The 72,089-nt window shown below is 44.2% G+C and overlaps 1 protein-coding gene across 1 annotated transcript; it reads right to left on the bottom strand.

Moving 5' to 3' along the window:
* Positions 1-14,221: 14,221 nt before the first annotated feature.
* On the bottom strand, positions 14,222-48,175 carry Tekt3 (tektin 3). Its single transcript, NM_001024739.1, is given in 8 exon segments — positions 14,222-14,557; positions 21,519-21,673; positions 24,595-24,817; positions 27,302-27,445; positions 30,698-30,768; positions 38,098-38,181; positions 40,121-40,728; positions 48,065-48,175. Coding segments are annotated over 7 exon segments (1,473 nt in total). The 5' UTR covers positions 40,700-40,728; positions 48,065-48,175; the 3' UTR covers positions 14,222-14,340.
* Positions 48,176-72,089: the final 23,914 nt, after the last annotated feature.

Raw genomic sequence — 72,089 nt, 5'->3', positions numbered from 1 at the left:
TTAACTTAGAACTTTAGGAAATTGTTGTACATCGATGTGTTCAAAAGAGAAGTAGAACAAGCCTGTGCAGGTCAATTGTACTGTTCACTGATTTGGCCTTCCATGTGTGTTGTAAGCTTGGGTTGGTTTGATGTTACATTTTTCCATATGATCTGTTTTATTCAAGTATCAAGAGTGGAAATACCACATGGGATTGTTGTGTTCTCTTTCTCTGCTTCTGGGACAATGTGGCACTGTTCTAGTGTGGGATGCTCCATCACCTTGGTCACAAGATAGAAAAGATATATAAATGAATTGATTTGTACATGAAATTTGCTGAATAAGGTACAGAAAGCTGATTGTGGTTGCATCCATCCATGGTTCAAGCAGATAGGAGGAAGGAGGATTGTGAGTTCAAGGCTAGCCTTAGATATAAAGATTTGGGGATTGCTATTACAGTATAACAGCATATACTGAGTGATATTAACAATTCTTTAGCCATTTGGCACATGTTGGAAACTAAAGAATATTAATAGCATGTGATGTGCATGTCTATGACTAGTATATAATGAGCACTGTCACGTGAGGTAGAGCTGTTTGGTTTTGGTTCATGGTTGACTAAATTACTGTCTCACTCCATTTGTGTTGCTATAATAAAATACCATAGACCTGGTAATTTATAGTGATCAAAAAGTGTTCTGGCTTATGATTCTTACTAGAAAGTCCAAGAGCGTGGTGCCTCACATCAGGTAAAGGTAGAGCCCAAGAGAAAGGGTAGGGCTTGCCTTTAGAGCAAACCCACTCCTACAATGATGACATCAATCTATCCATGATTAATGATCTAATCTTGCCTCTTGAAGCTGCCAATGCTTAACACTGACATACTGGGGACTTGGCTTCCAAACATGAACCCTGAAGGGAATATAAATTGCCTATTCATAAAGAAACCTTTAAAATAACTCTTGAGATAAGAGCTATACATATTCAAGCAGATGATTTTTTTCTGCTGGAACTGTGCTGTAGGAAACGATGTGTTCATTCATTGTGTGAGTCATGCCCATAATTGGATAATGTGCCTTGCATTAGGATGATGGAAGCTAGCTAAGTAGGCACTGATGAAGATAGTGCCACCAACTTGCTCCCCCACACCTCTTCTCAATACTTGTCCAACATTATGCATACAAATTATGATGCAGTGTCAAAGGATGCACACTCCAACTGAAGGCTGGAATCAAGTGGTGCCCATCATTGCCTATTCACTGGTTTTGCTGTTTGTTTTGTTTTTTAAGCATTACTATATACCACTAATAAGGTCAATTATAGCCTTGTAAATAATGTAATGTTGAATGGTTTGCCCATTTGGCTGAATATTAAGCAGTTTTAGATAAGATTTTTAGATAAAATGTCTGTCTCCCTCTTCCTTCCTCTTTCCCTCCACCCCCCACCCTGTGTGTGTGTGTGTGTGTGTGCATGTGTGCATGTGTGTGTGTGTGTGTGTGTGTGTGTGTGTAGACCAGAAGTATAGTTCCTCATGTGCTGCACACATTGGTTCTTGAGACAGTGTGTTTTGCTGACTTTGGATCATCATTTACTTAGCTGGTCAGAGAACCCAGAGATTTGTCTGTCTCCTATCTCCACTGAGATTACGAGCATCCACCAAGCCCAGCTTCCTTGTGTGGGTTTTTGGGACCAAACTCAGGTCTTTATTCTTATGGAATGAGTACTTTGTGGACTGAGTGATCTCCCCATCCCATATAGCAGTTTTTCAAAACTTGGACATTAAAGGCAAATGCTGAGAATTTTTACTTCCTCTCAATATTTGGCTATTGTCTATGAATAGTAGAGAAAGAGCTCATTTTGGGGGGAGAAGTGAGTAAGCAGCACTTTATAGCAGCACCTGAATTACGTCACAGAACTTGAAAAGATCCTGAAGTGTGTACCAGGGACCATTCACTGCCTCTGAACTCAACATGCTTTTACTCTCCCTGAGTGTTTAGATGGACACAGAACATACAGAAGGTTCCTTAGTGGGTGTTGGTCAATGTGATCTGCAGGACTGACTTCTGCTCTGTGTTCTACGCCCCCAGACTCAGATGTTAAGTTTTTGATATTTTCAGACTATCATGAAGAAAACTTTACATTTTCCTTAGATGCAATCAGGACTTTATGTTTTCCTAATATCCAATTCTGGACTAGGCCATCTCTCCCTTGCTGCAAGGAAACAATTTACTGGCTCTGCACACATATGTGAGACTGTTTGGAGGTTTTCCACTTCACTGATCTACCCACAAATCACATCTTTAATTGACATAGTTAAAACACATTGCCTCTGGAATAACCAAATAATTGTGGCCAGAAACTCTCTGGGTAAGAGTGGAAGATTTCTTATCTTAATTACTTTAACATTGTCGCCAAGTATTTCATCTGTAAACAGCACAGTGACTCCTGGGTTATCTATAGCTTCTAAGTCTATGTTTTTAAGGACAGCACTTCTTGTTGAAGAAATGTATAGACTTCTTGTGCTTTTCAGGCTGTTTCTTTTCTTTTACCGCCCATCATGCAATAGCCCATGTGTGTTTGCTCCCTCCTTGAAGCCCTGTTATCTGGCTGCTCAGAGCTACCCAAGGGAAACAGTAAGGAGTTGAAAGCAGCCCTCGTTATGCCTTTCTTGTCTGTTTCTGACCTTCAGCTACCTATGACCCTTGCAGAATTGCATACCCGATCCAGCACTGCCTGGACCCTCCCATGTCCCCCCTTCCAGTATTACCTTGGACCTATTATATTGTATCTACACAGATCTTTTGCACTTTGCTCTTCATGAGCACGGGCCTTCTGAACACTCTTCTCCTCAGAGGTGTGCCTGCAGGACCTCACACATGGGACCTATCCTTCCACTCTTCAGACCTTCATGGCCTGAGGAAGAAACTGCTTACCTCACAGCCCATGTCATCAAGAATCTTCCGAATACTGTCACAGCTGTGCCTGCTGTAAATCAACATCCTGCCAGTCTGAAACCAATTACCTACCTTTCTTGGGCACCTACAGTTCTTCTCTTTTATATCTTGAGGCCACCATTGTCCCAAAACCCTCGACTCACTACATGGTGTGAGACCCTTCCTTCTTTCCATTGGAACTTCACTAGAAGAGTCTGCCTTCCTACTTCCTATTTATCAAAAACCTCTCCATCTTTTTGCTGTTCACCATATGGGTTCAAACATCTTACCCAAACACCTAAGAGCACTGTCTTACACAGTACCCACTGAGACCCTAACTAATGCTCAGGATAAAAGGGACTGTATTTTAATCAGGGAGCTCATGACTTCTCAGTAGCTGGGTAGACTCAGACTCATTATTTAGAATTCCTCCCACTAAACCCAAAAGCCTAGAGGTGGCATGAGTGGGATTTCCCCATGTGTGTCAAGTAATAATGACTGGGCAGTGATCAAAGGCTGGTCAAGCACAGAGGCAGAGCAGGACCCACACTGTACATTGTACAGCAGCAGCTGTGACACTTGTGTGGTGGTTAGCATTCTGTCAATTTGACACAAATCAGAGTTACCTAGGAAGAGGGGTCTTTAGCTGAGAAAATACATGGCATCAGATTGGCCTGTAAGTTTATGGGGCATTTTCTTGGATGATGATTGGTAGTGGAGGGCCCAGATCATTGTGGGTGGTGTGAACCTTGGACAGATAGTCTTGGGGTATATAAGAAAGCAAACTAAGCAGAGCAGGAGGATCAAGCCAGTAAGCTGTGTTCCCCCATGATCTCTGCTTCAGTTCCTAAATCCAAGTTCATGTCGTGACTTCTCTCAGTGATGGACTGAAAGCCTTAAGAGCATCAGAAAGCAGAGGAGACCACCTAGAATGTGAACAGAAGGACTCTTCCTATGTATGGGAGCTTTCTTGCAGGTCAACAGAAGGGCTCTCTTGTGTTTTTGACTCATCAAATCAAAGTATTTCTCCTTTTCTTAATGACCATCCACTTGTAACCCAATGGAATAATTTGATTTCTTAGGGTCAGCCAGATATTTGCTATAATTAATTCATATTCTATAAAACCACCCACAAATAAAGCATTGCATGAGTCCTATTCATTGTACAGAGAAAATCTGTACCAGGAAGCATTGGGTTTGGGGTCATGGGTACCAGGACCTTCAACAAGTGCTTTGGTTGGCTGGACTTTGGTACCTTAAACTTCTGGTTTGTCAATAGCTACTCGTGGTTAGTGGCTATTATTCTAGCCAGAAAAGATACGGAACATTACTCCCACTGCAGAATACTGATGGAGAGTGCCAAGAGACAGGAACACCACAAGAAGGGCTATGAAGCTGCCAATGACATCACTGGACAGTTTATGGGAAATGCACAGAACAGAAGTCATATTTCACAGACAATAGAGATTGGACTGAGGTAAGTGGAGGAGACAGCCAAGCCCCTCTGGGATGTGCTCCAGTGTGCCTGTGAAATTAGATTAGTGGGAGGCAGACCAATAACTGAAGAATCTCACTGCAGTCAGCTGGGCTCGCAGATGATAAAAGAGAAGAGGGGAAATTTACCATGAAAGGGTAGCCCTTTTGATACAGGAACCTCTAATGTTAAAGATAGGAAGCAATCCCAAAAGGTATCTTGAGGTTTAAGATTGAAGGGGTGGCTTTCAAATCTCTGGGTTGAAAAGGAAAAAAAGAAGGGAGTGGTATTCAGCTCAGAGGACAGTGCAGTTTATCCCAATCAAGGTATTTACTACAGTGGTTCTTAGCCTTCCTAATGCTGCAGCCCTTTAATAGAGCTCATGTTGTGACCCCAATTTTTGTTGCTACTCCATAACTGTAATTTTGCTACAGTTATGAATCATATCTGGGTTTTCAAATGGTCTTATGCACCCATTGTGAAAGAAAGGGTCATGTAGCCCCTGAGGGGTCACAACACACAGGTTAAGAACTACTGCTTTATTAGTTGAACATCATCCCCTCCCCCAATTTCCCAGTGTCATCTTTTAGATATTTCCATTGTGTTATTTGTTATAAGCCTTCCGACTGGATTGGACCTTGGTAGAATACTCCACATTCCTTGAGAGGAATAGAAATGTCTTCTGCTGGTAAGGCTGGAGAGATGGCTCAGCAGTTAAGGGCACCTACAAGAATCTCACTGCAGTCTTGCTCTACAAGAGGAGCTGAGCACCCACATTAGGCAGCTGGGAACAGTCTGTAACTCTGACTTCAGGGGAGTAGATGCCTCTGGCTTCCACTCTTGTCAGGCACCTGCACTCACAGGCATGTATCCATGTATAGACACATACCTACACACAATTAAAAATAATACCAAATCGTTAAAAAAAAAAAACCCAACACACCATACCAGTGGTCTTTAAGGAGTTTAGATTTATGCGAAGATCAAACTGCTATGTTCAGGACCAGCTATAATTGAGAAGAGTATACAAAAAAATTTGGGGTCTCTTTGCTCAAAACCCATTAGACATTTAGATTGTGACGAGAGAGAATTTAAACCAGGCGTGTGTGCTCTTTGTGAGTGAAGGGTTCTGCTTGCCTGTTCAGGGATCATGCTGATCTGACCCCTGGGCATAGTTGTATAAATGACACATCTTTTATGTGTCTACCTAAACCGTGTCTACCTAAAACACCCCCAGGGGCCTCCCCTTACTGCCTTGTCTCATACTGACTTGCTACCTCTCAGATAATCTTTTAATTAACAACTGAAAGGGCGTATCCCAAGGCTCACTGTCTCTTACACATTCTCACAATTAACTTAGCTCTTCCCAAGTCTATCTGACTGATGCCAGTCACCTCTACTGGCTGTGAGCTCCAAGAGAGCAGGGTTCATTCTGCTGTGCTGTCCTCTAATGCCGCATTAGCATTTAGAGCATAGCCAATAAAAAAATGCACTGATTGGGAGAAAATAATGGCTGAAATACAGTTTTCCATACAATGCGTCCTCAGAATTACACAGTGAGGGCAAGAGCAAATTGACCCTGGAGGGGAGCACAGCAGAGTTCCTCACGTAGGTCACCCAAGGAGATGAGACCAGGGATCTCAGTATGATGCTCTCCTTTGTCCACTGGATGTGACAAGTCTGTCCACCTTTATGAATCTTTATTAATGATTGGCACCTTTCTCAAAGTCCTGCTAGTTTTTAATTTCTACTTTGAAGACATAAGGTAGACAAAAAAAAAATCATAAAATGAGCTTTAAAATCCTGTCTCTGTCTTTCTGTGTCTGTGTCTTTCTCCCTTCACTCCTTCCTTTTTTTCTTTCTTTCTTTCGTGTGTGTGTGTGTGTGTGTGTGTGTGTGTGTGTGCGCGCGCGCGCGCGTGCGTGCGTGTAATTTAGGGGAGGTTGGATGTGTGGATATAGGAATGACCTCATGCAAGTGCTTGTGGAGGTCAAAGGACAACTTATAGACGTTGGTTTCTCTCATTCCTCCAGTGAAGGCCTTAGGACGCGGGTCATCAGGCTTGGTGGCAAGCGCCTTTACTCTCAGCCATTTCATTGGTGTTAAAATAGTTTTCACAGTGAGAATGCCTCCCGATTAGTAACCGTTATTAACCCTGAGGAAAGGTATCCTGGGGTGGGTGAGAGTGGAGAGAGAACGGAGCCTCTGCTGCAGCATCGCTTGCCTCTTTGCCTGGCACATCTTTACTCGGCCTAAATTTTTTGTAAATTTAGCATTTGTCATTATTATCAGGATATTCTAGGAAGTTAAAAACTCGCAAAAGCAAAGAAAAAAATCCCAGCATTCCACCTCCTAAGCTTTGAAGCCTTTGAACTTCATGTGACCCTGTCTTCCAGCCTATTTTCTTTAATTTTGTAGTCCTGTAGCCACTAAATATAAAAGTTAATATAAATTTCATCTAAGACCATTGCAAAAGTCATTTGCCTCATTAAAAGTTGTTCTTCAAGGTAACTTTTAACATTTGCATTTCTTCTGTTACATAATTTGACTAGTTTATTTTTTGAAGGAAAACATGGCTCTATGCTATCTTATAACTTTAAACAACCCTAAAATACAGACTATACGTTCCCTAATTCATTAGCTTGACCATAAAATTCAAAACTCAATTAACAACTAGGGTTTAAAAATCCAAATGTACTTATATATTTAATAGATAAGAGTTATCAAAACATATACTTGTATTTCAACACTGTGGTGGTTTGAATAGGTTTGGCCCCTGTATATTCATGTTTGAATGCTTGGACATAGGGAGTGGCCCTATTAGGTGCTGTGACCTTGTTGGAGGACTTACATCACTGTGTAGACAAGCATTGAGGCCTCCTATGCTCGGTGTAGAATCAGAGTCTCCTCCAGGCTGCCTGTGGAAGACAATCCCCTTCTGCTGCCTGTGGATCAAGACATAGAACTCTTGGCTCCTCCAGCACCATGTCTGCCTGCAGGCTGCTGTGCTCCCCACCATGATAATGGACTGAACCTCTGAAACTGTAAGCCAGCCCCAACTAAATGTTTTCCTTTATCAGTGTTGGCTTGGTCATGTTGTCCCTTCACAGCAATGAAACCCTAAGGCAAGCATACTTAAAAGTTAAAAGTGAGCAGCTGGCTGACAGACATCCATTATGAAATGGCTCTCCCGAGCTTGTCGTCTCAGGCCTTTATAGACTGGTACAGTTCACGGCCAGTGGCCTGCTGTGATAACTAGGTATGTTTTCCTTCTTCACTGTCTGTGTGTGAGGAGTATCAGTTTACTTTTCAAATCGCTGTTGGATAGTTATTTATCCTTAAGTATCCTCTTACCTTGGATGTGTCTGTACAACCATAAAAAGATCCATTTGATCCCCAGCATCACTTCAGCATCCTTCAGCATCCCTGCCTTGTGACTTACCCAGAGCCCTTCAAGCACCATGGATAGCCCAGGACTGCAGTCCACTGCTCCCTGCACTCTATTGCTACCTCAAAATGTGTACTATAGAGTGCCAAGCTTCTTTTGTCTCTATTAAGTAGAGTTAAATGACACTATAAACCCATTCCTTCAGATGTGGATGGATGTGGATGGTGCTACAGATTAGGTCGTATTTCTTGACTTCCAAGAATCATATACTTTAAAGGTTATTTTTATAAGTTTAGTTCACCTACTGTTTACTACTGCATCACCTGACTAGTTTCATGGATTAAGACTACATCCTATTACCTTTTTCAGTGGGTACGTTCTTACATTTCAGGCCCAACTTGGCCGTGCGTAGTACAATTTGAAATCGGGATATAACAACCCTTAGCAGCAAGTCTAAACTGCTCCGCTCTCATTGCTTTGTAAAAATAAGTACCCAAAATGATCACAGCAGCAGTCCAGACCTGCCCTCCCATCTCCCCTCAAGCCTCCTGACTCTTATTAGAGCTTAAGTAACCTTGAAAGCAGGGTACAGCTGACCCAGCTGCACAGTGTCACATACATTCCCTCACAGCAGTAACTGGCCACGGCAGAATAACAGGACCTCTTTCAATATGGGCAAACTCTTCCTTTATTCTAAGCCTGCTCTCTGCTCCCCAGCACTATCTCCCCAAAAGCTGGTTTTCATCTGCTGTTATTTCTTCTTGATTGTTTTCAGTACAGTAGGGAAGTTGAGTAGTTATATTTATGTCCCCTGGCTTGGCTGGTAGACATCCTAAGTTTGGGGTTCCAGCTCTCCAGAGGACACAGGCTCAACTGCTTAGTCACCACTACAGCCTAAATCTGGGGAAGCAGAGTTCAAAAGTCATAGTGTAAAAATATAATTCACCATTCAGTACCTACATTCAGCTCGTGGTGTGTGTGTGTGTGTGTGTGTGTGTGTGTGTGAGAGAGAGAGAGAGAGAGAGAGAGAGAGAGAGAGAGAGAGAGAGAGAGAAACTGCTGAAACTGCTGTATTAGTCAGAATAGGTTAGGTTCAGATGCAGTAACAAATAGCCCAAAAGAGTCAGGCACTTTAAAGGGCACTGATTTATTTCCTATTTGTATGACACAGACACAGGTCTGGTAAAGTCAGCTTACTGTGGTAACTCAAGACACATCTCAAAGGTTCTTGCTTCTGTTTCCAATGAAATTGAATTTTGGAGGGTCTAATGATGGTGATATAATACATTCTCCTAAAAGCCACTTATGTTCTTTCTATTCAGGCCCACTGATCTACTTACCCACAAGGGACTGGTAGGTAGGATGCTGGGAATAACTTGATACAGAGTACTAATGCCTGCTACAATTGGTCCCACTTAACAAAGTTTAATGCATCCTCAGTTCTTTTCTCAGCAAGCATGAGTATGTGGTCACCTTATTTCTGTACTGTGAAAAAGTAGGTCTTCTCACATAAAAGATATTTTATGTTTTACAGATACGGCCTGCATCCTGTGCTCGTGAGTCCTTCATCTGTGGAATCAACCAACCATGGACTGAAAATATTTAAGACTGCATGTGCACTAAGCATACAGACTACTTTCTTGTCTTCAGGCCCTGAACAAAGCAGTGGAGCAGCTGCTCACACAGCCTTTCCGTTGTCCTGGGCATTGTACCTATACAGAGAAGGTAGTACATACAAGGAGGTACATGGGTTGTGTGTAAATGTGATGTCACTTCAGACTTGAGCATCCATGAACTGGTATCTGCAGAAAGCCCTGGGACCAATCTCAACAAATACCTAGCCTGACTCATGCTTCAATTCGTTCCTGTGAACAAAACCAGTCATGTGTCTTTTGTTAAATACCTCATTTAAGTAGACCAGATATCTATCAAGCCACCATCCTCAGTGTAGCTCCACGGCACATGCCCAGTGGGTGACTTTGTGTCTTCTGCAGAGGATCAGGAACAACATCGCTTCTGCCAGGAGTTCCTTTACACAGTGGAAACACCCATGGGTGGGGCATGTGAGTCATAGTGAGACAGAAAGCAGTGTCCTGCCTCCTGATTTACTGGCCTGTCTCCATCCATGCCTCCCTTTCTGAACAATAAGACCAGTAACATCTTATTTAACCACTGCTTTCCATCATTAGAAGTTTCTGTGTTCTCTTTGCAAAAAGCAAGTCCCTTGGTCAGTCAGATAAATCTAGTCTCCTGGTAGGTGTCACCTTTCCTGATTCCAGGAACATGAGGTAGCTTGATCGTCTTCAGTTGCCTCTTCCATTTCATGAAAGGTTGCTGTGTTATATTATAAAGTCTCAGCGGCATTAAGTGTTTCCTATGATGTGTCCTGTTTCATTCATTAGGATGCTCTTGGGAGAGGCTTGAAGGTAAGGCTGAGTTCATTAGAAACATCGCAATCACGTGAGGCCTACCATTATGTCAGTCACAGCTGAGTCTTCAGCATCGCATGGCATCAGCAGTACTGAAAGAAGACGAAGACCGCAAATGATCTGACCTGGGCTGAGAACTCACCTGGGGCTGCTGGCCACAGGTGGGAGTATCCATCGTGTGAGATTTTTCTATGTGGCTGCCTGGGTTTCCGCACATCACAGTGGTCCCAGATCTCTCAAGTTTTACTTACTAAGTTTCCAAAGGGACAAAATCAGAAGTTTCCAGGCTTTCTAAAGAGTCAACGGCAGACTCAGTATAGCTTACTTCTAGTGCACAGGAGGTCAGGTGACCTAAGTCAACTCATCATCGAGGTGGGGGACTTTGCAAAGACATGGGTATGACTGTCTTCTCTCAAGAGCTTGGCCAACATCTCCAACCCTCACCTTAAGGAACAAGGAAGCTTTCCTGCCCCGTCTAGGAGTTACCTAACATTGATGCTCTTGGGTCTTGAAAACTAAATCTTGCTCCTCGGCTTCAAGTTTTGAGACTCTTTGCATAACCCATGGAATGTGTTGGGGTCAGGAAATTAGGACATCTGGCTAGTAATGAGTGAATAGATAGTTCTCAAAAACAGATTTTTTTTCATATTAGAAAGTATTTAGGTTTCTCAAGTCACAGCAGGACTAAGAGCATCCTCTCCTACTGAGACCAGACAAGGCAGGCCAGCTAAGCGACAGGGATCCAAAGGCCCACAACCCAGTCAGAGACAGCACCAGCCCCACATTGGGTGCCAAGTTTTGATGTTATTTTATGGGGAGTTTCTGTCCTATTCTTTCCCCTTAGCTCCTGAATAAAAGACACAGAAACCTAGTGTTTTTTTATTTACAAGCTGCTGGCACTGTGCTGAGCAGGTTCTGAGCTATTCTAACCTAGCTAGGAGGTAATGACCAGATAAATGCCCCATAACCTGCCAACTGAGTCTTGTTTGGCTCTGTTTGTACCCTCGGGGCGAGCCTCTCTTGACCATGTGCTCATGGTCCATCCTGCCTCATGGAGAGCTTCTTCTTCCAGTTCCTCTGTCCTTCTTATCTAAGTTTGTTTTACTATAGTCAGTCTCTCTTTAAAAGGAGATAAAAAAAATTGGAATCGTTATTAAAAAATTAGAATGCAGATGCAATGTGTTCTTGCTTCTCCCTCCATTTTAACATAGAAAATATGATCCCTTTTAACCATATTTTCTGATTCTCTCCTTTCTTCAGAGACTTTACCATTTTATTTTTAACATAAATATTTCTTCCTATGATCTTTTATAATCAATTTGTTTTCTTCTTTTCTTGTTTTCACACTTAATGCCTTACCAGTTCAGAAGTTTGGGGCTTTTCAGTCTTATCAGAGCTCCTTGAAAACGTTCCTTGTGACTGTCTGTTTGTTTGCAGGCTCCTGCGGTCATCATATGTCTATGACGACTAACTCTGCCCCTTCAGTTCAGTCGGGAGGGCCTGTAAGGTTGGGACTGGGAGGAGAGGAAGCGGGACTGCATTCAGGCTGTAAATTAAATGATTAAATTAAATTAAATTAATTAATTGAGGTTAAAAAAAGAAAGTATTTAGATTTCTTTAGAGAGTAGGTTCTTTGGCAAGTCGGGCCTCATTTTGCAGAAGTCAAAAAGATACCCTATGTCTGAGTGACCAGAAGTGACCAGAACCTTTACAAAGATATATCACTGCAAAGTTGGCCGTCACGTTACAGGAAGGGGAAATGTTTGAAAAATGAGTTTTCTTACAGATCTGAGTCTATTCATACGTGGCTGGGATGTCTTGAGTGAAGACCCACTAAACCATGATGCCATCTGAATTGTTTCTTTGGGTTATGATGGTGATGTAGTTAAAGGACTTTTTTTTTCCTTTAAAAAAGTGGGGCAGAAAGAAGCATCTTCTAGCAAAATTATCAAATGGCAAGGTCCCAGGGAGATGAGCCACCCACCCATCATACAGCAGAACCCCCTATTGTTGATAAATGAAGACCCCAAGCTGAGGAAGAATTCCAAGCCATTTGGAGAAGCGGGGTGACTGTGGACATTTCCACTCTCCAGGACCCCATGCAGATGGCACTCTCATTTGGACCTCTAGATTCATAAGTGTCTGAGTTCTTACATGACCTCAAGAGCTTTCTCAATTCAACACCATGCGTAATTACTGCCAATGGGCCGGGGCTGGCTGCCAAAGTGAAGTCAATTTGTAGTCTCTGGTGATGAACTTAAGCGTTCTCTCTCCTCCCTGTGAGTGTATGAATAATTGACAGGCTGGGTTTCTGAATTCACCGTCAGTACTAGGCAAAGAGTGGCTAGCCTTGGCAGTCAGAGGCAGAAGTACATACAGCCCTGCTAGGAGCCATTAAGGGCTAAGGCTAGGAGAGGGGAGGGTGAAAGACTCAGGCCACAGGAATAATAGCAGTTCCACTGTTCCAGATTAGCCTGTACCCACAGGGAAGGAGTCCACCCCAGTTCTCAATGCCAACAAATAAACAAACAATCTAACTTAAACTCAGTCCCCACTGTTCACCTATTTATAGCACAAACTTAGGATGCAGAAGTGCCAGGTGAGTGGTGTTTAGAACATTCTCCAGAGACATAAGTAGAAATTACTAAAATTATAGGCGGCTTGGCTATTTAGGGGCAATTACACACATTTCTAAAATTGAATGCTGCCTGGGTAAGTGGATGCCTTTGGCAGCCCAACAATCCTTCCAGACTCACATCATGAAAGACGGATTAAGCAGAGGAAGCTAGATCATGTGTTGTATCTGCTTCAGCCCTGAGATCCTTAAACATGAGTACGTAGCGTGAGTCTGGGCTGCCTGGAGACCTCAGCACTGCCGTAGTTGAAGTAGCAGCCATGCTTCAGACTAAAAACCCTAATGTTTATTTACAGAATCTTGCCCTGCCCACACTTTACCAAAATAAGAAAACGAGGCCTTTTCTGTCTGAACTACATTTTTTCCCCTTCCCGTCGCGTTCTTGTAATACCAGGAATATACAGCAAGTAAAAAGAACTGTGTTTCTCTCACACCTGTGAGTGTGTTATGTCTGCATTCTTCAAATTAAAAAAAAAAACAATTCATGGAAAAAAGATTCTCCACAAACACATAACAAATTAAAAGATGTGTGAGTTTAGGGTTGTAAAACTGGTAAAATTATGACATTCTGTTTAGCTCCTAACCATTGGATGACTTAGCGGTACTGAGATACCTGGTTCCATCAAAAGTATAGGGAACAAGACAAAATCTGTAGTTTGATTCTTGATACTTGGGGCCACAAAAGTAGCCGATGTGCAAGCTTATGTCTGTACATCAACCCTTCTGGCATCTGACAGTGTTTCCTGACGATGTTTCCTCTCTCTAAGGAGAGAGGGCATGGACTAAGACAGGAAGACCAGGAGGAGGGAGAGACATAAACTCCATTCTGGAGTTGAGGGGCAATGGTCAAGCAGGACAAGCACACCCAGATTCAGAGAGAGGCACCGAGAGGAAGAGGAGAAGGTGAGAAACAAGAAGCCCTTCTCTGCTGTGCTTCCCATTTCAGAGTGGTGGCAGTGCTGAGGAATCCCCAAGAACCCATGGGCAAGAAGGAAAAGAGACAGGAGGAGGTTAGCATCCTGCCATCATTTTCAAAGGCTAAGGCTCTCCCCTGTGCTCCTTGAGCTCTAAGGCTTGCCGCCTCACTCCACATACCAAATGTCCAACCATGTCCCAACTGGTGATGAAGACTTTAACACACAGGTCTTTAGCGAACATTCAGCGCTGATGACAGCATTATGACTCATGATCTGGTCACCACAGGATACACTGGTCCTCATTTTCGGCTCATCCATATTACGTACGGAGTGATGAGAATCCTTTGAACCCTCCTATTTACTTTCTTGGATAGATCGACTACATTTCCTTACTTCTATTCCATAACCCAGAAAACAGAAAAATTAAGGTTTAGGCACAAATGAAAGGCCGTCCAAGACAAGGGCATGGTGTTTCTGTCAACACAACCCTTTAATAGTGACTATATTAACACTCATTCAGGTGCTGAGATACAGTTCCCTTCTACCATTTTTTTAGGAATATGAAAACTACTCTTCGCAGGGTCCCTAACAGAAGCCGACCAGCCGGAGGGTGCTGGGGTAGCTATTGCGCATGCTCATGCATTTTTCCTGGTCGATGTACAGAGTGTTGGCTTTCACAGCCAAGTCGTGCTCCAGGGTGGCTTTGGTATGGGCCAAGGACTGCAGGGTGTCCTCCGAATCCCTCAGGCGCTGCTGCAGAGTCTGGATGGTTTCGTCCACCTCGTAGACCTCGTTAACAAGGCTGCAGGAGGGGAGAGCATGGTTAGGCGGGTGGGCACACTTGGGCAGCCTGTCACCAGCTGATTTAAGGGACATGTCAGAAGTACTTTTTATATCAAGAGATGCATACATCTATGCATGCTTCCAGAATTACCAGGATCATCCCCTATTGTCTGTACCTTATTGTCTGTCCATAACCCAAGAGATAACATAAACACACTCGTGAGATACCAGTAAAATTTTACTCACATACACCACACATGCATGTGCAAACACACACACAAACACACACCCCTATACACTGACATACAAATTCACATGTACACACATAAATGTATGATGCTAATTATAATATTTTATAATTATGTATAATTATAATATATTATAATTAAAAGAAGGAAAATTATAAATGCTAATATTTTGTAAAAAAAAAAAAAAGCAAATGTGAGGGGTAAACCTCTTGACTTAGGTGGGGCTTTATCCCTTTTGCTTTAGTCCTGAACAATAGTTTTTTAGAGATGAGGAAAGAGCCTTTATCCCAGTTAGGGGCATTCCTCAGGTTATAATGTCCCATTAATTCCCTAGGTAAAAACCTCACAGAGCTAAAGTCAGAACATTGTGATTTTCCAAACCTTAATGCGACATAAAGGGGATGGTATGTGACACTCGTTGTGTAGGCTGTGACCCCCCAAAACTGTCACGGATGCTCTTTCTGGGTACTGAAGAAAAATAGTCTCGAGGACGGGAAGAAAACAATAGTGCCATCACAAAGTGGAGCAGCTCCGCCTCACTGACAGTCAGGTCTGTCTTGGGCTTCCAGGTTTTGTACTTTATAGACCCTCCCTAAATGCCTGTGTCTCCAAGCTGCCCCTGTGTCCCTGCTCACCACCCTGCCAGAGCACTGCTACTTATCATTTGCATAAATAAACATAACTATTAGGTAGGCTTCCAGAAATAGCTGCAGTGCCTTTTCTTTTTCTTTTCCTTTTCCTTTTTCTTTTTCTTTTTCTTTTTTCTGGTCTGTTTGCTTGGGGAAACCATTATCCCTAAGTAACTGTCTGCCTTCTTACTTTGTTTTTTTGCTGGACATAAATTCTCTTGTTTAGCAAGTCAGCGTCTTTCTTCCCCTTTAGTATTTCTTCTACCATGTTTCTATTAGACCATGTTACTCTTCCCAAGAGCAATTACCCACCGATTTGAAACCATATATATATGAAACCATATATATATATGAAACTGTTCTGAATGGAACAGTGCCTATGGCCAAATAAGGATCAAGACATCCTTAGAGGGAAAAAAGTTCTCACCATGACAGAAACATATCCAGGCCACATTAACACCAGAACACAGTGCAGCTTCATAGGACTTAGCAACTGGAGAAGGAACATCAGGGGTCATCAAGCCCCGTGTCCTTGTATCATAGATGAGGAACCTGAGCCCAGGGGATTGATAAACTCTCCTGTCCATGGGCACACAGCCCACATGTGTTTATAAGCAATGCCAGGCCATCCTGGAAGTTAGGAAGGAAATACAGAGGCTGGGTGGTGTATACTAAGAAACAGGGTCCTGTTTCCTGTCCCCACCCTCTCTATTTCTTGCAAGGAAAGGACAGAAGCAGAGACCCAGGAGGGTGGCCTCAGGACACAGGGCTCCTTTGAGATGACCCATCTCACTGTCTTTCTTATTTGTAATCCCCACAGACAATACACAGGATGCTTTCCCTGCTGAATGTCAATATCAAAGAAACAAGTGAGTTTTTAGTGCCAAGTGTACTTTTCAGTCCTACTCACACTGTAAAGTTTACCCTCCTAGAACGTATTCATGTATAGCCTGGGGACGTTTGATATGTTTACATTATGTAGCTGGCTCCACCAACCATCCAGATGTAGAGCATCCCAGAGACCCACAACTGACCAAAATGCACATCTGTAATGTAGCCTTTACATCTATGGGTCAGAAAAAAATCACAGGAGGAAGAGAAAGGTCTTTGGAACCAGCGGCCCAGGATTCGTTGCTTCTTACTGAATGTACACACCTACTTCTTGTCCTGAGTCCCTTAACAGCACAGTACAGCAGCTGCTTGTCTTAGTACCAATCACACTGGATTATGCTAATCTACAGATGACTTCAAAATATAGAAGGAAGTGCTCATAGCAAATACTGTACCATTTAATATACAGGATTAAGTGCCTGTGAATTTTGACATTTCTGAGGGTTTCCTAATATCCCCAAATACCAGGAAGCTGTAATCAGGAGATACTTTTTTCTCTCTCTCTTAGACGTTTTAAGAAGAGTTTCCTGAAGGGGTCTGGATAAGATTCCACACTGACACAAACATCTCCATGACAAATGAAGATCTCACAGCTTGAAGATCTCACAGCTTCTCAAGGAAAATCCCACCCCAGTTGACTTCTGAGTTTCCCCTCCCAGACGCATACACTGGGCTGGCCACAGGCTCTGAGGCTGGCAGAGGAGGGGTGTGAAAGAGATAAGGGCAGTACCCTGTGTCACTGGTGTGCCTCATCTCAGATAATGCTAAACCTCATCCTTTTGGGTGCTGGACTAACTTCTGACTGACTTTACCCCTCCCCCATGACCTCACGCAACCCCCCATCATAAAAACTAGCCATCTTGTCTTCCAAATGTCTCCGCCTTTCCCATTTCACCCCCCACTTCTCACCCCTTCCCCATCCTTCCTCACTCCTCTGCGGACCAGCCCTCCAGTGAACTCCCACAGTCTCTGACCTCAGGGCATTCCTTTGCTATCTTTTCAGCCAGGGTGACTAATCTGTCTCTTGAGCTCTTTAATGAACACCAACTTCCAACACTAGGGGAAGAGATACTTCTTCCAGTCCAGACTAGTTTGCTTCCCAATACTACTCCAACAAACCAACCCTTCTGTGGCTCAGGAAGTGACATCATTCAGCGAGAACAGCCTTGCTTGCAGTTACATCCCGCAGTCCCCCCATCCCCCAGTTTATAGACAGGACAAAACTATGTGTCAGATGACCATCAGCTTCTGCACTCCAGGTGCAGGAGGCAGCCCTGGGAGGAAGCAGAGGGCTGCAGGAAGTTCTAAATCTAAAGGATGCACTCAGACCCAAGACAACCAAAAAGAAATGGAGGAGCCCACTTAAACAGAACTACATCCAGTCTGAGACAAGGAAGACCCCAGTAAAGGGTGCCCACCAGCTGGCATGTTGGTCCACACCTCTGATTCCAGCCCCGGGAAGCAGAGGCAGAGGGATCCTGAGTTTAGGACTGGCTTTAGATACACAGTAAACCCATCTCAAAAGAACCTAATCACTAGGGGTGGGACTCTGGTTGAACACCTGCTTCCCATGTGTAACAATCTGGGCTGCATCTCTCCCACCCTCTGGTAGCAGAAAAAAAAAAAACTCACAGAAGCTCAGGGGCATGGAAACATGTTAACATCTCATACCCTCTTCTGGTATCCTAAAGACACTCCCTTCTGGTGGCACAAAGTCTGAGAAATCATCCAAATGATACATCTTGCTCTTTACAGCAAATTGGGCTAAAAAGAAAGTTTCTGTTTTGTTTGTTTGTTTGTTTGTTTGTTTGCTTGCTTGCTTGCTTGCTTAAGATCCAGCATATCAAACTTCACCGGCTCTTCAGAGCTGTTGGAGAGGGCCAGGGGTGGGGTCTACACTGGTTGCTGTCTATCACCCCCAGGACCTGCCTCTCCTCTCCCAGTCTTGCCTGGCTTCAGAAGGAATCCTGAACCCAAATGTGTCCTTACTCCCTTCAGGCAAATGCTAGCCTCCTGGGAACACCTCTGAGAGAGAAACTGATGTTACCGAAGTATCAGTGTCAAAACAAGACATGGAGGATCTGGAGAAAGTAGCCTCAGAGATTTCCTTTACTAGAAGCTCTGTGTACACAGCAGGGAGCATCCCTCCCTGGCTGCCATCAGAATCCCACATCACTATCAAGGACACAGGTCACTTCCACTTTCCCTGGTCTTAGCTGATTTGGGAAAACTGTTTTACTGAAGGCATTCCAAGTTTTTTGTTTGTTTGTTTTCTCTTAATTACAGACTTGAAAACAATTTTGCATTCAAATACAAATATGTCTGCTATAGTTTATCTCTTTTGTCTTAGAATCTAGATTTAAGTCAAGCAGAGCCTTCTCTGGATTTCTACCAAAGATGCCAAAAAGGTTTCAAGCTGCTTTTGAAGGAGTCGGCTTAGAATAATTAAAATGAAATTAAGTTTGGAAATGAAAACTGAAATTTTTCTCCATCCTCCAACCCCCACCCTGACCTTATGATCTTTCTCATTCTAGACAGACCAAGGGTTGTTTTCATAGTGATCAATTTTGAAAAAAAAAAAAGAAATCATGTTTTTCTCCAAATAATACCTTTGGCAGGGAAAGCCTAACAAGGAACAAAAGCAGGTTCTGTCCTAGAGTCAGCGCGGAAGCAGAGGAAGCAGGCACATTAGAGGGCAAACGGGGAAACTAGAGGAAACAGCAGTGGTCTTTAGCTGGGAAAAGGGAACTCACGGGGGATAGGGAGGGACTGGGAACACCTCTCCATGCTTGGTGACTCCAGATTCACTCAAACCACTTTTATGGGCTGGGTCATGGCTTGGTGGATGAAATGTTTGCCCTGAAGATGTGAGGAACAAAGTTTAGATAGCCAAGAGTCATGTAAAAGCCAGGTGGGAGTCATGGAACAGTGCCTGTAATTCCAATCTGGGGTTGGGGAGAGGTTGGGGTGTGTTCCTCAGAGCAACTTGGACAGCAGCATATCAGCAAGCCCTGGGTTTGAATGAGAGACCTTGCCTCATTGATTAGGGAGAATGATTAAGGATAATTTCAGACATCATACCCACACGCATACACAACCACAACATGCAAAGCACACACAAGTCTCTCCTCTCTCTCTCTCTCTCTCTCTCTCTCTCTCTTTCTCTCTCTCTCTCTCTCTCTCTCTCACACACACACACACACACACACACACACACACGAATGCAAGCATGCATGCACACTTGGAAAAAGAAGTGTTGATGGTGTGCCTTTACAATAGAACATACAAAATTCCCAAGGCCCCAGGTTCCAATCCTAGCACCAAAACCAAAAACTAAAACCCTTGTTTATCTAATTGCAGTCTAAAGAATTATTTCCATCTCATTTTCGATGACTCTGCAGAAATTGTTTTGGACTGTGAAGCTGACCGGGGCTCAGCCTCTCCTTATAATGTTTGCCTAAAGAGGGCCGGGGAGAAGGTTCGGGAGAAAGAAGGGCTCAGCAGGTGAAGTCAGTGCTTGGTGCACAAACTTGAAGACTTGATTTCTGATCCCTAGAACCAACGTAAAAAGCTGAGTGTAGCTGTGCACTCTTCTAACCATGGTGCTGGGAGGTAGAGACAGGGGGATCATGAGGACTCATTGTCTAGCAGCTGGCCCAAAATGGCCGGCTCCGGCTTCAGTGAGAGACCTTACCTCAAAAAGAAAGCAAAAAATAAAAGAAAGGAAGGAAGAATAGGAGACACACTACCAGCCTCTGGCCTCCACAAATGCAAAAATGGGCCAATCCCCTGCTCCCAAGTGTGAGCTGACATTCTCGTTCTCACCCTCAGTGTCCCAGCAACGCATTTGCAGAAAGCCACAATTCACCATCTAATCTTAACAACTGTCTTTCTGCAGCAAGAGACACACTTCAGCTGGCCACCCAGAGACTTGTCTTGCCTCTGGAGCAGAGGGCAACTTATTCCAAATAACGGAGTGTGTAGAAAGAGCCCATTCTGAAGGGGATGCATCCTGGGTGAACAGCCTGTGTATCAGAAGCCTGGAAGGTGCTACACTAGTTGATACACACGGCTAATCTGGAAAGGTCCTTTGTGCGCGTAGATGCTGTCTGACCTTATGATGGGTCATGTCCCAAGGAACCCACCGTAAGCTGGAAATGTAAAATGTGTTTAGTACACCTAACCCACTGACGATCAGAGCTCAGTCTCGCCTGCTTTAAACACTCACTTTAAACATTTTCGGTAGCCTGCAGCTGGGTAAAATCAGCCTACTTTAAAATAACGTGTTGACTATCTCATGCTATTTAATGAGTCCCTGCACTGAAAGCCAAGAGCTACATGGGAATAGACATAGCTTATGCCACCATAAAGTAAAGAAATACAAACAAACAAGGACTGTGCATTGTGTTGTGTGGGTGTGTGTATGTGTGTGTCTTAGCATCAAACATAGTCAGAGTCCATAATGCACATGGAGAGAGATTACAGTAATGATCTCCGGGACTCAGAGCCCCATCCTCTGTGTGAGAAAGAGCTTCCTGTTGCATGTGAGGGAGCTTGGTTTGATGAAGAGCAGCCATCTGATCGTCGTCCTGGGAACAGCACACTGGAACTAGCCCAACCCTGGCTCTTGGAGCTCCGGGTGGTCTCCATGGCAAGAGCGGATATCAAGGGCAAAAGACGCCACAATCAGCAACCGAGTTCAGAGGGGCTGCTGCATTGGTGCTCAGTCTCTCTTCTGATGAGTTCCCGCCCTCCTGCACACTGGGAAACTACAGAATGTCCGCACCAAGAGAGATGTTCTGGAAACCAGGACTCCAAAAGCTCAGAAACCCAAACGCCACCGTGAACGTTTCGACTGAGCTGATGCGCATGATATGCGATGTACTGGTACCGGTTCAGTTACTGGTACCGGTTCAGTTTCTAACAGATACGGCGCCACAGGCAGGGCACCAAGCTCGCCACTTCAGCCACCGGGGAGTGTACAGCTCAGCGGCTTCAGACACATTCCCACCACCGGGCAACCATCACTACCACTCCTCTTAGACTTTCTCCATCTCCCCAGATTGAACCCACTACCCAGTTAACAGCTCGCGTCGGTAACAGTTTTAAAGAAGCCTTCTTAACGATGCTTGTCAATGGGAAACACCAAAGCCCAGCTGTATCCAGGAAGGGGTCCCCCGGCTCTCCCCTTCCGCGCACCCCGTACTCTTACCGTAGCTGAGCTATATCTCTGCACAGCTCTATGTTCGGCCTCCTCGTTCTCTCATCCAGCCGGGTCTGCGCCACCTTCAGGAAGGCAGACTTCTCCTTGATGGCCTTTCTGATGGATTCTATGGCCATTTCAGTCTGGAAGATCTCCTGCAGGGTCTGAGGCAAAGAGAAGCAACAGCTGACATCTTGTTGCCATTCCCTGAGCAACCCGTGACACTCCCACCTCTGGCCCATGTGCTTCCTGGACCTTAGGGAGGAGAGAGCAGCCTTACCAAGACCCTTGCACCTTCTACACGCTTCTCTCCCTGTGTTCAGAACAGCTGCTGTCTCTGACCTTGCTCTCTGTGCCTCTACAGTTCCAACTCCTCCCCCATTTGGGTCCTTTGGTTGTGGCTCCTTTCCAATGGCCTGGAGACAGCCCAGGCCACGCTAGCACATTTTCCAAACTTGATGTGTTTTCTACACTCCCCTGTCTAATCCCAGTGGGGGTCTCTCCAAACCCTCCCACGTTTTCTCAAGGTCTATGCCCGTTCCCTCTGCCTCCCACCTGCCTGACATACATTACAGAGGTTCCCGGAATCTGTCTTTTGTACTCACTGCTCTCATGAAAGTACTCACTGCTCTCAGGGCCAACATCAAGGGCCTCTTGGATCTTTCCCTCTCCTTGAAATCCTGCCTCGCCTGCTCTCTTAGCCAGCTGCTAGCCACATTCCCAGATTTCTATCTGCCCCTCAACCCACTGCCAAAGCTTTATCCTCAGAAACTCTGCTATGTCCTCTCTGTCCTACAGAGACCTTGCAAAACCACACTCATTTAATGCCTATGTAATCCAAGCACTCCTAAACCTGTCACTCAGGCTCTGACCTCTCTCCCAAACTTTATAACCAACCTGTCAAAAATAGTCATGTCTGTTTCTCACCAGAAGAGACGAAGCTTCCTCCTGCTAAACACTTATCTCTCTGATTACAAGTGGTTCCTTCTGTGCCTTTCCAACAGACCAGCCATGTTCTATGGGGTGTGTGTGTGTGTGTGTGTGTGTGTGTGTGTGTGTCCTTGCATATGTGTATTGTCTCCCTAGGACATGAGATAGTAGGATCACTGTGATCCCTGTGTCTACAACATGCCTGAGTGGAACCTAGAATGTACCTAAATTGAGTTGAATTGTGTGTCCTTCCCCCACAAGTCCTTGAAGTCTCAACCTTTGAGTCCCAGGATGTGACTATATTTGGAGATTGAGTCTCTGCAGAAGTCAACATAAAATGAAGTCAAGAGAATGGGTCCAAGTCTTACAAATGGAAGAATCTTGGACACTGATGGCTATTCTTGGTTTTCAGCTTGACTACATCCATAATTAATTAAAACTCAAATGGCCAGGCACACATATATTACATATATGACATAAGAGATATCTATGAAAGAGATTTATTCTATAAGTTCTATTCCTCCAGAGAACCCTGACTAGTAAAGACATAGATAGCTACACTCAGAGAGAATGTAACACAGATACACGGAGACATAGAGCACAAAGAAATAGGCTTTAGAGGCAAGCAGCCTTGTGTCATCTCAAGCTCAGACTTCTAGCCTCTCAGACAGTGAGCACTTTATGTGGCAATAGCCCTGGCAAACTAACACAGCAGTTACAACAACAACAACAACAACAACAATGAACAAAGGGACTCTGTCACAACACCTTCCTAGGGACTTTCAGGATGGAGTCTTACTTTCCTGACCCTCATCTGCCATCCCAGCAACTTCTGCAGTGTGGCTCCACCCCCTTTCCCAAACTTCTCTCCTAGGACACACCATCATGGACCTAAACCCAGCCTCTTAATTACTGCCTCCTGTTCAGGGGTTACCCTTGGAACATTTGTTTCTCCTTCCAATCCCTGAACATGCTTTCTGCATTCGTCATGGGCAATCCTAGTGCATGACCTTGTACTGTTATTACCAGCTGCTGGGGAAGAAAAGCATCCTATACTCTTCTCTGCCCTGTACAATGTACACTGCGTGGCTCAGCTATTGTTTACTGCATAAGTTGGACATCATGGGAAGAAAAGGTGAATTGTGGCTGCCTGGGGAGAACATGACACCCTCCATTATGACCTTAGAGCAACAGTACAAGGTCTTAAAACAGGAAAAGACAGGCCAGGGCAAGGACTCAGCTGTTAATAGCATTGGCTGCCTTTCCAGAGGACCCTGGCTCAATTCCCGGCATCCCCATGCTGCTCACAACTACCTACAACTCCTTTTCTAGGAGAATCTGACGCCCTCTTCTGGCCTCCATGAGCACTGCATGCACACAGTGCACAGATATACATGCAGGCAAAAAAAATCATATATGTAAAATATGTATAAATAAGTATTTTAAAAAGAAAAAGGGAAATTACTAGGATGAGGAACACTTAGAAGTAAAGGCAACGGCTCTTGTTTATCTTGAAGTGTGGCTTCTGCGCCAGCCTTTCATTAAATTGTCATTTAAAACTCTTATACTCACAGCACGGAACACTTCACAAACTCAGGAACACTCAACACTACCTCTTTGCTTCCTGAATTTGGCCCTGTCGCCCAGAAAAGGGGTCTGAAATGGTTGACCCCCAACTCTCCCTCCCCCGACCATATGTTCTACTAAATTCCCTTCCTAGTTATATACAGCGGCGGTTCATTAAGTTTTACCATAATATTTTTGTTTCCATTGGATACTAAGAGCCTTTCCCTACATAGTGTGTTCTTTGTGTTCCGAATACCAGCGAACTCCAATTTCATTATAACACCTGGCTACAGACTGAAATAAACAGCCGGCTTTCTACTGCTTTTCATTTCCCTCGGTCTGGATGGCCAGGAGACCAGGCGACTTGTGGCACTTTTTCTGGGGGTGGTGAGAGATTTGTGGGCTCAGAGTATCCTGCCTTGTGCATGGCAGTGATGGGGAACTCACAATTAATCGACGTTTTTATTTCATTTTTCCCAATCCTGGAGGTGGAGACGGGGGCCTTGCCTGGGCCTAGCAAACCCATTGCCTCTTGACCCACCCCCATCCCCAGGTCTAGTTCTCGGGCCGGGCCGGGCAAGCGCCTCACCTTCGATAAGTGAATGTGGATCTTGTTCTTGGCATCAACAGTCTCGGCAATGCGATTGGTGAAAGCCACGTTCACTTTGTTGAACTGATTCCACATCTCATTGGCTATCACAATCAGAAGGTTCTCGGTGTCCTCTCTTAGCTTAGCAGAAGCTGCCCTTTCACTCTGCGAGCGGAGAACATTGTCATCCGTAAACTTGGCCCATGACTCGGGCACCGATACCCTGGGAATGGAAAGAGAGCTCAGACGGTCCTCGGAGACTGCTCATCCTGAGGGGGTCCCCAGTGCCACCTATCCTAGACGTGTTCGCACAAAATGGAAACAGCGGAATAAAGCTAATTAAAAAGAAAATCCTCAATTGCCCCTTGTTTTACTGTTGACCGATAGCCTGTTAATAGGCACACGGGAATTCTTCTGCCAGGTCAGGGGTAGATTATGAAGGGCAAGAGCACGCAGGCTCTTTACAAACGTGCTCCGGCTAACCCGAAAAACAGAAGCAAGAATATCAACCTTGGGGGTCGCCAAGGACGCGCCAATGAACAACAGTGCAAGAGAAACCTTTCCAGAACTGTAAGGAGGGAATGATAACTTGCAGTCGGCGACATGTTTAGGAATGTCTGCTGTCTTGCAGCTGGGGCTGTTGAACTGCTCTAGTCTTGGTGGACAACAGAAAGGCTACACAGACTAAGAGTTTATCACTTAAATGTTTATAACATAGAGATTCCAACATCCCAAGGAAACAGTATTCCACAAGATGGAAACCACAGGACAGTCATGTCCGCAATGTTTATATAGAGCTTTGAAAGCTTAGAAACGACGTAAAAGAATGCAAGTCTGGGTTAGATTAGTACATGTGAAAAATCTATGTAGCATGCAAATTCATGAATATTTACTTTATGTGTCTATATTAACCTGGGGACATTAAGCTCACAAGCAGCATTATTGATGCAGCTTGCGGTGAAAAGTTGAATAGGCTATGGAAATGGCATGTGGGCAATACCCTTCTTTAAGATTACGAACTAGCATCTGTTGATCTGGGGACACTTTGAAGGACTAAAGAGCAGTTGTCAAGTTGGGTGTCTCTGGATGGTAGACTTAACTGATGATATCTGTTTTCTTGTTCTTATGATAAAATATTGAATAGGCCTTAATGTTAAATAGACCCAGACTGATGTCATGGATGTGCCCTATATTTTGAAAGGGATGGCGAAGAGCTCCTGCTGAAGCTGGGAGCCTTTCAAAGGGCTAGGTTCCAGGCCACTGCTCATCCTCCAAGGAGGCAAGATAGACACTCTCTGCTCACCTAGAGTCAGGTCAGAGGCATCATCTGGAGACTACATAGGACACAGGGTCTGGTTCTGAGTCACACATGAACATGAAAAGCAAAGTGGTGCCTGAATTGGAGCACTCAAGAGAGGGAGCTGCCTTGTGGGACGAGGTGCCCACAGGATGGAATCTGTTTTGGTGTCACGTTAGAGGTAGTGTGTTGAACAGGTGTCGGGGAACTATGGGGGTCTTTATAGGGTGCTGACGATTCTCCATCTCACATGTGGCTGTGGTTACACAGGCATTCAGATATGTCAGGCCCACTGACACACATGTGCAGTTTGGTCATTTCATTCTATGTAAACGTCAGTTAACTTGGCTATTTTTTAAAGGAAATGGCTGGCTCAAACTTTAAGCCCTGTCTCAAATGGCATGCCTGGGGTCTGGCAAAGAACTGCCAATAGGGTAACTGTGACAAGCGGTGGTAAGAGAGGCATTCGTGGTTTCCAGCCTGTTCACACAGGGCCCAGGGCATCTAGGAATTGGCAATGTCTGGTCAACTTTTTGTTTGTGTTTTTCTAGGTTTTCTGCAAAATAAGGTGCCATTTTCATGTTACAGAAACATTTTTGGATGAAAGAATGCAGGTGGTTCAACTCTCAAGGCCTGGTGCTCCTAGATTAAAACCTTTTTAAAACCCGATCAAGGCCAAATGTGTCTCTCCTGTTCAGGCACCTGACCATGCTTTAAATCCTCCATTTTAACTCATATTGACTATGCCTGCTGTCAGTGCATTATCGGGAGGTACAGCCTTTAAGTTGGTGATTCTAAACCTATTGATTACAACTCCTTTGGCAACCCCCTGTCTCCAAAAATATTCTGATTCACAACAGCTACAAAATTACAAGTAAGAAGAGCAACAACAACAACAAAAAAAAGGATGGGGGTGACCGCAACATGAGGAACTGTATTAAAAGGTCACAGCATTAGGGGAGTTGAGAACTTCTGCTTTGAGTCCTAAAAGCACTGCTTTAAGTAACGAGTGGGTCGTTAAGGAACATCAATGCCTTTAAAAACTCTTTCTTCCCTTTGAGGTGCTAGGGACACCAGGCAGATGTACCCCTCAGGAAGTCACATCCCCTGCCTGCATTCATGCCTCTCTGGAGAGAATAAGTTCATTGGTTAGTTTTCCCACAGTGAGCTGCTATGAAAGTGAGTCCACCATTCACTTTTACAAATGTTCATTTGCCCTTCTGTTTCTTCAGCATAAAAACTCTATTCAGAGATTGCCACCTTGGACTTTGAAGACTCCAAAAATGTGAACCCAAGAAACTTCTGTTCTTTATAACTCACAGGTCTTGGGGGCAGCCTGTATGCTGCATCATGATGAAAGCAGAAAGAACAAATGTCATTACAGTCACAGAGTGGCAGGCGCCAGCTTACGTTGCATCGACATTCTCCACCCCGCGGAAGTAGCTGACGCCCTGAGAAGTGTTCCGCAGGTGCTTGCATTTATCGTCAATCCGGAGGGCAGCCTGTTTGTCACTCAGATCCTTCTCAAGCTCGTGCTGCGCAGATCTGTCTGAGCTGCAGAGCCCAGGGAAGAGAAGAAAGAGACAGCTCCAGTCAGAACTTTCCATACTTCTCCATCGAACAATCAACTCCCATTCTGAAGGAGCATCGGTGAAAATGGCCCTGCACGTGAGGCGTGAGGGCCCTACCTTTGCCCAGCCCACCCTGCCCTGCGGTGTCCCATCCCACTCCACCCTGTCCATGCTTCCTGTCCGTGGAATGTGGGGACGTGGAGAGAGGAAGCAGAGAGAGAATCCTATCTCTTAGTGCTCATCAACAGCTGAGGTGGGGCACTGGTTTGCCACCTATGTCCATTCCTGTGCCTTCCTTTCCTCTTTCCTGTTCAGCTTCATATTCTCAGCCACTTTACCCCTATTTTTGAATATAATTTTCCCAAGAACCTCATGAGGCATATACAATCAAAGGCTCCCTCAATTCATTGGTGACCTAAGTTTGTGGCCATGTTTCGACTCAGACGGTTCAAAGGAGATATAGATTAATTAAGAGTTGGAATCAACTTCCAAGAGTGTGTAAGGTAAGGTTAGGGAGCTGGCAGTTCACCCCAGCACTCTACTCTGTCCTTGCAGCCCAGTCACCGGAAGAGAAGAAACCCTGACAACCTCAGCAATACAATCTTCTTCCCAAGACGCCAGAGAGAGAAGAACCATAAGGCCTGCCCAGAGAATAGCCCTGGATGAGACCTGGGCGTGGGTGACAGGTGAAAAATATCTTCAGTCATAGAACGGTTCACTCAACAACTGTTGTATGACCCTAGAAACAGTTAACACAGCAGAAACTTCTCTGATTAGCATTATATTAGCACATGGCAATATACACATGACACAGGCAGCTGGTGTGGCTCGAAAAAGGTGACAACAAAAAAGGGGCCAGGAACTGCAGAGCAAGCTCTGTGATTCTACACAGGATGGTCAGGGAAGAATTCATCAGATCACTCTGAGTCTTGGGGTAAGGATAATTATATCACACAGGTTAATGGTCTCAAAGACACTGGTTTGCTTCTAAGTGAAACTGTAGAGTGCTGATTGCTGTGCTAAAGAAGGGACTGCTGGAGACTTGGGGGGGGGCACTGGGAACCCATAGCAGTGACTCAGAGGAGGAAATAACAGCAGGGACCCAAAGAGAGCAGAGGAGATAAGAGTTTAAACTGTGGGTATGTTTAAGAACCAAGACAAACCCTCATGAGATAGGACTTGAGTGAGAATCAAGAACTCCAGCCGGGTCATTGGATTGATGGAATTTCATCACTGGAGTCGGCGGACATTGGGGTTGAGAGGAGCATCTGGGAGAATTCAGGTGACACATTAAGCCCAAGTATACTTTCCACACAGGCAGAGAGAATCCTGTCGAAATTTGAATTTGTCTATGCTAGAGACAGAAAGTTGGGAGCGATTAGCATGTGGCCTGTGAGAAGCAGGACAACAGAATGATTAACCACTTGTGTGCTTCTAGAACCTTAAGCAAAGCCTGGCATAAGAATTGCTCAGTAAAGATTGTTTCTGGTGGAATGAACTGGTACCAGCCTCTTCCACTTACTGTGTCCTGTGCCTTCAGTGGAGTCATTCAGCTAAAGCTTTGTTTTGTTTTGTGTAGAAATGAAGGCAGCCCTACGGCAACTATCTGCATTTTATGAGTTCTAGAAGAACATGTATGCAAGAGATGCCTCCCCTTTGGGCTATTATGCTAGAACTCTGGACTAGAAGGTCTGTCTTGCTCGTGATCTGGGGCCAGCACATCACATGGACTTCCTGTATTGAGATGACATCTTTAAGGAGAAGGGACTCTAGACACTTTTCTCACATGTACTCAGGGCACCTGGGAAGATATGTGATGTTACCATCTTGTCAAGAGCTATCATACAACCAAAGATGTCAAGAGGCATTGTAGTGCCCATGGAAATTCCAAGTTGACATGCGTTCTGGGAGGTGGCAGTGGCATCCAAAACAAGTGAATTGAGAAACCCTGCTTCTCTTACAGTTGTTGGAGAGAGTACAACAGGAAAGCCAACCAGGGAAGTGAGGTTGCCATTCTGTCTACTACGGATTTAAGCAAAGCCAGACTCCTTAGAGGGAACCAACAAAAACCCAAGCAAGTGCACACACAGGGCCAAGACCTTGCGCAGCAAGGCCTGTGATTTAACTAAGGGAGACAGTTATAATGCAGACTTACAGAGAAGTGTAGCTGCCCCAACGTGGCTCATCTTGGCCAATGAAAGCCAAGGACAAAGACAGAGCAGGAGATTTTAGATCATGAAAGAAAATGGAGGTAAGTACAGATTCTTAGGATGTGCTAAGTGAGACTCCTAAAGAAGTCACCAGCTCATATCAGAACTACTCTGTCCAGAGCCAAACCCTGTCAGGCAGCTTCCTGCCCACCTAATTCCACCTCCAGAGAACCATAGCATTCAAACCTCATCAACTTTTCCAGTGTCGACCCCCAAAGACCCAGGTTGGACAACCTAAGCAGGTAATAACGAACACTTGTTAGCTGAGCACACCCATGTCATCCTAGGTAGCAGTGGTATATGTGTAGCCATCGTGTCTTTTGGGGAAGGGGTGGCATTTTCAACACTGCTTCTTCCTGTGACCAGAGCTAACACAGACCTTTCAAGAACTGTTAGACAGCAGGATCAGACAGCGCTTTTTCTATTCTGATAGCCATTGCCCCAATTTAGGAACCTCCCCAGATTTTGTTCTCTTTTCCCGTTGCTCCACCCTTGTCTTAAAGAGCAGGTGCCCTAGAATCTGTCCCCTTGAGGGCTTCTCATCCCAGTGGTAAATAGAGATGGTGCCTAATAGCAGTGCTGTGGGTGCCACGAATGATGATGTATTCAGGACAGGTGGTTTCTCTAAGGAAGCAGGGAAACAAAAGGGAGGTAGCCTGTTCACTGCCAGGACTGAACAAAGGCCTCAAAGGAAAGACTCTTCCTTCCCACAGCATCTCCAAGTTAACTTTTAAATGAAAACCGAAGACACAGTTCCAAGCTCTCATTCTAAGCTCTGAATAAAACTTGGTGAAGTGCACCTCTGTGCACGTACGTGCCTTTGTATGTGCCTGTGTGTGTGCAAGGCCACACGTGTGTATGTGACCATATGTGCCTGTGTGTGCCCGTGTGTGTGTGTGTGTGTGTGTGTGTGTGTGTGTGTGTGTGTGTGTGTGTTCATATGAAGCTCTAAGAGAACTGTGTACAGGAGGCAGAAGTACCCTTCAATGCTGGGCTTTAAGGCTGGATAAAGGGGGAAAGCTTACGCCAGTTGGGCTATCGCCTTATCCAGATGTCGCCTCATTCTTTCTTGGCAACACAGAACGGTTTCAACTTCCTGCTCAATAGAAAAACAAAACCACACATTAATGTCTTCATTGGGTAGAGCAATGAAAGTCAGCAAGGTTCAAGTCTATCAACGAAGGGAATCTTATTAGTTGAAAATCTGTGACATTAAGCAGTAAAACAAATTTACATCTATTTATTTAGCTGTATGCCTCATGATAATACAAACCAATCTTTCCTTAGAGGACTATAGGGAAACTACCATATGGACCAAGCTGGAACAGGGGAAAAATTTTAGTGTTTTGTTTCTACCCCATCTTCGTTTGTAGGTAAAACAAAACAAAACAATAAAAGCCCTAAAACTTGGGTGATGTGCAATATTGAACTTATGATGTATTTTTTCTGGTTTTGCATTTTTATTGGGGTTTATTATGGGCAGGAGGAACTGCCACCATTAAGTATGCCCCTCCCACCAAGCAGGTCCATTCTAATCCTCCTCCCGTGCCTTCTGGGACTTTTTCTTTTTCTTTGTGCTGCTCTTTGTGCAGCTAGCAGCAGCCTCAGGCTCCTTAGAAAATTTCCTTTTCTTCTTAGGGGATGATGCCTTTTTCATAGCAGCTTTCCTTCAAAAGCAAAGGAAGCCAGCAAAGGTTGGGAGGTAGGCCTGGGAGCTTCTCCATAGTTACACACACAATGCTAGCAGGTGGAACTCTTGGAGGTCAACCACCTGATGTCATGCTGTGCCCCGTAGCCCAGTCCCTACACTTGAACCAATGCCACTCACTTGACCAAATGTGTGGCAGCTTGAGGCTACAAGGATATATGCACTATTTCATAGCATGTAAATATTAATTTCCCTCTGAAATTAATATTAACATTAGGACATTGACAAACTCAAATAACACTCTTCAGTCATCTTTATAAGTGATTATAATAATTTTTACCACTTTCGAAAGTAAAAAGGGATCATCCCTAATATTCTGTTTTGTGGCTTGGATGCTTCCCCTTAATAGTAAACGATGCTGTTGTGAACAGTCAGAGTAAACAGATCAACGCTGCCAAGGGTCATGCTTGTTTTCCAGGTTTGGCAATTAAAACTAATTTCCCTTCCAGAAAGCCGAATTCGTCTACAATAAGGAATAAGTCTGCCTTCCTTGGGCATGCCAGGTAGTGATCTGTCCTGCAACTCTTACCAATGTGACAGAACATGCCCCAAGACAACAGACAACCTGCATGTATGTGAAGGCTAATGTAAGGATGTACCTGATGTTCTCAACATCCTTAAAGTGCAGTCCTTAGCCACATGTGGCCGTAGGCACCTGTAGTCTCAGGGACAAGGAAGGCTGAGAGGCTGAGGAGTTTAAGTCTAAGGCTAGCCTGGCTCACAGAGTAGGAGACGCCCCTCACCTTAAAAAATATCAATTCTTTCCCATCAGATGCAATATAACTTTGTGTGTGGTGTTTTGTATATTGGCATTAATGGTTTCTATGGTGCCATTGTCTTTGTTGATTTGAATACAATACTTTCTTTGCTCTACTATTACGAATGCCTGCCCATTGTCTTCTTCCTTTATTGCTTAACCTAAAAGTATTGAATAGGGGCCTTCTGGGGGTGGAGGAGCTCAGTCAGTAAAGCAATTCTCTTGCAAGGGCAAGGGTCTGAGTTGGCTTCCCAGAACCCACACAAAGATGTCAGACATGATGACCTGAGGAGGCCAGACCAGCAGATCCTTGAAGCTTGCTGGTCAGCCAGTCTGACCTAACAGATGAGCTCCGGGCCAATGAAAGGCCCTGCCTGGAAAAGAAGAGGAAGCATCCCTGAGAATGACAGCTGATGTTGTCTTCCGGCCTTCACATGCATGCACATATGCATATATGTGCACTCCCACAAGCATATGAACATGCCACATATGTGTTTAGACAATACTGAGTGTGCCTAAAATGTTAACCTGCTGTCTGATTCTTAGAGGCTCAGGATCAGTAGAATCAACTAGTGTTTTCTCGGCTTCCGTATTGTACCAAAGTTCTGCCTGTTCTTATAAATGTCATGGGATACTAAAAGAGTCTTAAATTTTTGTACTGTTTAATGTTCATCTGTCTCAATGACATAGAGAAGAGGGACAGTGAGAGATGGGGGGAGGGAGAGGGAGAGAGAGAGGGAGAGGGAGATCAAAGCATGCCTGGAGTCCTGCCTAGAAAACATCATTAGGGTACTTTAAATTATGTGCAGTGTGTTTTCACATAAAATACATGTAGTGGAAATTTCTGGGATTTCCAGTGGAGGGGATGCATTTAATAAGATTTCAATATTTTTTAATCCTTAAACAGTAGTTTTTATTTGTGGGTTCAACTAAAGTTGGATGATGAACAGCAGCTGGTTGAGGCAGGGGAATTTACATGAACAAGGAAAGACTACATTGGGACCTGTAGAGCTGCCCGGTGTTACCTGATCTGTTGATCTGCACTCAATGCCTTCAGTGGAACTATGTGTGGTGTAAGCCATCCTCTGCCCTGCCTCGAGGTAAGAACTTGCAGGAGACATGTGCAGAAGGCAGAAGCTATGGAGGTGGTCTGGGTCGTGAGCCCGTGGCTGTAGCTACTGGCATAGCCCAGGTTTGCTTGCAGTGATTCTGAACTTGGAGAGGAGTAAGAGCTCCCAAGGACGGACATCCTAGAGAGTCTCAGCATGTGAGTGTAGTACATGACAATGTGGTCTCCTTAGCAGGACTTTGGGGAAAAGCCAAACAGGAACTTCATCTGTAGTTGAGGAACCTTGGATTCGGCCTCCTATTTGAGCAGCCTCACAGCCTCCTGCTTCACGCAGCTCTCTAGAACTATATTCTTAGGGCAGTGTTTGCAGGGGTGAGGCTGTCAGAGTAGAGACTCAGCAGACTTTTCCTTCCAATCACCCCCAGTGAAACCACACTTTAACTGTGACCAAGTTATGAGGTAATCTTAAGGACAACGACACTTTCCCAGGCTTCTGTATAGATAGCTTTAGACTGCCATTCCTTAAACTGTTTTCACTTAAACCTTATTTGAAGAAATAAAAAATAAAATACAATAAAATAAAATAAAACCTCCTTTGCTTCCAGGCAGTGGTGGTGCACACTTTTAATCCCAGCACCCGGGAGGCAGAGGCAGATGGATCTCTGTGAGCTCAAGGCCAACTTGGTCTACAGAGTGAGTTTCCAGGATATCCAAGGCTAAACAGAGAAACTCTGTCTCAAAAACAAAACAAAACAAAAAACAGTAATTAAATAAATGACCTATATTTTGCCTATATAATCTTAAGTCTAAAGGTATTTAAAATTATCAAACACTTTGTGATAAAAAAAATCAAGGAGATATTAATTTAAAATAGTCCTTTGGCACAAACATAATTTTACTCTGCTACTTGTTAACAACAAACACAATTTGCATACTAACGAGATGGGCGTGCTTATGTACTTTTGATGCTGAGGGACAGAGTATCTTCCATGCCTTTCAGAATGAGGGGTAGAGGTACATTTAGGGCCATGCCAGAAACTGTTAATCCCAGACTAAAGTTCATTTAACAGTTAAAATATTTCAATGAAACTAAAAGTCACCAATCATTAAAACTGGACACTCTAACAACTTGATGGAAAGACATGCTCGCTTCATGCTTACGTCCTGAGGGGTGTCGGTAGGGAAAATAAAATTTTAAATCTCTGCTTTCTGTAATTGAACCATCATGTAATCCAGAAGAGCTGAAAATTACTTGGAGAAAAACATTGCAATTCAGGACATAAAATAGTCAGGAGTCTGAGCTGTGTTTCAGGCAGCACCGGTGTGGCGCTGCGTGTGTGCACGGCATGCACAGTGCAGTGTACAGGTTATGCATTCAGAACCGAGGCCACAATGTCGTCACATGGTGCAGCATGGATGAGCACTGCACAAGACCCCATAGTCCTTACAAGTTTAACTTTGAATTCATTTTTAATTGTGAACATTTAGAACCTTTCCACTGTTGTCAAATTTTTATGACCCCCCATGCTCTCTGTTACATACCCTCAGAAGGGATTGCAGCCCACAACTGAAGAAGCCCATGCTTAGCAAACACTTGATAGAATTGGTCCACAGCTATTTGCTCCAAACTTAAACTTTCCTTCCTGGATAGAGGAGGGAACATATAAAACCCAGGAAGTAAACAAAATTTACAAGGCTTCAGGGTTTTGAAAGTTAAGGGAGTTGCTAAGCCTCTATAGATTGATTGCTGAGGAAGAATAGATTCCCTCTTTGGCAAAGCTACCTTCAAGCTGTGCAGGAAGATTGGGAGTGTAGCTTTGGTGAGTCAGTTACCCATAGTGGGCAGGCTTTCCAGAAATAGAGCTGCCTTTAAGCTACCCTTTTCTAACAGTCCCAATGGTTTACTAAGCTACAGTTAGGTAGACTATTTTCTTTGGTTTTTCATCACGTCCCTGTCCGGGGTGTGATGTGACATTTGTTCACTTCTCCTCAGGAAAACTCACACAAGAGGCCATTTGCCTCACGATAGAACTTAATACTCATGTGAGTTATGGACTCTGTTCCAGTGGAGTAAGATGGACAGCATCTCAAGAACACTGATGTCTGACTACCGATGTGGATAAGGGCGAGTGTCCTTATGAATGCAGACCCTGCACCCAGAAGGTTGAAGCTATTCGTGTGGTTTTGTATATTCACGTAACTGTGTTCTTTGAGGCTCAGGGAGTGTAGTTAAACCACTCCAGTTGAACAGCCTGCAGCAGTCCAACTCCTAAAGTCAAACTGTACTTCCAGTCGGACCCAGGTCAGGGAAAAAAACCTCATCTACAAGAGCAGGCCCTTTGTTCCTAACACAGTCCTTGTTATCAGTTTTCGGTTTCAATATTTGCTCCTGTGTCCCTCAAAGATGACTAACAAGTAGCTGTACTTTCTGACAAAGCTGATTGTCAGGAACTTTTGGACCCACAGTTTGAATGTTTGAACTTAGGCAAGAAGTATCTAACTTAGTACGGATGTTTGGACCCTCCCTAGGCTTTCATTCTATGATGAGACTATCCAACGCCTTCTCAGAGCAGAGCCCTCCTCCCAGGCTGCATTGCGCTGAACTGGGTCTGTTGCAGAAGCTCATTCCCACACATTCCTAATAGGCCCTTGAAGTCTGAAGTGTCTCTGCTCCTACACCATGGAGGGAGGAGAGAAACTGGTCGCTGGGAGCAGTTTGAGAGAGTCAGCTTGGTTCTGAGTAGCAGGCCGTGCTTGAGTCCCAGAGCATAGCTAGTTGCAGGTTTAACTTTGGGGATAAGATGACCTCTGTTACTGAGTTGGAAAATATCAACCTCTGGTTCAGTGTTTCTTGGTTCTCAAAGATAGCTCTGTGGTGTACAGATCACAGGCCACATCACTTCCCAACTCAAGGTCTCCAGCCAGTGTTCGCCAAAACCAAACTCAGGGCCCTATCATTGCCTGGATCCAAAAAGCTAACGTAACCCATTTCCAAATTCTAGCCAGCCCCAGGCTCCTTCTGACACCTACTCGTCTGCAGTCAGTTGCTAAAGAATTCGCTGTCTTGCGTTTTCACTTTGTGGCACTTCTACATCCTGTTTCCATACCTATTCCCCTGCAAGCTTTTCCCTTTCGGCACATGCTTTCCATTCTTCTTGGGTAGATACTTGGGAGCAGAGTTCCCGGATTATGTAGTCACTCTGAGTAATCATTTTCTAAATCAGATGCATCACGGTCCATTCCCACCAACGATGTGCATGGAGTTCAATCCCCCCAGAGTCTCAGCCCTTATTTTCTCTATAGAAATGGCCGTCCTGTGGGTGCGAGTCTCATTATGAAGGTGATTTCTGTCTTCTTGGTGATTAATGATGATTCGTGGTTTTATACCATTATAGTTTTTGGCTTCTCCTCTTTGGTGAACCGACATGTATGTTCAACCATTTTTAAAAATTGGGTTGTTTTTCCTCTAAAACTTTTAGTTATTGCTTATATAGGCTAGATAAAAGTCCATATCAGGTCTATGATATATGAACATTTTTGTTAATGATAATCTTCCTCGATGTGCCAATTCCTGAGTTTTGTTGATGTAGCTTATCTTTCGTTCTTGTTTTCCTTTCAGGGTTGTATCTAAAAAGACTGTCACCCACTCCAGTGTCAAAATTATTTAGACATACTTCCCCTAAGTATTTGATCATTTCTAACTTCTGTTAAGTCTTCCATACATTTCATATGTCACAGTGTAGGGATATGAGGTGGTGTGTTGTTTGTTTTCAGATATAGAGCTGAGGCTGACATAGGACTTCAGGAGATAAAGCTGCAGTGAAGGGTACTCTCCCACCAGTAGGAAGTGGGCAATGGGAAAGTGAGCTGAGAGGAAGGACAAGCAGACACTGGGTTTGACCAGTACATGCCTGATCCTTATTATCATTACATGTTAATCAAAGTTTTTAAAATTGTTTGGCAGGGCACTTAAGGTGAAAAACTAGTGTTTGAGTCAACGTCTTAGCCAAAGAAAGAGACTGGGAGCAATCTCAAGCACATGGAGGCTGAAACCTTAACAGACTGAGAGACGATAGTGTCTCAGAAAGTGAGAGAACTTGGGAGCAAATCAGATTTAAGAGGTGGAAAGTGAAAGGGAGCCTGGGAGAATCCACAGAGCAGCTTGGACACGTCAGTTCTGGGGTTGCAGCTTGGCTGTGGACCAAAGCCACCCCAGATGCCCATGCCCTTTGACATCCAGTTGCTATTCCTGAAGGGAAGTGGGGGAAAGGAGTCAGGAGTACGCCCTGTGGTCAGCAGTGATGGTCTTGACACCAGGGTGGTGTGGAGCTACAGGGAGCAGATCCCGTGCCTTCCCTGGAGACCCAGCACACACTGCCACGGGGGGCGTGAGATAAGGACGCTGCCTAACTCTTCAGTGAGGGAAGACTGAGCTGTTGTCTGGTGGCGGCAGCTTCACAGTTTTGAACACTGGGGACTGAGCCTTCAATGTTGTGTCCTTCAGGGATATGCACTGACAGTAAAATGGCCTCAGCGTCATTTTAAATGGATGGAGGAGTTTTCCTATCCATAGACACAGTTGGGGTGCAATCTTGGAAACACATTTATGTCATTACTGTGTGAAAGGTACACTTTCATCTAAATGTGTTTGACAGACTGGCTGAAGTACTCCAAAATTGACCAACACTGATTTGCATCCAAATGGGGCTACTTTATCCTTTCCCATAGTTTTTAAATTTGCACTCAACATATATTACATACAAAAAAAAACAAGAAAATGAGCCCTTGCCGGGCACTATAAATTTACTTGTGAGTGGCTTTAGACGCACATTTAGACTCACATTTGTGTCTGCATCTTCCCATTACCGAAGCGTTTTCCCTCCACGCTTACCGTCAGTAGTTCTTTCTCGGCTTCGTCATGCACGAGATCGATCCCCATTCTCTTCTCTCGGTGAAAGAGACACTCTCGGGCAACCTAGACATCCACAGGGCACAGAGCATGTCACTACAACATGACCATGGCTACTTTCAAAGAAGTCAACAGGGACTCCCAAGATAGACTTCTCAAGTAGGCTTGGAAGAGCCTAAGAAAGACCCCAGAACAGAAAGAAGTCTTTGCTGTTACTGAAAGGGTGACATCTACTCTAGAAATTAATTTGAAAAAGAAAGTTCTAATTTGGAAGGCTGACAAAAAGAACCCCACCGATGAGCAACTGAATCAAGTGCTTGGCGTCAGGTTGGTGAAGAGAAACAACTGGAAACCATGAAAGATTGGGTCTGAGATACCATTATTTTAAGTATTTTCTGCTGGGAAAAGTAGAAATGAATGGTTTACTTTCAAAATATTCAAATGTTTGTATGGCCCACTATCTAAGTCATTATCTGTAAAAATTATTTATTTTCATAATTATAAAAATAATATGCTTTTACCTATTAAGAATTAAAATATGGAAAACATGTTTCAGAGGCTCATTGCTGCTTTGGTCATAGGTTATCTAATTTTAATAAAATGGAGACAAAAGCATCCCTACAATTATAAAAAATATAAAAGTATAAACTACTTTTTTAGAATCAAATAAAACAGTAGACTGAAATTTGAAAATATTCTTCGAGGCAGAGAATGTTGGTAATGACAACAAAAAAAAAAAATAGCACAGTCACTAACAATGAATTACGTAGGAGGTCATTTTGTAGCTAAAATGCTTTCTTCAAAACCCTTTCCATGACAGAGGACTATGTTAAACTTTTGTAAATACAAAATGTGAGCCATGTTGTAATATGCTTTTCTTTCCCAGCTTTAGACAGGAAATGCCTTCTTTCTATGGTGGTGCATAAGAGGTTGGAGGACCCATCCTGTGGTACAAGGGTAACAGGTGACTGGAACCCACTCAAAACCTAGTCAGACGCCAGTAACTAAGTGAAGGACTGCCTGTCTGACCATGACAACTGGCCTACACTCGGCCCCAATTATCTTTTTAGTAAAAGAATCCTAAACAGATTTCTAAAGGGGTCTCATCTGAACACTTGTGCCCTGAAAAACAATTACATCAACATAAAGATTACTTCATGATACAGACTGAAAATTTTTTTCTTTCTTAAAAATGTTTATTTGTATATGTATGTGTCTGCATGTTTGTGTGCAAGTGTGCATGTATACATACATGTGTGTGCACGCTTGTGTGTATAGTTGTGTGTGCAGGTATATGTGTGCATATGTGTGTATTTATATGTGTATAGGTATATGTGTGTATATGTGTAGGTTTCTGTGTGTGTGTGTGTGTGTGTGTGTGTGTGTGTGTGTGTGTATACATGTGAAGGCCCAAGGTCAGTTTTGAGTTCCTCAGATACCATCAACTTCATTCTGAAACAGAGTTTCTCATTGGCCTGGAACTCACTGATTAAGTTGACTGGCCAGTGAACCCAATGATCCCCCTGCCTCCACCCTGCCAGTACTGGGGTTGCCAGCACAAACTACCATGCCCTGCCTTTTCATATGGGTTCTGGGGATCAAATTTGGGTTCTCCTACTTGCAAGGAAAAGGTATTACCAACTGAGCTATCTACTCAGCTCTCATTAAATTATAATTCTCTTAAACAACTCTTTTCTTCCATTTTCATCTTAATCTAGAACCTGCAGAGACCGGGCCAGCCTTTTTAAGAGCTAAGAAGACGGCCCGTTTCAGCTGAAAACAGTGTGGAGCCTAATGGTGTTTCTTTAGTCTGCTTTGCTTTCAGAATTCGCTCAGAAACTCACTATGTGTGATATATGTAAAATGGCAATTTGTTAGCCATTACCAATCCCATTTACAAATTTATTGATGAGGGGGGTTTCTACGGGCAGCAGAAAATGTAATTTGTTGGAGATAACTATAACCACTGAGCTACAGTGCCTTCTACTCTGACCCTCATCCTCACCTGCAGAGGGGCATCAGTCTCTATCAAACCCCTCTCCAGCCTTCTCTTAATATCGGTCAGTGCATTTGTCTCCCCAATCATTTCATCCAACTCATGTATGATTTCCGATTTCCAAAATGCTATGTCATTGACTCGTTCTCCCAGGTTTTGGGTAGAGTCAGCCTGGGTCTTCCGGATCTGCTGGTATTTGTCTTGAATGAGCCGAGATGTATCCACTCTGAGTCTCTCTGAATTATGGCGTGAGCAATTGGACTCCTGGAAGCCGACTAGAGTGGAACGGTACCAGTCATCAGGGGTGTACCTTGTGAAGAGCGTGGTTCTGTTGGACACGAAGGGGAGCATAGTGCTCTCACACACACTCTGAGATGTCGAGGACAATGGGGCCAAGGTTGGGTAGTTGTAGGCCGTTTTGTAGTATGTGCTTGGTCTCCATGGAAGGCTCAAGCTGTGTGTTAGATTACGATGGGGAAAACGGTTCCGATAGCTCGATGTTAAGGTACCAATGGCTGGTAGAAAGTTGGTTGCTGCAGGTTGAGGGTGGGCATAAGTAGCTGTTAAAGTAGAACCTAGAGGTTCCATGGTGCTCAAACACAATTTGTAAATCTCTCCTGCAAAAGAGGGATGGAAGAAAGGAAGGAAAAATGGAAGGAATATCAAATAAATAAATCATATACACTGTACTGATAAAAGCTTTCATCTGATGCAGAGCCAGCTTCAGTGTTCCCAGGCTCATTACAGATCTCTTCTCATACGTTATCAGGACCCGAGTCTCTAAAATGTATGAAGGTAGTATATTTTTTATATTAGTCATTTGAATTTTTGAAATTCAAACGTTTTAAATTAAAGGACTGATCCCGTTGTGTGCAACCTCGCAAGTGTAGCTTCGCATTACTCCCTAATTGTAGTTCATATAATTCTAGAACATACATCGTCTTCTTTTTAGCTGAATACGTTTATGGGACCTCTTAGGGAGACCAGGACGCTACAGACTGTGACATACTTTTTGGAATATAATTCTGCTGGGGAGCTTATGTCTATAGACCTGATGCTAAGAGGGAGAGAATCAAGTCATATTCAATTTGATGCACTATTCAGATAAAAAGAAATGAGTTCCTCACGGATTAAATAGCTGTATACCAAATACCTTCTGACCAGAACCATAGAATAACTGATTTGTAGAACTGTGTCCAAGTTAAAAATCCACTCATAAAATAGCTTCCCATGTCAGAGTGGCCCAAGTAACACTCACTCCATCACTCTGTGCTAAACCCCTCTCTCCTTTTCCTCCTACTCACTTTATATTGGCATCTCTTCACTTCAGTTTGGAATTTAAATATTGCTTTTCTTCAAAGCGAGTTCAAGGCAACTTGAGGTGTTGGGGGGCCTTAAGTCTGCCTTCCCTCCAACCCATTTCCTTTATCAAATCCAGAAATAACATAGTTTTCTTCCAGCAAAAAAACATTTCTCCTTAGCTTTGCTTAAATGTTTGGCAAGAGATCTCAAGTCCAGAGAGGGTCACTTGGTACTCTGACAGTGGAACCTGAAAGGCAGAAGGTCAAGTTGGTTTTTCTAATACCTGCTACGCTGGCATCTTGAGAGACTACAATCCAGGATTGTCAAAACTGAAACCACAAAGCCACTGAATATGAGACACGTGCACAGTACAAGTTATGAGGATGGAGAAAAAGCCATGTAAGAAAAAGCAGGCAGAGCTTTGTTTTAGGGAAGGGGTAGCTGTAGGTTGATGTCGTTATGCAGGTGAAGGTGGACACACGATAAAACGAGGCCTGTCATTGAATGAGAAGGAAGGGCAGGAGGGAACAAAGTTTTAGAGGAGAGGGAAAAGGAGAAAAAGAAGAATCAAGAATCAAGAGAAGGACGACCCAGATCCGGGTGGTCTTGAATGGCCCTAGGTAGTTATATATATTTCTTAAGGGGTGGATTTCTATAGGTCAATTTATCTTACCTAGGTGGGAGGTTTATGTCTTTATTATTTGGTTGGGAGTTTACTGTTTGGAATGTATTGTGGATTGAGAATTTAACATACAAATATGGTTGATAAATTACAGCTTATTGAGTTCTGATTTCCCTGGGTATTAGGAGTGTGGTCAGAGTCTGTGGCAGGAAGCCACGATAGGCCAGCCCCATGCCGGACTTCTAGAACCCTAGGATGATCAGATTGGCCAACAAGTGACTTGGTTCCCTGAGAACATCAAAACACACTCTGGTCACATCACGGTGTCCAGCAGCCCATCAAAAAACTACATACTTACTAACAGACAGAAAACATAATTAAAGAGAATCGGTCTGTAGAAGCAAGTCTGGAAATGGAAGGGATGATGGGACAAGAACAACTGTGGAAGGAGCCGGATGAGACACTAGCAATAAAACAGGCACACAATGTCTACTTAACTCATTAATTGGGATGGGTAGCATATTGGACACCTGAGAAATAGATATTGGTACACGCAAGCCTTAGGAACAGGAAACAGATTTTCTTTCAATGCTTTCTTTCTTCCTTCCCTCCCTCCCTCCCTCCCTCCCTCCTTTCTTTCTTTCTTTCTTTCTTTCTTTCTTTCTTTCTTTCTTTCGATAAAGCCAAAGCAGCAGTGGAATAGCACAGGAATTGTGCCTTTGTGCTGTCATAAGGAGAGGGACCAAACGTTGGAAGAAATAACTGAATACCTTCCACGTGTGACAGAAACTCTTTAGATGGTCATAAAAGTATAGAAATCCCACAAACTGTAAAGAATATAAACAGAGAGAGACACAAACATACATGTACCCCAGTGCCACCCCTGGGGCTGGTCCAAATCAAATTTCTGAAAGCCAGACCTAAAGAAAAAAACTGAGGATTGGAGAGAAAAAAACAGCACAGCAAATAGAATGAACAGGTATACCAGATGCCAGTTGCCCCCAATGTTTGTTCTGTGGTGCCTGGCATCAAACCCACAGTCTTCCACCTGCGAGGCAAGCATTCTACCAACAGAGCTACATGCTAGCCCTTGGCACAGTCTTTAGAAACCTGGAAGACAGCCTAAGGCAGAAATCCTCTAGCAAGTGAAATGTCTCTCCCTCTTGTTGGCTTTCTGTTGCTGCACTAACACCACCACCAAAGGCAACTTAGGGGGAAAGGACTGATCCATGCCGATCACAGTCTGTCACTGAGGGACGTTGGGGCAGGAACTCGAGCAGGAGAAGCAGGAAGCCCAGAGGATGCTGCTTCCTGGTCTGCTGCTCATCACTCATTCAGCTTGCTTTCTAATTCAACTCTAGACATCTGCTCAAAGCTGAGCCCGCCCACAGTAGGTGGGGCCAGCTCACATCAATCATTAATCAAGAGAAAAAAAAAAAAACCGCCCCACAGTCTTGCCCAGGGGCCAGTCTGATGGAGGTGTTCTCTCAAGATTCCCTCTTCCCAGATGACCTGAGCTTGGGTCAACAAACAAAACCCTCAAAAAAGTAAAGCCAGATAAAAGATTTTTCAATCAAAAGTCGAACAGATTCATCAGCACCAGGCTTGGGAAGGAAATTCTTCAGGCAAAGGGAAGTATCCCAGATGGAGCCTTGGATCCAACACAAAGAATGAGGCACGTCAGAAATGGGAGGATGTGTGCTAGCATTGTTAAAAACCTTTTCTAGCCTCCAGGTCTCTTTAAAAGATAGTTACTTCTGGGTTCGGTCCCCAGCTCCGGAAAAAAAAAAAAAAAGATAGTTACTTGAGGTAAAAAATAACAAAATGTTGTATCGTTTATCAAGTAGCTGTTCAGTGTATGACAATGAGAGCACAGAGGGAAAGTTTGGATGGAAGTATTACATCTGAAGGGGTGTATGGTTGAGATGAATGACAGATTTTTAAATAGACAGAGCCTGTGCGACATTGAAATATGCAGTGCACACTTCGGTACTGGCACTCTCAAGAGGTAACAGAGGACCACTAGGCATGCCTAAGAGCTTTCCGACAGTGAAAACATCGGGAAACACTCAGGTCCTGCCACCTTTAACCCTTACACTCTCACAAGTTTCCATGGAGATTCCAGAAGTGATGTCATATGTGGCATTGCAGCAGAGTGAATGAAGACACCGAGCCAGTAATGAAAGAAATGGGCTACTATTAGAAGACAATAGCACTCTAGTCAATACATTAAATTTGCTTAACCTGAGTGGTGTGCACAGCCACATATCTTAGGGCTATCTGAAGTTGCTGGTGTCGACATCAGGAATTCTGCCCAATCCCTTAAAACATTTTAAAATGGATGTCCTGAAGCAATCTCTTAAAAAAATAGTTAAAAAGAGTTCTATCTGATAAGTCAAAAATGAAGAAGGAGGAGGAAGAAGAGGACAACAGGGAGGTGAAGTAGGTAGAGGAGAAGAAGAGAAGGAGAGGGAAGGGAAAGGGGAGGGTAAGGGGGAGGAGAAGAGGGAGGGGAAAGAGGAGCTGGGGAGGAAAGGAAGACAAAAATATGATTCATTAGGAAGAACAAAACAGCAGAATGACAGACGGAAATCCAACCATAATATAAGTTACATTTATATTAAATAGCCTCTACACAGATTGAAGAATGATCTTAAATATTATTAATTGTATATTATCTAGAAAAAACATTTAAAATATGAAGCAGGAAATTTAAAAATAAAATTATTGGAAAACATGCAACAAGTAAATAGTAACAAATTTTTAATTCGCTGTATTAACATCAAGCTATGCAAACAAGATTAGAGATAAAAATGAATGGAAGGGTCATTCAAAGAGAGACGACAGGGACCTGAGGCCCGTCCCTGGAGTCCATCTAAAGATGAAAGGAGAGAACCGACTCGAGGGCTTGTCTTCTGACCACCACACAGGCCCACCAGCACTCACACACATTTCATACACATGCAACAATAATCAATAAAAATAACATTTCAAGAGATATAGCAATCTTAAGTGTCTATGTATTCATCGACAAACACCTAACACACAGGTCGACAAGATTAAAATAAGATAGGCAAATCCCCCATTGCAGTTGGATATCCAACCTTCTTCTGTCAGTAATTCATACAAAAGATATACTGGTTAATACTCTTTCAAATATCCTACCCTAACTGGACCTAAGGTTTCCTAAACTACCGAAATCATGCAAGGTACACATGTTTTATTAATATGTCAAATTAAGTTACAGGTTCATGATGGGCACTTAGAAGTTTGTCAAATAATAGGGAATTAAACAATACAATTCTTAAAAACTCATGAGTCAATTTGGAAATAGCATGGGAAACTGGAAACTGTCTTTAACTGAATAAAAACAAAACACAACCCATGCAAATTAATGAAACACAGCAAAATGTGTTACCAGAGCGAAGGGTCTGTCTTCATTCATGTTAGAAAATTATGAGTTCAAATCCATGGTCTGTAATGATTGGAGTTTTCTATTTTGCTTTTCCCTTTTTGTGTTTTTTGTTTATTTGTTTGTTTTGTTTTTGTTACTGCTTTTGGGTTGTTTTGTTTTAGGACAGGATTTCTCTGTGTGGTCCTGGCTGTCCTGGAACTCACTCTGTAGACTAGGTTGAGATTAAAGGTGTGTCCCACCTTTAATTTTTACTTCTTTAATCTAAGAAGTAAAAAGCAAGATAAATCCAAAGTAGAGGGGAGAGAAAGCAAAGAGAAACATCTACAAAACAGAAAAGGGATACATGGAAAAAGAAAAATGATAAACCTGTCAATAAAATGAACAAGTTAGCCGGACTCACCAAAATAAAAGGAAAAGACAAATTAGGAACAAAAGAGGACTATTACACCCGCCGTGTAAAAGTAAAAAGTCGTACTTATAAGACAACTCTACTCGCAACATTATTAAAGCAGAGGACAGCACAGGCCTAACAGATGGTTCAAAGGGTAAAGGTGCATGCAACCAACCCTGATGAGCTGAATTCAAGTCCAGAAACCCACATGGCGGGGAGAGAGAGAACGGACTCCTGCAAGCTGCCCTTTGAGGCCACATACATGTCTCAGTTTTAGAAAGACCCTGGATCTGTTTGCTCATTGTGTCTTTCCCAGTGCTAGGTCTCTGGATTCTAACACAGTCGCTCTCTAAGCAAGTCTGAGCAACACTCGCTAAGATTGCTAACACTGCATCTTTCTATCGTGGAAACCCAATGAGGTCTTGGGGAAGATGGATGAAAGTAGCTATGAGAATCACCCCCTCGCCCAGACCATTGCTTTTTGCTTTTTAAGTTAAGTTTTGGGCAGATGTGGTTGCTATGCAGGCTTCTAATTCCAGCACTTAGGAAGCAGAGGCAAGTGGGTCTCTATGAGTTTGAGACCAGCCTGGTCTACATAGCAAGTTTCAGGTCAGCCAGGGCTCCAATAAGCAAACAGATAAATAGATTATATTTTGTCGCTACCAAAAGAAATGAGATGTGCTACAAAGTCAAACAGCGTTGGGCTTTATTCATTTAGTGTGTGATCAACAGGTATTAACATACTGAGAGTGCTATAGTACTCAACTATAAGTATTGATTTGCTAAAGATAGAATGAACCCCACCGAGAATACAGGTACTGGAAAGTTCTATTCACAATTCAGAAGACTGACTTGACTTGAATGGATGTATTTTATCGGCACATTTTATTCAAGACTTTAGGATCATAAATTTTTAAAAGAGCAAAAACGTATAGAGCATCTCCAGAAAATACAAGTACAGACACTGCATTACTTTTCCTCACGGCCAGCCTCAGACTTGACAACTTCATAGGCAGACCCTCAGGACTAGAATCAGGTCCACTGGTTCCAGTAGCTAGCACAGGGTCAGATGGGACCAGAGATATATGCTAATAAATACCACACTTAACTAGAGCTTCTCTTCAGACCATACAAACATTTCCCCTTTTAAACAAACACCAAAATTAGAAGCGATGACTTGCATTTCAACATTAAACTCTGCACCTTCAAGGTTAAATTAGAACTGGGAGAGGCTTAATTATCTGTAAACAAACAAACAAAAACAAATGCAAATGAATTTTTCTCCAGGGTCTAGTACTCTGGAAATGAACTCCCAGATATTTTTACTGTCATACCTGTATGCCCAGAGGCACCCATGTACAGAAGCAATTAGAATGCCCAAGAATTGCTCTCTGGTATTTTTAAGGGAGCAAACTAAAAGGGGAGGTGTATAGGTGACGCGAGGTATATTCATAGTCCATCTGATGCATTGTCTGCTACATATCATTGCATGCACTTAAAACAACACCTTGTATTGGGTGTCTGGATAGATACAACATGATAAAAGTGTGGAATATGCAGAGTATAAGGATATACTAAATTCTGGTAGGTTTGCGCCCTGGGAAAAGAGGACCACAAAGTGGCCACGGTTGTGCCTGTAACCGTTTAAGGGGTGGACAGGGTGACTTGGCATACAGATGCTGTTCGCCGAATTATTGTGTGAAATACTCCATTTATAAAAGTAATAGAATAGTTTACCAGATCTGTCTAACACTTTACCTATCCATAAAACAGCTTCCTTTTCTCAATAACCAAGCAAAGATTGTTCTCCGTTTCTCAAATGTTTGCCTAGTACACCACCATAAGCACCAGGGGTGGTATTGAGAGGCTTGGTTTTAACTGCCCCCCCCCAAAAAAAACCTGCAAGGAAGATGTAACTGAAAGTTTCCTGGGACAGGGAGTACCAGAGGACACTAGCCTTGATCCTTGATTTGAATTTCAGAAACATGTCCTCCCCTGAGCTACCTGGAAGCCTAGACTAAGAAAAAGCAGCCTAGAAGAGGGATTTGGTTTCAGACACAAGCTACACTCTGGAAAAGCAGGTGAAAAACAGGATGAATGCCCTTTCTGTGGACCACAGGATGGGACAGCAGACCCCGGCTGCCAAGGGACCGAGGGTGAGACATCCTGGACACATAGTCAGGTACCGCAGCCCTGGGGCCACGACCTTCCTACACCACTCACCTGTGTGCGCTGTGGACCCTCAGCCGCCCTAGAGGCTGGCTCGCCCCGCCCCACTGTTGACATCAAACAGTGGACCACTCAACCGCAGCCAGGGTCCCTAGTAGGAAGCGGATTGGGTACCAGCAAGGAAGCCCTGCCCTAAGCGGTTGCTATGGACGCTCACGAGCTTAGTAACCGTGCTGGGATAGCGGGTGTTGGGAGACTAGAGCGTCCAGGAGGCACTGGAACTCCAGGTTTGTTCCAAGGCGCACCAGCTACCTTTGGGATCTTCCCTCTGTTAAGTTTTCAGTAAACACAAATATTTCTGTAGACACTGGCCACATGTTTTACTTACATGCTCATCACTGTCACGTCCTTCCAAGCCCTAATAGAATTTCTTATGCCAGGTAGGGGCAGTGACTGATGCTGTATTTACTCATTGGCCTTGCCACACCCAGCGGCAGAACTGTCTCTAGAATGCAGACCTAGAGGGTTTAATACTCCTTGAGATGGCATCCCAGTTTTGCCGGTGCCAGGCCTAACAATTCACACTGGTAACTTTAAGAAGAAAGAAAACAAAACCCCCGGTGAATCACTCTTGGTGCTCCTTGTGTGCCATTCCCAGGATGCACAGCTCCCAGGGGATCTTAACATGTGACAATAGGCATGCAAAAGGGAGTGGGTTCTCAGGTTTTCCCATTCAAAAACTTGGTTATTTCAGAGGCTTCAGACTGAAGTCATAAGAAGCCAAACAGGAATCGCTAGATTGGCACCAGCAGGGTGCACATCAAGGGACTCTGGCTTTCTGACAATGAGCCCAGAATACTTGCCTCAGGAGGCAGGGGTGGGTAACTACAAAGACCACCTGAAGGTCCTATGCTTAGCCTGGATGCATGACTGGGTAGGTCACACGGAGGCCGTCCTATCCCTTTACCCAGGACTGCATTGCTAGCCTTCTCTTTCCAGTTCTCCCTCCTGACAGGCAACTCTAGATTCTGATTCAAGATGCCTTTCCAAACAACCATTTTCCTCTCGAGCGTAGTAAACTTCTTTTTCTTGATTCTCCAGACTCCGGATGGGCTTCAGTGATGCCCACAAGATGCTGCCAACATGGTACGCTACTTCTTGGGGCCTGAGAGCTGGAAATTTCTGAACCAAAATTAACAGAAACCTAGTGAAGATGAAGCTGTCTTTATACTTTGTACCATCTTCAATATGATGCTGAGTGAACACGGTCACCCTGGGTTTGATTTAGAAAGGAACGGGAAATCATAGCTCCATCTGGCCTTTGAAGTGATGCAGGGACATATGAGTGTTATAAACTTCCTGGTTAAATTGGGTTAAATTGATCAGCTTTATTTACAGGGCAAAAAATTGCAATCAATTTTAAAAACAAAACAAAACAAAAGCATACGTCAGATGCCTTATGTGATTGCCAAGTGTTTGCCAGAATTAAAAAGTAATTATCACCCTTGCACCTATCGTGCTTGCCACAAAGGAGTTAAGCAGCCACCATTTGTGGTTTGGATGCACATGTGTGATGCCAAGGAGAACACTTACCAAAGGTTTGGACAGAGACGATTGAGCTGACTGACAGAATTTACTGCTTTGCCTAAGGAGAATGCTGCTTGAGGCCAACTCTATAACTTCCTTCCTCTGTCCTACTGTCACCAGACTTCCCTTCTAGTCACTCTGGGTTTCCTATCACTCAATCATCAGCCTTTATCCAGAAGCCACCAGCCTGGTCCCCACTGTACTTCCCCATCAGGAACCAGGCGCAGCTTTGTCTAGGAAGATCCTGGGGGCTCCGCCCACCAGCTGCATCTCTGTGGCTTCACTCATGCTTCCTCCTTGTCTTCCCAAACAGAAGTTTCTGTCAGGCACAGGCTGCTCTCTCACGTGGCTACTCTTTGAAAATCTCTACTTGGCTCTGTGCACCTTGCTACATACTCTCCTGAAAGTCCTGTTACACGTCATCCTGTAGTAGCTTCCAACTACAGCCACACAGGCAACGTTGGCTCCAAACTTTAGTATGCCCGCTTCTCTTGTTTATGATCTTTCCTTAGGAAGATTTTCTCACTAATGTTTACTTGGAAGTACAAAGCATCCCGTGGTCTAGATGCCTGGAGTAGCCCCTCCACTGTCTCACTGCTTCCTCCTCTCTGTGACTAGAGACCTACTGCTGTTAGCTTATTCCTGTTAAACAAGCTTCTTCATCTGTTTCTTCAAGGTACTGATCTTCTCTCCTCTCCCCTTCCCTACCCTTCCCCTCCTCTTACCTTTCCCTCTTCTCCCCTCTCCTTCCCTTCCCTTCCCTTCCCTCCCTCCCTTTCCCTTCTCTCCCCTCCCCTCTCCTCTCCTCTCACCTTCCCCTCTTCTCCCCTCTTCTCCCCTCTTCTCCTCTTCCCTTCCCTTCCCTTCCCTCCCCTTCCCCTCCCCTTCTCCTCTCCCTCCCCTCTCTTTCTCTTCCCTCCCCTCCCCTTTCCTCCCTTTCTCTCCTTGTCCCTTCCCCTCCCCTTCCCTGCCACATCTAATTAAATGGTGTCTGATTTGGATCCCACTGTGGATTCTTGCCTGTCATGAGACCCCATCTAACTGAGGTCTGTTGCTGGCTCCTGTATCTAAGTCTCTGGTCTGGTGTCTCATCTAGCATAGCGCTCTGTAAAGGACAGTCTAGTGCCACTGCCATCCTGCAAAATGACTTCCACAGATTGTAAGTTCCCTGACCAGATGAACTAGAGCCACACACCATCTCCTTCCATGTGGCAAGGACCCCATTTTCAGAGCAAATCAGAGAAGCTATTTTGTCCTTTGCTTTGTGGTTCTTAGCTGAGATAAAGTCACAGACTAGGCGTGCTCACACATACAGCCACCGTTTATTAAAGGCTCACTAATGTGTTTTAGGACCTGGAGAGGGACAGCAAATGACGAGTGGGCTCAGCATTGTAGGAGCTATGAAACAGGGAAGGTCTCGGGTTAACCCAGACATTCCTGCTCCTGGGGAAAGCATTGTTCAGGGCGTTCTGAGAATGGCACCAATCAACTATTTTTGCAATAGGAGAAAGTGACAATTGAGTGAGGCAGAGCATTTCAATGTGGCAGAGGCCCTCAGAGCAGAAACTGCACTCCCAGAAATTTGGCAAAGAAAAAGTCTGGGGGAGTTGGGGATTTAGCTCAGTGGTAGAGCGCTTGCCTAGCAAGTGCACGGCCCTGGGTTCGGTTCCCAGCTCCGGAAAAAAAAAAAAAAGAAAAAGAAAAAGTCTGGGGCTCTGGGTTTTGGTTTTAGTTTCTCTTCTAAAACATTGAATTAAAGACAGTTCTCTGTGTTTATAGTCTACAATATGATGTTTTGAAATATGCATATGTTGTGGAACAGCATTCTAGTTGTGTAATGGACCACACATTTTGTGTTCATCCCTCCAGTGGCAGACACTATACTAGATAACTAGAGTCACCTATGAAGAGGGACCCTCAACTAGGGAACTGCTTCCCTCAAATTGGCTTACGGAAATGTCTGTGTTTGACATTTTTTTGATTCATGATTGATGCAGGATTCCCCTCTTCCCCCCACTCATGCACACCATAGGTAGTGCTGTGTTGTGTGAAAATCAGGCAGAGTGAGCCACGGAGGTAAGGCAGTAAGGATCATTCCACAGTGGTCTCTGCATTAGTTCATGCCTCCAAGTTCCTGCTTTGAGTTCGTTCCCCAACTTCCTTCAGTGATGGACGGTCACCTGGAAGTTTAAGATAGAATAATCCCTTCCCCTGCTCAAATTGGTTTTGGACAGTTGTTATCACAGCAGCACAACAAACGGGCACAGACACTTAGTGTGCTTTTAGAGCTTGGCTCTTCCGGTTATAAGCATGACATACAAGTGGGTCTGTATGACAGGGCTGGCTACAGGTTTCTTAGGTGTGACTTGGCTCTCTAACTCTATAGGTTCTTGCCCGTTATCAGTGTAAGCGTCCCAAACTTAATGATGCTCTCCTGTAAGAGCAGCACTGGCCTTACCTTGCTTTGAGCTGCCCTTCTGAGAAATAGAATACACTGCTCACAGAGAACTAACTGTGAGTTCATTAATTCCCTTTCCTCCTTCATGAGTGAGTCTTTCCATCTTTGACTCGTGCCTCTAAAAAGGGTGGTCAGTCCCCCGTACCACATAGAGGTAAAGCCACTTTATCTCCTGTCTGAATTATGGCAAAGGTATGTCTCTTTTTGAAACTGGATCTCCCCACATAGTCTGGTCTTATACCATCAAAGCCACTCTTTGGAGTGCTCTAAATAGACTATTCTGTTATCTCCGTTTTCTACGTGAATGGAGGCTTGGAGGGTGGTTGCCATGAACAACATTGCCCAGACTGTAAACCCATGCTTGATAGTCTGGCTCTAACATCTGTGCTCTTAACCTCAATTCTAAGTAAATATACTTAAAACAGTGATAAATTGAGAACCCAGAACCAATATGCAATATATAGATTTTGTCACAGCAGGCACTGCCCTTTACGCTGGTGCACCCTCTGACTCTGGCCACATCCCCAGGGGGAAGGATCGCACTGCCAGCAATCAGTAAACACTGACAGTATATTGAATTAGCTTACCTGAGACTGTCGAAAGCAGTTCAGGATGATTCTAAGGCAAAGGTTTCATGGTAAAAAGTTTCCAGGACAACTTTATTCAAGACAATCCCCTTTCATGGGGCAGTCTTGGTACTGAAGACCTCAAAATGGGAAGGGTCAGGCCTGCAAGGCATGTACATCTAAAGTCTTCAGAGGGCGCTTGTATCAAGCGTAACAGGTCCAGCCTATTAAACTTCTGGGATGTGAAGGAACGCACCTGATAGGCTTTGCAAGAGGAAGTGTGGTCACAGAGGGCTACCATTACAGGGGATTCTGGGACACTGCCTTTCCTCTTGCTGCCTCTGTTCCTCATCTGCCTTGAACTGAGCAGAATTTCTCTTCCACTCATGTTTACCAAGATATACTACCTAACCACGGGTCAAAGGCAAGGGTCAACCAATGAAACCGTGAGCCAAAATAAAACATTCCTCACTTTGAGTTGATTGGCTCAGGCAATTTGTTAACAGCAACAGGAGGCTAATGCAGAAGACCCAATGGCTGGTCCGAAAGTGTTTAAACAAGTCTCCCCAGGGTTATAGGATTGGAGTCCTTCGATGTCCTGTCTGCCTCTTGGCACAAAGTTGCAAGGGCATGGACTTGGGAGGCTGAAAGTGCTCCATTGCTACTTTGTGAGGTTTAAAGATTAAGGCAAGGGAAGGGAAGACCGTTTGTTCCTCTTTCATGGTAGAGAAGAGAGCAATGGGTGGTGTTAAACCTAAGTGTGGATGAAGGTTGAGCCCATGGCAGCATTCCCATCGTGAAGGGAAGACCCTGCAGGGTGGAACTGAGTGAGAATCCCCTGCTTCACGTATTCAGCAGACAAAAAGGGGGAAAATCATGTTATTCATGTTGATGAAACTTGTCCCCGCCCCAACCATGTAATCAACCAACCAACCAGACAACCAATAAGAGTTCTATATCTTAAAACATTGGTGTTTCTAGCACAGAAAGAGTTAGCAATTTTCTTTAATACTGTGTTCTTGGAATCTTAATAGGCCAGTGAATTTTCCCATAGCACTCTGAAGATTTAAATACTTTTTTTTAACACTTATTAACATCTCCAGGGACTACAGTGTCCCATGGAACACACTGTAGGGAGCCTGCTCCAGCCTGCTGCAGTAGGTTACATTGTTCAGAGCTGGGATTCTGAACACAATTCAGAACTAGGAGTGTGCTTTGGTTAAAAAGATATATATATATATATGTATACATGTTCATATATATATGTATACATGTTCATATATATATATATATATATATATATATATATATATATATATATATATATATATATGTTCAACCATTGACCAGGGTTTTCTATAGCAGTGTAGGAATACCTGACATTCTGGTGTGAGATTTGAGGATGGCTCTGCCATTGGGTATGTGGGCTAGGTGTGGCCGGCAGTAGTTAACGGAAAATTGAAAGATGCACAAAGGTGATGGATGGGGTGTTTGGAGAGGAGAGAGGACATTTAAACAGAGAAAATAGAAAACACCACTTACGTAGCCAGCTCTGACTGCTGTGACATCTTAGTTCCTACTTATATTTCGTTGCTCTGTATAAAGGGAAATTGGAAACAATTCACACTCTGGAGGAGACAAAAAGAAACATTTGACATCTGTATTTTAGAATAGTGTGAGTTCTCAGAAGGTGCTCATTGCCGCCGTTCTCAGAAATAAATCGCTCAGAAACAAAGTTGAGGAATTTTATTCCAATTCATACCATCAATATCTGAGGCGTTATTTCCCATGAGTTCGGAATTGGAAAGCTATATTTTCATAAATAGTAATTTCAATCTATAACTTGCCTAGTAGATCAAAGTGGATTTAAAATGCAGAGTGGAATATTAACCGTCACAGAGAAGGGCTTCCTGGAGGAGTAGGCAGGAAACTTGACTGGATGCATCCATTGAGAATTGTCATCATTCACAAGGCTACGATGGCATCTGCAGCCACTGCTGTGTTTGCTTATGTTACTAGGTGATTGGTAAGGTGTGTACTGCGGTCAGCTTTTTCGATTGCGTGGATGTTCTCACAGCCATGTTACTGCAGGGCACACCCTGTTGGAGGTAGTTCTGGAGAGCATAAGTCTGTCAATGCAGCCAAGAGCATGGGTTGCGGTTAGCAGACAGAAGAACTTGGGGTGGCACGCTCTTACTGTTTTTGCTTTCGGTCAAGTGGAGAGCAGTGAGCTCACTCAGTATCTGTCATCATCTGCTGGTCACTTTTCCCTTTCCCATCAGACTGAGTCCTGTGAGGACAGGAACAGTGTTCTCCCAGCCTCAGTCACAAGAACCACTGGAGGGGGTGTGCATCGCTCCAGCTCTACCCACACCACGTCACCTGTTCTTTTCACGGTGACCCGTAACATGGATTTCCAGGTCAGGTAAGTTAGCCGAAATCACATTAGATGACTGAGCTGGCACCAAACCTAGGACCACGTAATGCCAAGCCTGTGGTGTTTCCTCTGTATCTGATGCTGTACACTCCCCACGCACACCCTGCTTGTTATCCTCAGCATCACCATGCTCTGCTCACGGTGTACTTCTAACACATGTTTACTGAACGAATGTGCATAGTACTTAGGAAAAGAGGGACCTGAATCTCCTTTGGCACTCATGGGCACTATATTATGGGATAAACCCCAGTTCACCCCCAGGTGAGCTAGAAACAAAGCTAATGGCATCTAATCACCCCAAAGGGAAGAGAATTGACCAGATGCTCCGTGGACATTCTTGCCTCAAAACAGATAGAAATTCAGACGTCCGTGTACAGCAACTCCATGAGAACCGCACAGACTTCTGTAGAGGCTTGCAGTGGCACCTGCTTCTCTCTTTTCCGTGTAGAAATCTATGTCTGGGGAAAATAATCCAGGCTTGAAGTTCTCAAGCAGGGTATATAAGGGAGTAAACACCAAGTACCCAGAAGATCAGCTACATGGTGAACCAGTCTTCATGCCTGAAGACGTTCTTGTACAATCAAGGACTGCCCTAAGAGTTCATCTTAGAAATCCCTGGTATTTACTGATAGTCCTGTCTCATGAATTACTCATCACCGACGACAGCAACCAAGAATGATTCATCCTTACAGCTGAGATCCTGACAATCTGAAAGAGATAAGGAAAGATACTTAGGGAGGAGGAGGGAAATCATTTTAAAGTTGGGAAAAGTCATAAAGGGGTAAATGCTGACTACGCATAGTATTGGATTGTATTTTGTACTATCTATTAAAAGTAAACAAATCAGTGATTGGAGGCTGTGTCAGCTATGAGACACCTCTGGCTCTAAGGTCAGGGTGTGATCTGCTGTCTAGGATTTTGTAAAAAATCTGTAATGAGCCCATACCTCCAAAGCAGAGAGACACCAGCCGTTCTCAGGAAAGAGGCCCTGCATCTGATCCCGAGTTACAACAGGATCTCCAGGGCAGAAATTAGTGTCTGTACTCAGCTGCCTGTGGGAGGGCATTGGAAACTTGATAAGATGGAGACAGAACATCAAAGAGAATCAGAGTTGGCATTGCCAATTTTCCATCACTCCATGCCACTGAATACTTTTTAGTCCTCAGCAAAAGCCAGAGACAGAGTTCTGGGACTGACTCAGAGTGGCTTGGAACAGGGTCTTGTTAAAGTTATAGGCTTTTCGTGAGTTGACTGTGAAGCCCAATTGTTATCAAGAGCTTACTTAATGTACTTTACTATTAAATCAAATGATATTGCATTAATGATGACGAATACTTGGAATGCCTCACACCCTGACTATTTCAGCATATCCTGCTGGGTTTTTTGTTAATCCGTGGACTTTGAGTCCCTGTGATGGAAGGACCTAATGGTATCCTACTGTATAAGGCCTCCCAACTCTGAATTCAGTGACTTTTCATTGGAAGCTCAAAACTGACTGTGTCGGCCATATTTATACCAGGAAGTGCAATCAGAGGCCACACACGTCAAGGTTTGGCAAAATTTTCTCCACCAAGAAAGCAGTGGGACCCACACTGTAATGCTTGGACTCTGAGACAAGAGGATCACAAGTTTGAGGCTACCTGGGCTACAGAGAGACTCTTTGTTGCTCCCCAATTTAAAGAATGGGGATGTATAAAATGGGAGACCTCATAATAAACTAAGGGCTTCATGTCTATAGCCATTGAATTGGCTCCTGCATTTGAAGGGAGTTATCTGCTTCTGCAGAGAAGTCATTCATACCATCCCATACACACATCACACATCTACTTCACCTCAACTCAAACCCACTCCTTCCAAAGTATACCTCCATCTTGCCTTGTCACCATGAATCAGTGTGACAGCCGATTCATGTTCCTTTGCTTCATTAACTGCAACTGCACATTGGCCAGTGACATGAGCAAGAACTCATAAGAATGAATAGCCTGTGGAAATCAATTCACGACATGAAGTGTATAATATGGGATATTGATGTTTTTGCAATTTTTATACTATAAGATTGTTAATAGAATTTTAGCATATAGTAAATGTACGTGTGTGCCCATATCCCCTCTCTAAAGTAGGCATTAAATGTTTGCCTCACTGTGAGTGGATCTCTTCCCTGTTCTTAGAGATTCCCTACTGGTGAGTATTGATAAATACAGACAGTGTAGGCTCCAGTGTGGACACAGATGTCAGAAACAGAGTCTCTTGGGAGTTCCACACTGGCCAGGAGTCCTAAACTAATAATTCATAATTATGCAGCAAAAATCATAGGCCTTTAAGTTACTAGGAGTTCCTGGGAGTTTGTGGGGGGATGGAGATAGGAAGAGATAGGTAGGCTACATTTTTTTTTTTTTTTTGCTAAGTACTTGACAAGACAGCTTTCAGCAGTTTAGTGAGAAAGTTAACCGACTTTTGCTGGCATTGTCAAGATCATTTATCTGTTGTTTATAAACTGGGAACAGCCAGGGGCTGGTTCATGCTGGCTTGAGTCTGGTTCGTTATAGCCTTTGATGGCTTCTGTTTGCTTCAGCCAACCTTTCATGCAGACCGTAAGATGAAGGGAGCGTCAACATTTTCCTGAGGGAAGCCTCATTTTCCACAACCTGAGTTGAGGCTTCAGCCAACTTTGTTGTTGCCATAGGTTACAGAGAAAACACTAGTCAGCTTTAGCTGTCAACCACACCCATGGACCTTGGTGTAGGAAGCCATTCTGGCTGTATCCAGCCACAATTGTAGTCAATCAATATAGTCACTGTTCCAACCTCTGTCCCCTGAGATCTTAGGGCCTTTGGGGGGTGGAGGGGAACATGGGTACCCAAAGCTTTGTAACCCTTGACAGTTGGCTCCTGCATCAGTAGGAAGGAAGATGATCTCATAATGTCAAAATCTATTCTATTGGCACAAAGAGAACCTGAAATCACCTGAAGGTTTGTGCCTCGGGCTAACCCTTAACCAGATATAAATGACTCCAGGCCATAAACACACCAGTTGTACTCTACTGTGTCTCCAGTAGAGCTCTCCCTGGAAAGGACCCAAAGTCACTTCCTGTTTCTCCCTACTGCCCCTCTGGAGCCACACCCCCAATTCTCTGTTTATTTTCCTCACCACATTTCCCAATAAATCACTTTCCCAGGACCCCATGGGTATGTTTCTGAGGAGCCCAGCCTGAGACGGTGACCATGTGTCCAATGCCAAGCCCTCTACCTACTTCCAGCACTCCTGAGCCACACTGGTTGGTGAGCACCAGGCTCATTCATGGTCAAGCTGACCAGCAGATGGAGGTTGCCTGGGACCAAAACAAATACAAACAGATCCTCATGGATGAGTTGCTCTTGAGTCAGAGAGAGTGGTTGAGTCATTACATTGGATGTTACAAAAATCTCATTGAGAAGCATAGATGCGCTCCGTCAGAGTCACGAGTCAGACTGCACCCTAAGTACCTTTCCAGAGTCCAAGCACCCTCCCATTTCCAGGGTGTTCTTAAGTTGGACTTTCCTTTTGGTCGATGACTTTCACTCTGCAAGAGTCATTAGCTGTCCTTAGTTTTCATATGTCCTAAATGACAAGCTGGGCCTGCTCGACGGACACAATCGTCTGGTCATTTGTTGCTAGGTTCTTTTCAAAGGTGGGGGTGCTAAAAATCACCAAGTAGACCATAACAGTTTGAACAGAAGCAACAAGGAGCCAAGTTCAAATCCAGTTACACTAGATGATGAATACAGAAGGAGCTCTACATTAGCAGTGAAGACACTGACGGGGAGGGAACTAGTGTATTATCCCCAATGTCACAGAAATGGCAGCCATGTCCCCCTTTGTCTCCCACAAACCCTTGCAGCAGCCAAACTTTGAGCATGAACAGGCTAGAACCTAAGAGTATTGCTGTAACTATAGAACAAGGTTGAATAACCTATGGGTACTTAGACTAGAGAGACTATGAATCAGAATGGTACCAGCATTATATCCACTCAGTACTAAAACTGGAAGCCAATATTTTATAGACTCAAGCAAGTGTCAGCAAATAAGATGCATGTTTGTATGGAGTCAACACTATCTCCCCCTCCCCAACCTCACAGGTCTCCAGAAGGCTTGTCAATGTCCCAAGTACTTCTCCGGAGCCACGGCTTAGCACATGGGAGTCACCGTATGCAGACATTCTATGCTGCTCATTTCCCAAGTGCAGGGTGACTCATTGGGATTGCCCAGGGAGCTTTCTTTCTGGCATGGTCACTGTCCCTGGCCCCAGATCCAGTCAGCCAGGTCAGATGCCAATCCATGTGGATGTCATTACAGAGGAAATGATGCCAGGTCTGAAAGTTTTGTTCAGATGGGCTTTGCTCACACCAACCTTGGCTCTGCAAAGGCAAAGAAGCAAACCTGTGCGCTTCCTTCAAGATGACCATTTTTGTGTATCTGTAACCTCCACTGGAAAGGGTTACTGAGAGTTTGCTTCCAAATGAAGAATTCTGATTTTTTTATTAATTACTATTGATAGGTTTGATTTATTTTTATATCTCTTCAATGTTCCAAAACGATGCTTCATGACTCCCAAGGAGCACATATCCTTGAGAATACGTTTCCAATGACTGAGGTAGATGGAGTCCCATGAATGTGGAGGCCAGAAGGAGCTCTATGGGTGCCCAGTCCACACTCCTGTATTAGTTGAGGAAACAAGGCCACAAATGGACTTGTCCAGACTCACCCACATGGCTCAGAACAACTGTCCCCAGCATCTTCTTCATTACACCCAGTAGCCTGCCCTGAGCATTTTCATGAAAACTTTATCTTTTAGCAAACACCTCATCTTGGAGCCTACCCCACCCGCACCTGTGCCCAACTCTCATCTTTCATCCAGGAGTTTCCTAGAGACTAAGCTTAGAAAGCAATTTCAAGACAAACGAACAACCAAACAACAGAAAACCAAAACAACAACAGCAACTTGCAAACATCCAGAAAGTTCATTTCATTGTCTCCTCATATACCCTGATAGCCTCTCGGTTACCTCAGTCTTTGGAACCCGCCCACACATATGTGCTGCTAATAGAACAATGCGGAAGTGTCTTACGAAGGTCTCTATGTGGAGAGGTTGATCCTCGGCTCACTGAAGAAGGCAGGGGCTAGTGTAAGGAAGTTAGGTCATTGTGGATGAACCCTAAAGAGGAAGTACTAGATTGCCTGACACTTTCTGTTCTTGTCTTTGTTTTCTGGCTACCAAGTGGTGGCCAGGTCTTCACCAAACACTCCCACCACGATGCACTGCACTGCCAGAGGCCCAGCAGCAGTGAATTGAAGCCTTTGGAAGCACCTTTTAGCTGGGTTATCTTAGGTATTTTGCCACGGTGATGGGATGCTGAATAACATAATAACCTCTGTACTATGCAGATGTGCACCATGTATAAATGTAGACCGCGCTCATATACGTGCACACATTTTACTAACATATACCATATATCATCTATAGAATATATTACTCTCTCCCATACGAGTTACTTTCCTGAGTACAAAGGGAAAGTTACAAAATGCTTACTATATTATTTCTTATCTCACACAGAACAACCTTTGGATCGCCATGCAGTTAAAGCGTAGCAAGTGCCATGAGCAATACTGGGACGTGCAGGCTCTCTTTTGTCATCTGTCAACTCTCAGGAATGAGAGGCGTTGCCCGTAGCTGGCCACAGACAGACTGCTGCTTTCCCCTGCCCTTTGAAGTCACATGTGCATGGAGAACAGTGTGCACATCCTTGCTGCAGATCCTGAGAGCTGCTCTGTTGTTCTTCCCCTGCAGGGGACCAGGCCTGCAGACACCCACACTGCACTGCAGTTGCTCTCATCAGACAACCCTGGATGGGTGCGTGCACAGGGCAGTGCATGGCCACAGGTAAGGAGTCCCCAGCCCCCAGCAGTCATGTGACCACTATATGCTTTGCTTTTAGAATCCTGACAAACAAATGTTTCCTTTTCCTTCTGTGCCACGAAGATGCGAAAGAACTAAGAGCCAACCCTGCATCCTCATCTGCTGTTCCGTGCTCTGGAGACTGTACAGTTCTCTACAGTAGCAGCTTCCTCAGCCCCAGCCTCCCACCATTGTTCAGATGCTGCATGGTCCAACCAGGAGAATGACAGGTGTACTTTTTTATCTACAGTAGCCCCCCCCCGTGGCATGATGGGAAGATTATAGGCTTAGTAATTGCAGTGGTTAATCATCACTGGCAACTTGACTGGATCTTGACTCATCTTGGAGACATATCTGTAGGTGTGTCTGTGAACACATTTCCAGACGGGTCTCACTAAATGTGGACGCTCATCTGAAATCAACACCATATCCCCCTCTCCCACCTCACATGTCTCTAAAAGGCTTGGCAAGATCGCAAGGGTTTCTCCAAAGCTTTTCCACAGGCTAGGGTCCCAAGCTAAATTAAATGGAAAAAGAGGAGAAAACAAGTGGAGTACCAGCATTCATTCCTCTCTGCTTCCTGGCTATGGATATAACGTGATCAGCTATTTCTTGATCCTGCCACCAGAGCTATGATGGATTGCTCTCTAAAACCCTCCTTTAACCTGCTTCTGGGCCAGGGTTTTGTCTCAGCAACTAGTGAAGTAACTAATACAGGAGTGAGGCAGAGGTTGACAGCTAGCCTAGGTCTGGACCCTTACCTGTACAGCACACTGGACCAGGCCTTTCTGAGGATCACATTTCTATGGAGTCAGCATTCCAGTATCAACCTCACAAACTGTCATGCACATAACACAGGAACAATCATGTCCCTCTTCCTCCCCATTCCATATAGCATCGCTCCTATGCAACTAGAGAAGGATAGCGAGGGGAAAGTCTGTGAACTTGCAAGGCCACACACATCAGCTGTTTCCTCCCAGTCTCCCTGAACCCACAGCAGCATGCAGCAGAACAGAGGCTCCACGTTGGTCTTTTAGCAGAACCACCACAAGTCAGAGAGCCCAATTATGCAGGGCTACAGTGTAGCCAACAATGCTGGGTGACATCATCACCTCTTACAGAAAAGAACAAGGGCTTCTGAAAGGTGACGACTATTTTTAAAATGACTTTTCAAAAGTGGTTTCCTCTCCCACCTCTCAACTTAAGGTAGGTTCACCCGAGTTCTAATTTAGGTCATGGTGCATTGTGACTCATGTCGCTGACCTTCTGAGTTTACCCACATTTCCAGCCATGCACCTTAGGGATAGCAATAGGAACGTAATACTTTATTCCTGGTATATATACACCCAGGAATTTCAGGTAATTTCTCATGCTGGTAAGGTCACGAGTAAGAGGGTCTCTCATACACTGTTGATGGGGATGTATATCGGGACCACCCTTTTTAAAAAGGTATGGAGTTTCCCTAGAACATGAAAAAAAAAAAAAGAACCATCACATGACTGAGCAATCCCACTGCTGGACACACAGACAAAGGATGTGAACTCAGTAAGTCAGACATCCGGAGTCACTTGGAATGGCACTGAATGAATGGATAAAGAAAGCAGGGGCTACATACATAACTAACTATTACTCAACCATTGGTAAGGATGAGATGCTTTGTAGTATGCAGTAATGTGGACAGAACTGGAAGACTTCGTATGAAGGACCGTAAGTCAGGTCTGGTATGATGGCGTACACCTTTCACCTGAGCACTCGGGAGGCGGAGACAGGCAGGTCTCTGTGAGTTTGAGGCCAGCCTGGTCTACATAGCAAGTTGTAGACCAGCCAAGGCTACATGTCTCAAAAAAAAGTATAAGACACAAAAATATAAATACTATACATTCTCATTTATGTGGGGAAGCTCAGGTTGATTTTAAAGAACTGCAGAGAATAATGGTTGACGAAGTCTGGAAGGGTAGGAGGGGGAGATGGACAGGGTGGTTGACCGCTCACAGAGATGCAGCACAGAGGAGAGCCATGGTTGACAGCAATTAGCTGAGATAGCTAATGGGAGATTTGAATACCATGTGATGACACATTGCAACCTCTGAACATGTTTAATTACTCTACATTGGTTTAAAGTAGATTATTCATGAAGCAACAATCATAGTTTTTCCATGATAGCACTCTGGAGTATCCAAGCCAGAATTAAAAAGAAAGTGCATCAGCCACGAACAGTCAAACACCTCTGGTTAGCTTCCTAAAATTGGAGCAGATGTTAGACAGCTGTCTATTGGTTGCTTCGTGCCAAACTATCTTCTTATTTAAATTTATAGCTCACAAAAAGTCGTTTTCCAGGTCAAGAACAAAGAGTACTACTTCTCTGATCAAACACAGTTTCTCAGAACCCACCTCTGTAAAACAGAAGACTGTTAGACGGGACTCACACTGAAACCTGGCTCTGATAGTTACTGTCAGTGGTTAGCACTAACAGTTTACAAGTATGTGCAACTATGGTTCATTAAGTAAGTTCCTCATTAAAGTAGGTTTTGAAAAATCTAAGCTCACACTTATAATCTTAACATGTCAATTTTAACAAGTAAGAGGTACTATGACATTTTTCTAAAATAATTTTAAGGTTGCATGAATCCAAAGCTATGAAGCTGATAGCTCCAGTGCAACTCAGACAATGGAGACTCAGCCTCTCCTGTTTGGCTTCTAGGGAACTTTGCAGATTCTTAACTCAGGGCTGTGGATCACAGTCTGTGACACGAGAACAGCCCAGAAACACTCTGTCTAGGCAGAAGACACAATCTGCTGGGATGCTCTTTGGTCCGTGTACTGGCTAGTTTTTGTCAACTTGACATAGGTAAGAGTGATCTTGGAAGGGGGAATGTCAGTTAAAGAATTGCCACCATCAGATTAGCCTGTGAACATGTATATGGGGGCATTTTCTTAATCGATAATTGATGGAGGAAGGTCCACCCTGTGCGTGGTGCCATCCCTGGGCACATGAGCCTATACTGAATAAGAAAGGTAGGGAGCAATGTACGGGGGAGCAATTCAGTAAGCAGCGTTCTTCCAAGGTCTCTGCTTCAGATCCTGCCTCCGGGTTCCTGCCTGAGTTCCTGTCCTGACTTTTCTCAATGATGAATTATGATGTGGCTCTGTAAGACGAAGTCCTTTCCAGGCTGCTTTGGTCACAGGGTTTATCACAGCAACAGAGAAACCAAATGGATCTGTAGTTAGTTTTCTACAAAGGATAGGAATAGTCTGAGCAAGCAGTCATGTGACTCTGTCCAAGCGCTACCTTTAAATAAGAGAAGGATCCAAATGCTATCCAGATGCTTTGTGAAACAAGAACAGTTCCCTCAACATGCCCTGCCATCTGAGGCAGAAGAAGGGATACGGCCCTGAGGCAGGAAGGAAGGCGACGAGACACTGACTAAAACTGGCTAGGGACAAAGAGGGAGGAGAACAGAGAGAGGAAGAGGGGGCCCAAAGGCACACCTGTCCCCCCTCCCCATTCTCAAGGTTCCTAGCGTCTATAAATGAACCTGCCACCTCTCGGAATCACGATCGCCTTCTGACCCTTGGGATCAGCTGTTATCCTCACAGATCCCGTAACTGTTGTGGTTGCTGACAGAAACCTGGGTCCAGAGTGGGACCTTCTCATGCAAACCAGGCCTGGATATACTGCAAAGATGGACGACTGCTCCAGAGCACATATGGGAGCTAAGGCAAGAGTGTGACAGCAGATCCTTCTCAAGATTGAGAAAGGAGCAGGAAGCCATAATCAGAAGGCCCTGAACCTCGTGAGGTCAGGGAGGGGCCTTCAGTGACCAAAATAGGCCATCAAAAGCAGAAGCTAGCCCCGCTAGAGGAAGACTTGGTCAACTGAATTGCTGAGGGCTGGCACGCCTGACTTCAACTGGGTAAGAGCAGAGAGAAAGTATACACGGTGAGCAATGCTGAGGTCACGGGCAGCAGTGCACGCACATGACCCGGCATGAGCTCTTCTCACTCAGTGCACAGGCATACACGCGTGTTTGCCTTGACTTCCGAAGAACTGTTGTTTTAACATGGCTGCCTTCATGGTCAGAGAGTTTTGTTCACTAGCAATTCAGTAATCACAGCATTGGGAAATCCAAGCATTCTAATGTTCATGTAAACAACAGGACAGCTTTTCCCCTGGATGTACTAGAAACCTTTTCGGATACATGCCTACACTCTGGTGTTTAGAACAGTGCCCCTCGGATGTCTTCATTCCTGGATTTTTGATCAGTCCCTTGGCTATATCTTGCTACTCTAAGTGTGGCCTTGGCTCAGCAGTCCTGGAAGGTCCTAAGATGCACAGCCTTACAGACTCAGAAGTTAGGCAGCAGGTCCAGATGAGTTGTAGGAGCATTGAGTTTGAGAAACACCAGACATCCTACCACTGCTCTGCAGGGTAGACATGATGTATCTTGTGCCTGCCTGATGTCTGGTGTTTCTCAAACCCAATGCTCTTGTCTCTGTACCGTGTCATCAAAATTCAACCACCTTATTCAAAGGATATTATAATTTAGCCCCACTTTATAGGCAAGAAGACCGAGACTTACAAAATTAACTATCCAGAGCTTAAGTTTGTGATTATGCCAGGACCTGAATTCTTGTTTCTCTGACCCAATACACTGTTTCCTCAAACAAAATGGCATTTGTTTCAGGGTAGCTGTAACGGGTTGTCTGACTTTTGACTCAGCAAAAAGCATCAGGCATTGGTGGCAGAGACAAGAGAACTCATGTCAGCACCCTTTGTGTACAGAGGCTAAGATGGCAGCGTTGTCTGGACACTGTTCCTTACTCAGCATAGCAACGTCAAGCAATGGGTGAGCATGCGTTAAAGTGCCAGGTAGTTTGAGATTGAGGGGCCAACAGGAGACTTTGTTTCTCTATCTTTAGAGGTCTGCTTGACAAAAAGTAAAATAAGATTTTACTTGTTCTCAAGTTAAGCCCAAGCTACTATTTGATAAAGGCATGCTCAATAAGTCCTCCCGGGAAAGGTGAACAATGCGGATACCAAGTAAAGACCTTGAGAAAATGATAATTTTTCCTCCTCTGGTTATTTCACTAGAGCCCCACATCCACTAGACCAGCCCATATTTAGTGTCACTGCGTATCCATGCAAACAGTAAAGTAGTAAAGAGACTTAAGCCTAGAAAGAGTGAAAAGTTGCTTGGTTTCTGTTTCTACCTTATTCATGCATTCATGTTCTGGTCCCTGGAAAATGAAAAATACACTTGGCTTTCTGCTTTCTTTTTTAAAAAGTTATCTCTGACTACATTTCCCATCTTTTTTTTTTACAGAGAATATCAGAAATCAGAATAAACTAAGAACTGCACAGAATGACCCTGTTACTTTAGAAACCACACAAAGTGAAGCCTCTTGAAGTTCAGCAAGGTGCTCAGAGTCAAAGGATTGCAAGAATCTAGATCAGAACAATAGTCCTCAGACCCTCTGCGCCATTTCCTGTCCCAAGCCCATGGGGTTTTCACACAGCAAATAGTCTCTTCTCTTTAGTATCACAGCTGGGTGGAAATTCATCACCTCCACCTCGGTAGTGCTGGATGGTTTTTCTGTCAGCTTGACACAGGCTGGGAAGAGAGAACATCAGCTGAAAAGCTGCCTCCCTCAGATTAGTTTATAGGCTGGAATGCCAGATAATTTCTTAATCAATGAATGATAGGGGAGGGCCTAGCCCGCTGTGGGTAGTGTCAGCTTCGGGCAGGTGGTCCTAAACAGTATAAAAAGGCAGGCTGGGAAAGCCACGGAGAGCAAGCCACTAGGCACTATTTCTCCATGACTTCAGCTCCTGCCTCCAGGTTCCTCCTCCTTGAGTTCCTGCACCGGCTTTCCTTCATAATGGGCTGTAAGCTGTAAGCTGAGATAACCCTTTCCTCCTCAATAATTTAGATCAGGGTGTTTACCACAGCAATAGGGAGCAAACCAGGATACCTGGGTGCTTTTCTGGGATTTGCTGTAAAAGACTCACCCAACAAGCACACACACACAAAATGAGATCAGCATACACACACTATACGAGGCTGAAATTGGTAGAGAGTGAAACATCCAGTCACTTTGAAACACCACCCGTGAAATAAGGAATGAGTACCAGTGAAGAGTGAAGCCATGCTAAGCACCGGAGTGAGCTGTTGAGGGCACGTTCGACATCTCTAACAGCATGGTTCTATGACTTCTGGGATTTTTATTTATAACAAATTAAACTCCAGGAACATAATACGATTCTTGCAGGAATCCTGGATGCATGAGTCTTTCCACATCTCATCCACCCTCTGCCCTCAAATATGAAGGCTGTCAACGATTATTTTTCTTTTTCCATGTCTTCAAATGACTTCTGTGATACAAATACAAGTAGCACTAAATCCAAAACAACCCTTTTCGCTGCCTAATGGCCGAGCTGGTTGAAGAACATCATCCTGTCAGCTCTTTCACTCCTACCAGATAACACCTAAATATCTAAATAAGATACACAAGCATGCACTCACATATTTTACAAAATATTAGCATGCCAGATGCACTGTATTCTGACCTTGCTTTTATTCCCACATAGAATGACAAGCTTCTTCATTCAACATGTATAAAGTGATCTCATTCTTTTTATTGGTCGTGTAATTTACTTAACTGTCCTGTTGACAGATAAAATTGTTTTTGAACTTTGGAATTACTTTACAGACCTATTCAAATATGGAACGTGGTCTAAGTCCCTAGAAGTGCACAGTGGAATATCACTCAGCTTTAAAAAGAAATTGCTGGGCTGGGGAGATGGCTCAGTGGTTAAGAGTACTGGCTGCTCTTCCAGAGGTCCTGAGTTCAAATTCTGGCAACCACATGGTGTCTCACAACCATCTGTAATGAGATCTAATGCACTCTTCTGGTGTCTGAAGACAGCTACAGTGTATTTATATATAAAAAATAAATAGATATTTTTTAAAAGAAATTGCTATACGTTCCAATGTGACTGAACTAGAGGAAATTCTTCTTAGTAAAATCAACAGTCAAGACAATTGTACAAACCCTGTGTGATCCTGATTCCAGGAGGGGTATTCAATAGTCAGGTTAGGAAAGGCGGGAAACAGAGTGATGGTTGCCAGGGGCTGTGAGATGAAGGGAATGGGGGATATTTAATAGATACTTTTGAGTTTGTGAGATGGAGAAGGTTTTATGATGGGTGGTAATACCACTGAACTGTGCTAACGAATTGGTGACAACAGAAAACTTCTGTTTTCACCCTCGAGTTTAATTTTTAAACTTTAAGAATAACAGAGTTTTAAAGGATCTGACTCATTGGTCTAACTGGGGGCAGTGGGACCAGCTTGCTCTGTGTGACTCTGGCTGGCCTAGAACTCACAGAGATCTTCCTGCCTCCGTCTCTTGAGTGCTGGGATTAAAGGCCTGCACCACTACATCTGGCTGACTGATGGATGTAAGTTTTACTTTTAGTTAGATCGTCTTCGTTTAAATTTAGGAATTCCCTGCCTGATTCTTTTTTTTAATGCCAGAACTTCCTGTTCTGTGATAACCCCGCATAACGCATCACAACATCTTAACAATCTTTATTTTTTTTCAAATATTTTCTCTTTTCCACATTTACACAAAAGAAGAAAGCCTGTTTTCCCTGCCCTGGTGGTTTCGGGGTTGCCTGAGGGTCTTGTGCTTTCTCTTCATCAGGGCTTCCCTCTGTAGCTCCTTGGATGCCCCATGCCTTCCCTGCATCCTGCTCTTGGTGAACAGGCATCTTCCAGTGTGTGTTGCGGGTTCTGTGCCCCCAGGGGCACTTTCTTTGGAGCACAAGCCCTCACTCTGTCTTATCTCACTTCATGAAGGCATCACGATATTTAGCAGAACTTGAAGTTGGTGAAAGAAATGGAGTAGCTTGGAAGGGTGTATAACCTTCCAAGCAGTCAGGAATGCCACCTGGTCCTCTTTGCTCACCTGAAGACTCTGGGCTGGGGCCTCCAGCAGCACTGCAGCAGCAGCAGGGTGCCTCGCCCTGGGACAGCCTCCTACCTGAATCTTCTCTTATCCTTAGGAACTGACCCTACCATTATTGATGGACAGCACCAACTCATACTTTTAAATGGGTTTATAGCCTTACTATTTCAGGAGTTATTGAATATTCAGCCTGCCCACTCACCATGTCCTACACGCATTATTCATAAGGACTTTTAAAGAGCTTTTCTGGGTAGGGCCACTCTTTGCCATAGTTTTACACCCAGCTGCTGATTGCATGCTTCTGAATGGTGCCGAATGACTCGCCACTCTGGAGTGGGAACTGCCAGTCTAGTCACAGCTGCAGCCTCAAAGCCAGGCAAAAGGAACCCTTGTGACCAGCGAAGGTGTCTTCTCAATGGCTGCTAGGTGCATGAAACCTGCAGCCTCTTACAGGTCCCAGCCTCACAAGCACTTCCCCAGGCTTGCAGGAGGCCACCGCCACTGTGTTCTGCCACTGCTGTGAGAGGAAACACTGGCAGTTTTGATCCCTGTGCCATAAACAATCAATGCGCAGCCGTGGGGCAGAGGGGGACATAAGGCATCCTTTTGTTCCTTAGCAATTAGCGCATTCCGGTAGAGCCAGTTCTGGGCAGGGGGCAGAGGGAGTAGCCACAAAATGCCCTTTGTCCGAACTCCCATAAAAAAATTCCAGCCAGTGGGAGTGAACACAGACATAATCCAGAGAGTAGACCGTAGATGCCGCAGATCTTGGCTTCTACAGTGAAAGTATTCCAGGACTTCATGGATCGCGGTCTATACAGAAGGGGGAGAAAACAAATGCCTCCCCAAGGAGAGGAGTCCCTTCATGCGGTGTGGATTTTACTTTCTAAGGACTTGGTCTCTTACTAGTTTGTCAAGTTGTTTTCTTTACTAGCATAGGAGTGCAGCTGAGAAAGGCTTCTTCCTCTCACTCTTCATCTCATCCCCATGCCTATTCCTGGTCCCTGAGAAGTGTGTATTTGGGCCCTTTGACTCACAGCTAAATCATTTAGGAACTACAGATAAAAGGATAAAGCTTACTCTCTAGATAGATATCATTTCCCTCCATTCAAACCTGGACAAAATAAAGACCTATGATTTAGTGTGACTGAGGGAAGCTCATCTCGTGCTAGTGAATTCTGCCCCATCTTCCTACATCATATGACATCAGATGGTGACAGCCAGGAGCCCCCAAGGATGTCAACACCATATCTGACCTTGTCTACCCATAAGCCATAAGATGGGCATGGCTCTGTGCTTTGCTTTCCTTTGCCTTGTGAGGGACATGATGATGACAATACCTCCCTCATGGGGCTTTGGAAGCATTAACGATAGAAGATGTGAACAAGCAGTCCCTGGCACTTAGTAAATGTACCAACTTCAATTCTACCAAGGGCCACAGAGGGTAAGCAACCCCAGTTGTACAGACTCTGAATGGCTTTTCCAGCCAATTGATGTCCTCAGTTCTCACAGTGGGACCATGAGAAGGTGGTGGTCAGAAGAACGGGCTTATTATATTGTAGTATTGGGTAATAAATGCCTTCATTGCTAAGCACTTGTGGACAGAGTAGGGCATATGGGTGGGCAACACTGCAGTCTTGTTTCTTCCTTCTTCCAAGAAGACATATTTGGTTCTGCGAGGTCTGTGGTCACCTAGAAGCGACTGTGACAATGAGTGCCTGAATGGAAGCTGCCCCACAAGGGCAGACCAGGTTCAAGGCCCGAGACTTCTAGATCTTCATCTGCATGAAAGAGGCGGGTAATTAAACTCACAGCTATGTCTTCTTACAAATCTAGAACTAGTAGGTATCATTTCTTTGTGAAATTTAACCACCTGTCGTAAAGCCAGACGCCAGCCAAACCACCATAAAAATGAACAAGCCGTGCCTTTAAACGATGACCTGGAAAGGCTGCCTCTTGTCCATCCTCAAACAGTAGAAACAACCATCGTGGAATTACATAACAAAATACAGTGAGACACACTTAAGTCCTTGGCAGGGAATTCACTTCATGCTTGGTACAGCATGTCTTTTTTGTGAGTGAATCCCGTGATTCATAGCCGCTGGACTTTGGCTTATAGCTTCATTTTATAAAGTTTAAACTATTATTATTGTAAGGTAGAAAAGAAGGGTGTGGGTTTCGTGTCTACAGTGAAAATCACCTCTTTGCTTGCCCATAACCTACCTGATGTGATTCAGAATGCTGTCATCATCATCACCACCGTCATCACCAGAGCTGTCATTTATTGAGCACCAGCTTCCAGAAGCTCATGATGTCCTGTGTTCAGAAGGAGAAGGTTCATAGGTAAATCCCAATACAAGGAGATACAGTCCCAGTCTGCTTTAGAGTTTTAATTGTGGTGAAACTTTTCCCTACTTTGTCCATCAAAATCAGCACTCTACTGTCGCGTGATGTCCCCAGTCCTGCAATGTAACATATTAATGCTTCTGAAGTTATTTTCACAGATGTACCGATAGACAGGATATGGCCAAGTTTTATCATTTGCTTGTAATTTTAGTTAATCAGTCAGTACTTAATCTTAACGGATGTGTGTCTCTCTATATTTATTTGTTTATTCTTTCTCCATTTACAGATAGTGCTTTGCTCTCCAGCACAGTGTCCTAGAACTTAGGATCTTCCTGCCTTCTTTTCTCAAGTGTTGGGATTACAGTCGCATGCTACCAGACCTGGAGCCATGTCCCTCTTCCAAGATTCCTCTACATCCATTAGCAACTGCAGATTCAACCAATTGGGAGATCTCAGTACATGTTGTGGGATGCTTGAACAGACATGAGAAGGGGTAGATAGGTCGATAATCAGCAAATTCTGTACCATTTTATAAAAGGGATTTGTGCATCTGAGGATTTGGAGAGTGGGGAGGGCTCCTGAAACCAGTCTCTTGAAGATATGTATCAGTTGATTGATCCACACTGAATTTAACTCAGAAACAGTAATAAAGGGTCAATTAGTAATAATTTTTATTACAACTCAATAACAGTGTTCTTGTTTAATAATGTTGAATTCACAGAAGCAGATGAAGACGGGGAAGGGAGACAAGGAATTGATCAAAGAGCCCAAAGTTTAAGTGG

This window comes from Rattus norvegicus, chromosome 10 (assembly GCF_036323735.1).
Source record: "Rattus norvegicus strain BN/NHsdMcwi chromosome 10, GRCr8, whole genome shotgun sequence".
NCBI lineage: Eukaryota > Metazoa > Chordata > Mammalia > Rodentia > Muridae > Rattus > Rattus norvegicus.
The sequence above is the reverse complement of the archived record's forward strand: the minus strand, read 5'-3'. Positions and strand labels throughout refer to the sequence as shown.